This window comes from Lepisma saccharinum, chromosome 17 (genome assembly GCF_977018435.1).
Source record: "Lepisma saccharinum chromosome 17, izLepSacc3.1, whole genome shotgun sequence".
In the NCBI taxonomy this organism is placed as follows: domain Eukaryota; kingdom Metazoa; phylum Arthropoda; class Insecta; order Zygentoma; family Lepismatidae; genus Lepisma; species Lepisma saccharinum.
Window position 1 is genome coordinate 9,230,192 of NC_139245.1, and position 72,089 is coordinate 9,302,280.

Below are 72,089 nucleotides of genomic sequence, written 5' to 3' on the forward strand. Positions count from 1 at the left end.
CACTGCAAAGTGCAAACCGATGATTCGAATGGGTTCCAGAGGGTTCTTCTTCCACGGCACGGTACATTTTTCCCTAATAGAAATACTCACAAATAATAAAAATATTTCAAAATCTCGTTAACATATCCTTCTCACTTTCACCCTGCTCTCCTCTGATAAATTTTTCACCTCTCGTTCGTCATTTCGATACATTCTGCACTGCCGAATTTCCTGATGCAATGTGACCGCCACAGATCTGCTGAGAATGTGGCCACCACATCTCTCCACAAGAAATCCATTCATTATCCAAGGACAAAATTCGAAACTTTTACAAATTGAAAAATCGTAGTTTTTTATAGATTCACATAAGAATATTTCATAGCTCGAGGGAAGGCCAAGGCCAAGGCCCCCTAGGTTCGGGGCTGTAATATTTCTCCACCAAACAAAATCTTTTCCACACCCCTACTTTATTGTATGAAGGTCCCAGAAATATCTCTCCCTCCCTCCCCCCAATATCTCCGCAATCTTTTTTCCATTTTTTCCTGTCTGCTGTCTGTCTGCCTTTAATCATAGCTTTAATCTCTAGAAGTCAAGGGAACCGAAATTTGAAGTGAGTGGAAGGCTGGCAGTCCATGTCCATATCCCATTCTGCACTCGTCTCGAATTTCAAATTTTTGCACTTGCCTCTCGAGTGTCTATGCCTATGCTCTCGACATAATGGGCTAAAACACCTTTTATAATTTGCATTACGATTACATTATGAAACAAAAGATATGAAAATCAACAGTTTGAAAGGATCAACCTGCAAAGTAATCTTTCAGTAAGTAAAAATAAAAAAAATTAAAACTAGTTTACATTTTAGTATTTGATTTGTTATTTTATGAATATCAACAGTAGAAAAAATACAGATAATATTACACTTATATACTACGTCGACAGATTTTCAGTAATTTTGTTTAATAGGAAAATTCGGAACATATTCAGTTCATAAGCCGTAAAATAAAATACCTACTATTTTACGGTAGGAACCCACATGATTGACATAGAAATAAACATTTTATTTATAGAATTATTCAATTATATTCACTCTCATTCAGAAGTTCTGCTTATTTATTTTCGATGTCCGTTATCCGACATTTAACTAACAGGCAAAAACGATGTTTCGAGTAATGTTTCGTTATGCTTTCTAACCTTGGTTTGGCTACTGTGGTTTGAAGTGTAGTCTGCTACGAAAACGTGTTTGGTATTCGGTTCTACAGAAACTAACGATCACTAACGATGTTGAAGATTTTATTTCAGAATAACCACGTCAGTCAACTCCGATTCGTAGGAACGAGTCGTAGATTTTCTTCATTTCTTAACATTCGATGTCTCTCTATGGGAGGTGCATTAATGAAAGATGAACGAAGTTTGCGAGAGAGGCAATCTTCTTCTGGTACCTGTATACTTTTTATCTATTATGTTGATTATTAACAATAAAAATACATTGTAGAGAAAAAGTATTAATTGCAGACTCCGAGTAATTTACGCATTTATTGCCCACTCTCACACCTCATGTGTATGATAATTTTTGCATGTAACATTCAGTATTGGAATTAAAGGAACGACTTAAGGTTACCGGACCCCTCTCAGATTTTCTTCATATTTGGCAAACTCGCTAATTGAAGCCTCCTAATCACGAATCTAAAGTTAAAAGTTGTCGGAAACTTCTAGAAATTGCAAAATAAGCTAAATTAAGGCGTTATTTTTCAATGTTTGCGAATTTTTTTGTTCCACAAGGAAATATATATATATATATATATATATATATATATATATATATATATATATATATATATATATATATATACCTATATGGTACTAGTTTACTATCCTTCGGACAGATTTCTTCATTTCTACAGAAGAAACTACTACGGTAAATATGCGATAACGCCCGGACACTTTTCACTCATTTATTTCCTTAATTTTACCACTGGTACTTACCTATTTTGCCTTGCAGAACATTCTTTAAGGTAAAGTTATGCCTTTTTCCATAAAATACTGTCAACTTTTCATATTACGATTGATTATTTGCCTTACTTGTTCCGCTTCTGTAATAGACAATATGGCGTGCACTCGTAATGGATCATCGCGCGTCATGGCGCGCCAGCTTGTGTTTTGTCGATTTTCAGTGCACAAGCAGTGTTTCAAACCTTCATGACGGAAAATTACGAACTATTTCGATTTTTTTTTCATGTTTACCTTCACAAACCATGCACGTTAGCCCCAAAATCCATCCATGGGTAGCCCCACAAACCATTGACGTTAGCCCCAAAAATCATCCACGGATAGCCCCACAAACCATTCACACAAGGTTAGGTTAGGCCTGATAGGTTAGGTTCCATTAGCACTCATTTCACCCCTAAATTCATCGAAAAAAGAAAGCGCGGCGAACATAGTTAAAAATAGAAATTTCCGTAAAAAGAAGGCACGCTTGGAAACACTGCAGAGATCGCGCGACTTTCAACGCTCTCGCCATCTGCACGCACACAATGTAAACAATGACATAATGTATAATGTGGCAGGCAATGCCAATTTCTTACGTAAAAAGTTATTAATTCTTGTTCGGCAGCATTAAACGAATTTTTTACTTTCTGGGAAAGAAAATACCTCCAAGAACGTCCAGAATGCTAAACAAACTCATTTAAGTAAGTACTTTCTCCTGTAAATTTGGAGAAATCCGTCCAGGCGATATCGCATATTTACCGAAACTACTTACCGTAATAAGTTCCTGTAATATTGTCTAACATCTGGAAGGTGTTTTGTGTGATGGAGGAATGTTTCATAGCGGAAATTCAACCATTGACGCATAGCCCCACAAACCATTTATACATAGCCCCACGAACCATTTCCGGTAAGGTTAGGTTAGCTAGGGTCACAATAGGTTACAATAGTTAAAAATTGGTTTCGAAAAAAATATGCGTAGCCCCACACACCATTCTCGCATAGACTCTCGAACCATTGACACTAGCCCCACAAACCATATTCTTCAGTTACAAAAACACTTTTTTTAAAAAAAAAATTATCAAAAAAACGTGAATACACGTTAAAAAATGATCCGCGAAGGAGATAGGTAAGTACAAATTTAAAAAATTGACAAAACTCAGAAGTTATAGGTGTCCGAAGGATAGTAAACATTTACCATATATATTCCTGATACTACCACGACACCAAATTTTAACTATGTTTGCCTAACCTAACTGAAACTAACCTAACCACAGGTCAGTGGTTCGTGGGGCTAGCATCAATGGTTCGCAATTATTTTGCAATTTCTAAACGTCGCCGACAAATTTTAACTTCTGATTCGTCATTAGCAGGCCTCGAATATGAAGAGAATAGAAGAGGGGTCCGGTCATCTTAAGTTATACCAAATGAAATTCACATGTGTGGGTTTCGATGTTATTATTATTTTTTTCATATTCTGCTCCGAGTTGTGCATTGTAATTTTGTGAAGTCCATTCTTAGTAGGTTCCCAATGGTGCAGTGGTAACGTCGTCGCCTTGCAATCAAGGGGTTCCAGGTTCGATATCCAATGGAGCCACTTAGTGGACCAGATCCCACTTTAAACTGTAGGCCCAGTCTCGATTAGCCAGAGTTCTAATTTCTGCTGAAGTATCGATGTTTGTTAATTTACCTTCAATTGTAATTCTCTCTTATCATGATAGTCTTATTGTTAGCAAAAGATGTACTACGAAAGGAAGCATACATATACTCTACGTTCAGTATTGATTAATGTAAATAGTTAAACTCATTATGTAACATTAGTTTATTCACATATCACATTTAATGTGATATAAATACTAACTGTCCATAAAATTATTAACAGCATGATATTAAGTTCAAAACATCATGCAGCTTCATAAGATATTCAAGAATCAAGGTACCTATTTATTATTTGGTTGCCATTACAGTATTGATGAAAAATTACTTTTATATTCATTTGAATTCTAAGACTAGATTTTTGTTAAATACCATAGCTAGAAAACACGAAGCTGAGGAATTGTTTGTCGTAATTAATAATTTAATGGTGTAAATAAATGGGTACCTGTTTGATCTCGGGAGAGCACCTCTCACTCGTTTATTTAGTCATTTTTAACATTTGTACTTACCTATTGTGCATTGCAAAACATTGTTTAAGGTGGGATTTTGCTTTTCTCGCGGAAATAATTTCAATTTTTCACATTACGAGTATTTATTGTTCTTCCTTCTTTCGCTTCCGTAAGACACAATATGGTGGGCACAGCTTGGCGCATCGTGGATCATCAGTGGGTATGCAGTGTTTCCAACCTTCGTAACTGTAAAATACCTGAATAGCCCCACAAACCATTGACTGATAGCCCCAAAACCATTGATGGATAGCCCCAAAAACCATTGACGGATAGCCCCAAAAACCATTGACGGATAGCCCCAGAAACCATTCACAGATAGCCCCAGAAACCATTCACGGATAGCCCCAAAAACCATTGATGGATAGCTCCAAAGGCCATTTATGGATAGGCCCACGAACCATTTCTGGCAAGGTTAGGTTTGGTTAGGTTAGGCAAGCATAGTTAAAATTTTGTTCGTAAAACAATGCTATACAGCTTTAAAAAAAAAAATCACCTTCACTTCTTGCAAACTACGACATGGTTGGAAACACTGACAGAGGGTACAGAACATCCGGTCGACGTAGGGGAAGAACGGCAATTGTGCATCGGAGATATATTTCTCTTTGAAAATACATGAATTCCCGGTCAAATAGATTCAATGATGAAAGAAAACACCTCCACAACCTTTGAAAATGCTACAGAAACTCATTTCCGTAAGTAGTTTATTCTGTAAAATTGAAGAAATTCCATTCTCCCCAGATCAAACAGTTACCAATAAATGTTTTGGGAGGGAGGTTAAACCTGAATACGGTTTCATGTAAAAAAATGTGACATCACACATGTGTATGAAATAATATATACACAAGTAATTCAAATTAACTAACACCTGTGTAAAGTGATATTATTGGCATGGTACATGTGTTGAATAAGGGAACCTTAATAGCATGCTGTTGTTAGAATTAACAAATTGTACCCATAACAGCATTGATTTAGAACCAAGTTCTGTGTTATTTAAATGTGATTTTTTTTAAAATGAATTTAATTCATTACAGACGGGTGAGGATTGCTGATTTCTTAGTGCATCTTTTGTACAGAATGTCATTTTCTGTCATAACATTTGGTGCCGGACCCCGTGGCTGAGTGGTTAGCACATCGTGCTGCGATGCCAGGGGTCCCAGGTTCGAATCCTGCTCGGGCATGGTTGTTTGTAAATGTCCATTCATCAATTTCATCACTCATCCCCATCTTCGCAAATTAGCCAAGAGGCACAAACCGCGAAGTAAAATAAAACAAATCAATCAATCTATCATAACATTTGTTTGTGCGCATGTGTTGACTCTTGCCTGGCTTACAGACTACTATTGACACTTAACAAAGCATTTCGTAGAACAGTCATTCTTATGGCATGTGTAGAATTTATTTCATGTAGAAAAAGTGTGAGTATCATGATGATGGAATTTACACAATTGGAACTTTGATCATGAAACTTCTTTTTATAACTGAAATAAGCTGCACATGGCTTGCAAAGATTTATTTTATATTAATTGCATCTGTTGTTGTTAGTCCACAGAGGTGCATTATAGGAAAGTACTGGTTTTGTGTGTCACTGTTTCTCTGTGCAAGATATGTGCTGGGCTAATGTCCAAGTGTGGCCGCGGTGGCTCAGTCGGTAACGCGTCTGACTACCATGCTAAAGGTCCCGGGTTCGATCCCCGGCCGGTTCAAATCCGGGAACTTCTCTAACGTTAGAACATTGGAAGCGGCCCCAGCGCCCACCCAGCGTCGAATAACATGGGTACCTGGGGAAACCTGTAGGGTAAAGGCGGTCAGGGGCGTGGTGCTGATCACATCACCCCCACTCACGACCGGATCAAGAAAGTGTGGGGCGTTACCCCCACACCCCCTATACGCCTCCATGCCGTGGTGCTAAGCACAGGGGAACACTTCACTTTAATGTCCAAGTACACCAACCCGTACCTATTTAAACTACTTACAATTGTTTCTGCTTCTAATAAATCTTATGTGAGGTCAGGTTTGATGCTGTTAGCATCCAATTTTTGCTTTGTGTGATCCATTGCTGTGTGAAAAACAGTGCTTGAAGTGAGGGGGATTTTATTTCCCCCAAGTTCTACCCCTCGTAGTGTTACCAGATCGCTGTAAGGAAAATGTAGGACATGCTGTCCCAAAATGTAGGACACAACACATTCTCAATAAATAATACATATTTCTATAGAACACGTTAGCAAGTAGTTGAAAATGACATTTTTCAGTTTTTTAAAAATAATTCTCAATGAATTTTTAAATGCAAAATTTCAACACTTGCAATCATATGCATCTCTTAATACTTGATTTAAGTGGTACTTCTCAGAGGAGACAATTTTAATCAAAATTTCAGGTTTAGTCAAACTATATATTTATGTTAGAGTGAACAGTCAAACTCTTTGAAATTATAAGGACCAACACCAAACATTTTACAGACTTTATGAAGAAATAATTTCTCTCGTGAGTCTGTTATGCTGATGGTAATGGAAGTACTCTCTCAAATAATACATCCCTAGATCCCTACTTAGGTAAAGTTGGAAATTAGTAATTTAGAAAATATATATTTATTTAATGAAAATCCCTAGCAAAGGGCCAGTTAAGATGAAAACTGAAGCTGAATTTAGGAAGAGAATTAGATCTGCTATTTCGTATTAATGCATCTTGAACCGTGTTTGGCAGACAAGCGAGGCTTTGGCGTCAGGACTCACAGCCAATAAAATCTTATGTGGGGCTTGTGTCAGTTGTCCCTATATGTTTATTACTATCCATTCAACCATCTTATCTTACCACCATTCATCCTCATCTTCGCGATTAGCCAAAGGGACAGAAAAAAGTGAAGTAAAATAAACTAAATCAACCAATCAATAGCAAAAATTCTTGACCACAAGAATAATTTATTGCCTTTTTATTGACTTCTTGACCTACTTGTTGATTTTTTACTTTTTCTTGACTTCCATGACTTTTTTGACTGGCAGACACCCTGAATAACTTTGTTCTCTATACCCCTGCTTTACAATAAAATTATATTGAATATTGAATAAGAATAGGCAATAGCTTGTTCCAGCAGTATAAACCTTAAGGCAAGAAATTCTGCTCAGGCATTGAACAGTGAAGTTATCAGAAAGTGGTCCCAAAACTTTGTTCATTAATTGCTTCCATTTTCCCGTTTATTTAATAGCAGGACAAACTTTTTTATTTTTGTGCAATGACTGAATCAAAATAAATTTCACTATTGAGTTTGGAAGCGCAGTCCATAGATTTGTAACTTGCATGATTCTTTTCTGTTATGTGTTTTCCTAAATTAATATTATGTGACGCTCAAAATGTAGAACATTTATGATATTTTTGAAATTCCTCCCAGACGCTGGACATAAGGCTAAAATGTAGGACATGTCCGGGAAAAACCGGACGTCTGGTAACCCTAACCCCTCGTTTCTTCCTACAGTCAGTGGTGAAGCATGGTCTTAAGAAGAAGGCATGCAATGCAATACTTAAACAGCCATGGTTCTTATTTCACAATTCTTGGTCATTGATATGAATGGATCAGGTGTAAAACATGGTGACATTTTGGTAATTTTTTAGTTACAAAGTAAAATGTGCCATCCTTCAATTTTCGAGTGAGATTGCCATGTCATACAATTTGCATTGGACTCGGTGAAGCCTTCTGAAATTGGTAAATGCAACACAAAAACAATTTATCTACAGTATCGCTTCTAATAACCTTTTTTCTTAATGAACTCGTAAATGACCAAAATGTCACTTACCATGTTTTACACCTGAGTCCTTCATATAAATACTTGCTATTACTTACAGCTTCTCACATACAATTTAAAGTATTTATGTTTGTTTTGGTAAATTCGCAACACAACAAACAAAGAAGAATACTCACTTCAACCATGCATTCTTCCCACACAAATGGAAGATATTCCAAAAAGATATAGAATGGATTTCTGCTAGCAGTCTGATTTCACCTGGGCTCTGCTATTTTCAAGATGCTGAAAAGCTCCAGCATACTCAGCTTTTCTTCGTGGGTTGGAGACTATACCTTCACCAACTTTTCACTCTTCACCATATGACACTTCAGAAGCGATGGTTTTTCCACGTAGCGGCCGAAAGCAATGGGTATGTTGCTTGCCAACAGGTTGCTGGTGCAGTTTGAAACTGCCGCTGCTGATTCAAATCTAAGTATCAAAATTTATAGATCCTGCACGCCCCTAGTGATGATATGAACATGATAAAATTGTCATCTTTGTTAACATCATGAAATTTTCTTTTTCTGGTGGTGCCACTTGCCCAGGTGCAATTTCTACCTTCTACAGAACTCTTGATGGCGCAGACAGTTTTGACTTATCATGCATATTGGGCATATATCTGCCTCCTTGATAGAGTTCTGGTTAATATTTTCAACTTGTAATGAAGGGGTCCCAGGTTCGATTCCTGCTGAGGGAAAAATGCAATGGTTTGGATTCCATTTTAAAGTTCATGTCTAATTAGTGTGAAAATGGACACAAAGTAATCAAACGATTATGTGTCTGTGGAAACTATTAATTTATTTCTATCATTTACATGCAGCTACTTTAATTTGCTACATTTATAATGTTAGAGAATTTTTGAAAAAAAAATAGATAAGAGTCGCATCAAATAAATAAAAAAGCAGTTCTGTGAATTTGTACGTAGCTTGTGTATTTACATAATGGCAAAGAATATGTAGATGTAACACACACAGAACTTAATAGTCAACCTCATTTTAGAGATAAATTATTCACATGTACTATACTGGTAGTTGTAATAATAAACTAAATGTGTAGGTTATTATTAACCACTTGTGTGCATTTAAAATTAAAAAATCTTGTACAAATTTTAAGTACCGTTGATTGCTGGTGTGTTATTTTTGCATAGAGAGGAAATTGTAGTATTGTGGATTATATTAATTCTTCTGTAACAACATAACAAAACATAAAAAATGTACATTTTTGTCATTTTTTTCAGCATTGCCTAAGAACACACTCCATAATATTTTGCATCAGGTTAAATTAAAGTTAAAACCAGATGTCGAAGTGAGATACAATAATTTCCTTTCATCATCTACATCATGTGAAGCTTTGTGGGAATCTGTTTTAGAAATAAATTGGCCAAAAATAATAAGGTAAGTTTTTGGATGATATTTTCCATTTTCAGATTAATTAGGTGCATTCAACATATGCTCTTTCCAAAATAAAGTAAGTTAAAATCAAATATGTTAAAACTTTGAATTGCAAACCATTTCTCACATTAACTTGTTCAGTGTTATTTTTCTATATTTATATTTTGCATGTGGTTTTATATTACGCAATTAGATATACTCCAGTCTCCAGACAAGGTTGGTTGTTTGTGCAAAATATAAAGTCTAATAGAATTATGTGCGTTTTTTCATACCATTGTCATCAATGTGATTTTTCATGTAGATGTTATTAATGCCTGCATTAAAATTAGATGTTTTTTGAAAATGTCAGTGCCCTGCATGATTTCCTGGTGCAGCATTAATTGCGTTTAGTGTTTATTTATCTGAATATTTTAGTTCTTGTTTGCATCATGATTGTTGCACAATCAGGAATTTCATGTTAGATATGTTAGAAGTGTAGTTATGTCTTTTGATATCAGTCCTGTATTCTTGTTATCTTTTCATGTATCTGAGTGTGGGGGGTGGGTTTGAGGAGAAGATTATGAAGAAACTAAAAAGAACATATCTCAGAAATGAAGAGAGGGTGGAAGGATGAATTAAAAATAAGTTTTTCACCCTAGAACTGTAGCCTGTCAAAGTAAAACTGAAAATCTTGCATGTTGAGATGAAGTGATAGAATATTGGAGATAATTTTCAAAGAATTCTTGAACATAACTTTAAACAGAAAACAAATAAGTTCCCTGGTTGTCTCTTTATGAACTTACAGTAGGGAAAATTAACCAAGCAATTAGAAATTTAGAAAATAATAGAGCCCCAAGTGAGGACAGTATCACTTCTGACATGATACAGAGGTGTAAGACTGTGGATGTTCATCTACCGGGGGGTTCAAATAAATGTATACACACTTTAAAAGCATGTCATACATGTGATACGCTGCGATGGTGTAAACACTCCTGTCATTCGAGGCACGAAAAACATTCGGAAGTGGTATTGGAAGTTTGAGAATATCTGTGAAGTGCCACGACAATGGAGGCAGGGATATGGAACTGAAGAGCCAACATGCCTAAGCATTGCTCGCTTGCATGATAAGTTTGAGAGGGAAGGAACAGTGATGGATATGCATGAGGGCTTATGAAGCAATCCCTGTGGCTACTCTGGAAGATGTCATGAGAAATGTACAGCATTGTGTGCAAAGGTGGTTGCAGGCTTGTGGTTTGCAGTTTGAGCACTTATTGTAATTGCATGCAGAAACTATGTCTATGTTGTAACTTTTCCCTTTGTATTGTTGTAATACTCTCAATAATATAGCAGCTATTCCATTTTAAAGTGTGCATACATTTTTTTGAACACCCCTGTATATGCTTATATTATGGAAAAGAAGAAATGCTTGAGGAATGCCATACAATTACTAATATGTTCTATCCATAAAAAGCACAGTAAACTAAACTGAGAACTACAAGGGTATATCATTGTTGGTACTAATATATGGGTATTGGTTCCAAGTGGTTTCAACTCAACCATAGATTTTAGTCTACAATACATGAAGTCATACAAGGCAATTAATTTGCTTTTTTATCCTGTTAGGACTCATGGCACTGGCTTTTCGAAGAAAGAGGCAGAAAACATGGCAGCTGAACAAGCTCTTGCTCAGCTGAGAGAGTTTAAAACTGTTACTGATAATTGGAAGCTTTGTAACAATCAGCCTAGTAGCTCTCAGATAGACAACATGGAACAACTGGAGAAGTTACATTTGCCTCTTAACTCACCACCGCTCCCTCGTAAGGAATTGTCGAATGAGGTCCATCCAGTTGGTAGAAGAAAAGCACAGAAGGCAACCAATGACTTCGTTAATGAATCGGAAGCTATGGAGTACAAAAAGCTTCATAATGTCAATTTGATTAACATGGAACAGTATTTAGACAATAAAATAGCCGACTCGAAGACGACAGTTCGTGAGTCAGAAAGATCAAATTTGAACTCATTGCAAATAGGGGACAGTGAGACGAAATATATGTCGGAGTATGATAAGAAATGCATGGATGGTAAGTACGTCCAACAAATTGTTTATGAACCTCATTCAAGTAGATCATGTACAGTGAACAAAATTAAATTTTGTAATAAGCCTGAGTAGATAACATTTTGACCTATTTTTGTCGTGTACTTGTTGGCACTTTTACAAATTTGTCACAAATTGTACATTTCAGAACTTTAAAAGTGTTCGGAATTGTAACAAATTATAAATCCATGCACATTTGATTTCTTAGGATGCTTTATTCTGTTTTGTATTTTTTTTTTTGCACAGCATGAAATTCAATGTTTCTAGTAGTATTGCCTGAAAAGAACTAAAAACGTATGAACACAGCACTAAAAATACTGGAAAAATCTGTTTGCATCATCACGGTTTCTCTCATCCAATTCCTCAATGTTAGCTGCAGTATATTGTTATAGATACTACATAAATACTGATGATGGAAATGCAGCATTTGTGAATACATGGTAAACATTTGTGAAGTGACTTAAAATGCTATGTTATTCTATGTTGTTGTAATTCCAATATTTACCTGATGTCTAGGTATAGATTTCATAAATTGTTAAGGGTAATTTTAAACCAATGGGATACAGGCTATGTATTTACATCCCTTGTATAGTTCTGGGCAAACTTAAACTCTGACCTTATCTTACTCACAATCTTTACGATTTGTGAAGGGGTATGTGGCCACCACATGATCCTTCAGAGTTGCCAGTTCTTATAAGCACACCCATATGGACGTATGGTGGCAATCTTTACATCTCATCAAGATTGTTAGGTAGGTAAGGTCCAAGTATCTTTAAGTTTGTCTGGTACTGTATATACGCTCTTGTACAGAGACATTCTACCATCTTCATGTATGCTTACTTGAATCAAGGGGAATTCTCAAATTATAGCAAAGTTCTGAACAAACACACTAATCTCTATAGATAGTTCTAGGTTATGACTGATGCCTTTTATCGATTGGCCACAAGAAACCCACTTTTCTCTTATCAGCCTGCAGAGGTAATTTAAGAAATGATAAGTGCCTTTTTGAGAAAACCTTGATGTAGCTTAAAATTTCTCCTTGTTTTACCTATTTTTGGTTGCCTACAAGCGTGGAACTTTATTACCTGTCACTCTCAAGAGGTCCCGGGTTCGATACCCGGTGGAGGCACATGGCACAGTGGTTCGGATCCCACTTTAAACCGTAGGTTCAGTCCCGATTAGCCTTACTGTGCATAAAGTGGACTTAAAACACCAACAAGCAGTAGGAAAAGGCTCTTAGTTTGTTGATGCATGACTAACGTATTGAGCCTCATTCTTGCAGTTGTATGTTTCCATGCTACTTTCTGCTACTATTTTTCTCAACAAGGTAATAATAATAATAATAATAATAAATTTTCTTTATTCAGCGGGCGAGGTTAACAAAGAAACAGCTTCTAGTTCTGTCAATTTGCCTGCATGGTAGTGTTTTTGTAATAATAGCATAATTGTTTTTGGTAATTTTTTCAATTGTTTTCATGTACTTGTAAGGCTTGCTTGTTTTGCATTTTTCAGAAGCAGTACATAAAGTGAAGAGTTTGTTTGCTCATCCAAAGGGTGTATTAAACAATGTGTACTCAGTTGTTGTGGCTGAAAAGAATGATGGAAAGTACACAGTTACGACAAATGCACGGTTGTTGCGATCTATGATGTGGGAAGTTATTGTCAAAGTGCGATGGCCAGTAGAGCAAAGCTTTATAGGTTTGGGGAAAACAAAGCAACATGCAGGCAATGATGTAGCATACAGAGTACTGGCATGGCTGTATATGCAGAACAAGCTGCTACCATCTGGGCACCCGGTGCTCTACAGCAAAGAAGAGGTCAAGGAAATGGTGGACAATTGGAAGCAGCCAATTGATATCACAATCGTGGACAAGGATTTGAAGGATGTTAAGTTACTGATGGATAGGTATGAGCAGGTATGTCATTTGGATTAATATTATTTAGTTGGCTGAAAAGAATTTTTCTTGTACTACGAAGCGCATTTCAAAAATTATATCAAAGAAGAAAAGAAGTGTAGCAACACTATATTAGTGGTTATGAACACAATTTCTTCATTTCTCAACATAGTGATCATTATTTTCCAGGCATTGTTGGTACCGTTGAACAAGGTTTTTTAATACCCTTTGCATAGAAGTTCTCCGCCCGGGAGTTCAGCCTATCCAACTCTACCTTTCAATGTCTGTTTTTTAAAATCGGTGAGATGCAAGCCACTGTTTGAGGTGCTGGAAGACGTGATAGACACTACGTGCCAGGTCCGGAGTAAGTGTTACTTACGTACTCCTGGCTATTTTTTCACCATAATTTTCATTTTCTTTTTTTCCTGTTTTCAGTATTTCCATGTCATAGACCATCACTAAACACACCTTTTGTTGCCTTCAAACATCAACGGTGTTGCCACTGTACCTCATATTTTTTTTAAAACACCCATTTGGACCGGTACGCCTTTACGAGGCATTTCAGGATTGGCTATACGCGAAAACGATCGGTTTTCTTCTCTGAACTATAGATGGCGAAATAGTCCACCTACCCAAGGTGGAAATTGACGTCCAAGTTTCCGTACGAATGTTTGACATGCAATTTTCCATGCTTTGTGGAAAAATAAATTTACACTTTCACTTCCATTTGGCAACACTGCATGAACAACACTGCACCCCGTCTGTTGTTTCTATGTTTAAAAATATCTACTTGGACAGGGCTAACATTTGGTGTATGACTTATGTATGTACAGGTTTCGGTTACAAAGTAACGCCACTCTTAATTCCCAGTTGCACCGTTCGTGGGACACACTGTATTATGTGCTCCGAACATTTTATCATGCTACAGTCATTAATCGATTTTGAATTCACAACAGTCTCAGTCCATCTTAAATGACCCTTGCTTCTCCCATCATCACAACTAATCTTTTAAAAGAATTTAAAATAAGAAAAATACTACTATAAATGCCATTATTAACCAATGGCATTACAATAACGATTAATTTTTCACAACTGTAATATAATTACTTCATTCACTAATGTTTATTGTCAAAATTTTCCATTCCAGTGTTTGAAAATGTTAGAAATTTATTAATTATTCCTCAATGAAAGTACAGTGTGTTGTTCTTAGCAATTTAGTTGTCATTTTTTGCGTGGATACTTGTGGAGCAAGTCATAGAAGGATGTGAATTGTAGTTCATTTATCTCTTAAGCAGATTTCACACCAAAGCAACAAGTGGCATGTGTTGCCACTTGAGTATTTCACCAATCGAACGTAGGCTTATGTGGTCTGAAACATTGCTGTTGATTGGTTCATTCTCAAGTGAAGTGTCGCCGGACCCTGTGGCCGAGTGGTTAGCACATCGTGCTGCGATGCCAAGGGTCCCGGGTTCGAATCCCGCTCGGGCTTGGTTGTTCGTGAATGTCAATTCATCAATTTCATCACTCATCCCCATCTTTGCCCATTAGCCAAGAGGCACAAAATGTGAAGTAAAATAAACTAAATCAATCAATCAAGTGAAGTGTCACTTTGGTGTTAGATATCCCTAAGAAATTTCTTAGCATTTAATGTAGAATTAAATGAAAGAGAATAAAACAATTAAGGGAAGGAACCCAGATAAACATAGAATATTTAGTGGAAGAACCAAATTTTCTTTTTTCGAACTTTGCCATAACCGTAGTGGGAAGTATACAGATGTATTTTTATTTTCCATTCTCTGTTTTGCTTTCAAGTCGATTGCCCCTGAGTTGGAAGAAGACACACTGAGCGAGGAAGGATCTGTAACAGGAAGTGTATCTGAAGATGGAAGTTTGGGTGGTGAGTTTTAAAGTCATACCTAACAGTATTAAGATGAACTGGTTTGTATTTGTAGTGACAAAACACCAATAGTTTGTAGGTGTTAGGTGTTAGTAGCTAGTGATGCTTAATTGTAGGTTTACAAAGAGTGCTTTCTTTAGACTCAGTAAAGCAAGGTTCTGTGCTTAAGAATAAATATATTTAATATGACAAAAGAGTAGCTTGCTAACACATAAAGAACCTCAACATTACCTCAGATAATAGTAGTCTTCTTTTTTTGTTGTCCAGATTTTCAGATTGACATCAATCCTTCTTCGAGACTGGAAAGGTTATTTGCAAGACTTGATAAAAGATTCTATGTAATGTAAACTAGAAAGGTGACAGAGCAGTGTGCAATCACCAAACCAAACATCACAGGAAGTTCCAAATCCCGTCATCTGCTGCATTCTGTGTATATCACTGGTTTCCTATCTAGATGTTGAGAGGTATCAGTTGCTGCAACTCAGCCAAGAGAAATTTTCCCCACTACCTGCAACCTAACATAGTAATTTCCTAGCTGCAAAATGGCAGATAGGAGGCACGTGCAGAATGTGTTTAACCATTAAACACCAGCTGAGACATATATGTTCCATTAGGTATTTTAGCTAACGCAGAGCAGAGACATACATGTCCCAGATAGCATCTTCCTGTAGTGTGTGACCTTTCGAACATACTGTGACTCTGGTATTGTTTGGAGAGAGATACATGTTTTGAATGCTAGATGACCTGGATGTATGATATGAGTAATTACTGAAGTGTAATTTGATTCTGGCTATATCGGGAGGGAGAAGTCATAAAGAAAATGTGCACTTTTTTTGTCAGTTTTCTTCATGTATTCTTAGAACATCCCATTTTTGGGAACAGAGGAGGAAAGGGGGGGGGGAGGTAGTTGTGTATTGGGCGGTCTACAGAGCAGTCAACAAAGTACCATGTATTTTTGCACAGATACGTGGCAACAGGAAGAAGGGAAGATGTGTCACCCTTCGTGCAAGGTTAGAGATCCAACAATGGAAAGCTGACACACTTTCTTGTGAGGAGAGGACTTTGACATGCTTGGCTAGAACCTTTCTGCTAACTGCCATCCTTGATGATGTTCCCTCTAAGTCATCAATGAAATTGGTTAAATGGAAGTGTGGGGAATATCCTAGATCCATGAACACTTCAGTTCAGTAACCAACCATTTCTTCATCTTTCCCAAAGTGAATCGTCTACATCATTCATCAGTTGACAACTTACTGTGAGCATGGATCTAGTTTATTTTATCCTTTAACCTTTTGGATCCCAAGCATCTCGATCGAGATACCAAAAGTAAGCCTTACGGTCCCAAGCATCTCGATTGAGACGCTGTGTCAAGGTCGTAGTTTTTACATTATAACTTTTCTATTTTTGGATAGAATTTCGATTTTTCTTTTTTATATTGTTCCTAATACATGTATTTAACAGAAATGTTTCTTTCACCTTTTTTCTTCTTCATGAAAATGGAGGTGAAAAGGCGGGAAAAGGGACTTCTCTTTTGCGTCTCTTTTCAAGGGAAAAGATAAATTTCAAACATGTCAACATTTTTTTAAAATAATTTTTGGGGTTTTTCTCCCTTCCCCCTCCATATATACGCCAAATTTGCATAAATTTTGCATTTTGTGCATTTTGACATTTTGGGGGGGGGGGGGGCGGGGGAAACCCATTTTTTTAAGGAAAAGTATTTTGAGGGGATTTCCCCCTTTCCCCTCCATATGTACGCCGAATGTGCATAAATTATATATCGTCTGAATCTGTGATTCATTCTGCGTACAACGGTATATCTTTCATATCTCTAGGGCATTTAGTTTCTGAGCTATAGTCATTTCAAGGTACCGCTGCATTCTGAAGCTTGAATCAGTGGCGTGCCCACCAGTGATGTGCCGTAGACTATAAGTTTACGTCTACATGCGTTGTCTACACGTAATCTACGCGTAGATTACATTGGGTTGTAGTTTACATAGACTACGTAGATAATCTAAAGTGCATTAAAATTAATTTTCAAGGGTTTCATGAAAGGAAAGTGACATTTTCAACTATATTTGTTCCTAACAAACTGAAAAGAATCCTATTTACAACAAAATTTCTCTTCTCTTCTCTCATCAACTATGGAAGAAGATAAATAGTATGCAAAAAACAACAACAGATGGCAGTCGTGAGGTAAGAGTGGTCTTTTCCCCATAAAACAGTAGAATATTTCCTATTTTAGGTTTTTTTCTAGGTGAGAAATTGTTCGAATTTGGAAGAAAGAGTATGAAAAGTTCTCCTCACACATCAGCAACTGATAGGCAGTATAATATTATTTTTATTCCACGGCGCCCTTTCCTAAGTTATCACCTTTCGCCATGTTGTTTACATAGATTACGTCGTCTACGTGTATAAAATTGTCTACGTGTAGAATGTAGACTATCGTTGTTTACGCGTAGACGCACATCACTGGTGCCCACCATTCCTTTGGGAGGTACAACTCAAGTTACATTGGTCATATGATAATAATGCAAATATTTTTGTGTTCCTTACATGTCAGCGATCATTTCCATGTGCATGTCAACACTGTCATGTACTTTTTTTGGGGGGGCGGGAGGGGGCGAAACCCCATTTTTTTAAAAAAAGTATTTTCAGGGGATTTCCCCCTTTCCCCCTCCATATATACGCCGAATTTGCAAAACTTTTATATAGTCTGAATCTCTAGTTCATTCCGCGTACAACGGTATATCACTCATCTCTCTAGGGCAATTAGTCTCCGATCTGCACTCATTTAATTGAAACTCTGCATTTTGCTCAAAATCGGCTTGGGACCGTGAAGCTTACTTGTGAAAATGGCCTTGGGACTCAAAAGGTTAACCAATTTTAAACAATTTTATTCATGCCGTTGAGGTCAAGCTGTAAATGAGACAAGAAGAAGGTATGTGTTGTGACTTCTGTCTTAGTTAATGTTACATTGTGGGTGACATTTTTACTGAGGTAAATTACTGTGAATATAATTTTTTAAAAATATATATTGTTTACACTATAAATGATTATTTTCAGATGAATATCTGACGGACCCGATAACTGGAAAATCATACAGAGATATTTCTGAGCGTTACTTGAGCAAGAGAAGTGCAGATCTACTAGAAACATACAGGCAACGAATTAGGAGCTTTGAAGATGGAGAAATAAATAATCCTTTCACGGCGTACATGACTGAAAAGGATTTGCGGAAACTAAGAGAGACACAAGAAAGTCTTCCCATATTCAAATACAAGTGAGTCTTTTCATGTAATAATTACTTTTGTTAATTTTTGACAGTTGACAAATTCATATTGTCATTTCTCTTCCCCATCAGAAATTTGTTTCAAGCAATGAAAAAATCAAATATGAAAAAAAAATTGTATAAGTACTGTTAATATTTTTTAATGCTTCTATGTAGAATGTGTTGCCTCTGTGACTGAACATGAGGAGTGGTTGACTCATGATCTTGGATCGTTAAATGATCCACCTGTTTCATGGCATTTCATCTAATTGTCATTCATTCTCTTCATTGCAATACCAAAAGTGCCAGAAAAGTGACACAATAAATTAAAAGTTAAGAATACAAAATTTGTCTAGAATGAATTGCCATTTTGAGGGAAAAAATGTAAAACATGATTGTAAGTAAAATACGAGGATCATCCAGAAAATAAAGACCGTTTGGTTATATAAAATGAAAAACACAATATTTATTGGAAAAAACAATTCTGTTACATACCTGAAGCTTCCTTCACTTCTCTACATAATCACCTCCTATATTTAAACATTTGTCGTATCTGGGCACGAGCTTCAGAATTCCCATGTTATACTCTTCTGCCGCCAGTTCATTAAGCCAGGTGGTCACTGCATTCTCCACCTCTTCATCACTTCCAAAACGTTTACCGCCCAGAAACTCTTTCAGCTTAGGGAGAAGGTGGAAATCGCTTAGAGCAAGGTCCAGACTATAGGGTGGATGATCAAGAATTTCCCATCCGAATTGATCCAGCAATTCTTGAGTTGCACCAGCAGTGTGAGGGCGGGCATTGTCGTGCAGAAGCACAATTCGTCCAGAAAGCATTCCTCGCCTCCTGTTTTTAATGGCTCGCCGTAGTTTTCTTAAAGTCTCACAATAACGATTTGCATTGATCGTAGTGCCTTTTGGCGGAAATGCGCGAGCGGTCTTTTGTTTGAATGCAGTGACCACCTGGCTTAATGAACTGGCGGCAGAAGAGTATAACATGGGAATTCTGAAGCTCGTGCCCAGATACAACAAATGTTTAAATGTAGGATGTGATTATGTAGAGAAGTGAAGGAAGCTTCAGGTATGTAACAGAACTGTTTTTTCCAATAAATATTGTGTTTTTCTTTTTGTATAATCAAACATTCTTTATTTTCTGGATGACCCTCGTATATACATATATTGTGACATACATGGATCAGGTACTAGAATCTGTTGTGCCATGTGAAGTAGCAGCTCTAAACGAAATATTCATCTATAGCTTGTCTCGCGTGTGTTCGAGAATTGATAGGGTGATGTGAATAAGTGCCGTTGGGTCACTCACCCATAAGGTGTTCCTCGGACAGTCGTTTACTGGTGTTATGAAGGCCTGCAATCGTCACAGTTGGACTATCGGTGGAGCAGAGCGACAGAGAGACTGTCCAGGTGTTTGGCAGTTGGATTGTCGCAGTTATCCTCTTAGCGGCATTCTGGCTATGAGTTTGAGACTTCTGGCTGGCCTAGATGGAATGGTAGGTGACAGGCAACCAGCTTCTTGTAAGAGCCCTTGAGGAGGCACACTAGCTGGCGGCTGGAAGTGGCAATGTGTAGCAGGCTACCCTGAATGGTTGTGTTGGGGCTCGGCTTGTTCCGAAGTGCACTTTCCGATCTCCTTCGTGCTCTCCCTTGGATTTGTGTATGAAAGACACTCGATCAGCATAGAGCGAAGCCTGCAGCAGGGGGGGTCGCACCTTTGAAGGTGGTTCTGAACTCTGTCCTTTTTTCTCTCGAATGGTGGTTTTTATTTTGCTCAGTTCTGGAGTAAGTTGATGATTAGAATTTGGTTTTATGTCAGTTGTTGCATGGTGCTTCTGTCTTAGAAGCAGTTACCATTATCCAGGTTGAGTACTTGCCGACATTGCTGAACTGTATGCTTTTACCTTCTAGGATGATGTCCTACAGAGTGTGTGACTTCTCACAGGCTAATTTTCTTAGTTGAGAATCTGACGTTTTCGTTGCTGGGTTCCCTCACATGTATATTGATGAGGAACATTGAGCAAATCTCAAAACTCATAACATAACTCTGTGTACAGTACGCTGATCCAATCATGAAAACAACATACTGCTGGCAAAACAAGGAAATTCTTTGCCACTACGGGTTCGTCTTCCTGATAGAGGCATGCAGTCTGGTAGCAAAGAATGAAGAAATAACTGCAAGCATGACATAAAAGTCACATTTGCTAGTTACAATAAACAGTCCCTCTTTTGGAAATTGACATAGTGAGCTTGGAGCTTGCGAGCACATGTGTGGAATGTCATTCAGGTTGGGTCTGTCCATGAGAGTCATTGTGCCAAAATTCATGAGTTCATGAATGTCAAACCAAGGAACGATTTCTCCATCAACGAGCTTCCCAGGCAGTGGTGATTGGGCCAGGTAAGTGCAGAAAGAGCATACGCTCAGTCTTCCTCACCTTTCCCTTCTCTGGCCAGGGACTGGCTGCACGGTTCATAATTCACACCTTAACATTCATTTTGAGCAACATTCCTCTCTCTAAAAATGTTGGCCTTATGTTCTCGTATGGCACACAAAGCCGTTTTACATTTACATGATTTACAGATGTAATTCTTCTTCTGTTACAGGTCTCATCTGACTAAACTTGTAAATGAGCACCCTGTTGTGGTTATCACTGGAGAAACTGGATGTGGAAAGAGCACGCAAGTACCCCAAATAATATTTGACAACTGGACAACGGCTGAGAAGGGAGCCTGGTGCAACATAATTGTAACCCAGCCTAGACGAATCAGTGCAATTTCCCTTGCAGAAAGAGTGTCCCAGGAGAGACTTGAGCAGGTAATCATTTGGTGATAGATACCAGTTTATATAAGTGTGTTATTTCTTCACTTTCATGTTCTGGTAGTGAATTGAGACTTCTGCTAAGATTGGACTGTCTGGGGTCGTTTATGCAGGCAGGACGTAAACAAGCTGATATGTTCTTGCAGGTACAGTTATTGCCAAGTGTCTCTATTGGTAAATGTATTTTCAAAACACTGTGAAAATATTAGATCGCCAAGGGTCCTGGGTTCAAATCCCGCTCGGGCTTGGTTGTTTGTGAATGTCCATTCATCATTTTCATCACTCATCCCCATCTTCGCAAATTAGCCAAGAGGCACAAGACGTGAAGTAAAATAAAGTAAATCAATCAATCAAAATATTAGATGTACCTGATGGAGTTGCAGTCACAAACATGGGCTTTGGGGGGGGGGGGGGGGTTGAATGGGTCCTTCTGCATTGAATAACAGGATATTTATAGAAATGTCAAATTGGTAAAATTATCTACAATTTTACCAAGAACCCAACACACCAATATATCTACATCAGTCAACACTAATAGATAGGGACCTTGATTCCTCGCAAATGTGACAACGCTGAAAAATGTTAAAGGTTGAAAAAAAGTGTTTATAGATGTCTAGTGACATGTTCTAAACACATTTTCTGTGCATTCAAAATTGCAAAGATCACAGATTTTGTGCTTAAAAAACGAAAAATACCATGAAAATTCAACACTTCTTGTGTTTTAGGCATAAAAAATAAAATGTATGATATTTATGTGTGTATAATGCATATGTATCCAAAATTTTATCACCCCCCCCTAAAAAAAACAACTATGGTACATGTTATTCATGGAAGTATTCTATGAGTTACATGAAACCATGTGTAAATGGAAGTGTTTCTAACGATTTTTCACCTATCGGAATGTTTTGCGTTAATCGATACAGTATCGATTAATCTCTCCCATCCCTAATAAATAGTTTACTAATTTGCCATTTTATTATTTTTATGTTCCCTGGTTTTATAAAATAAATTTCTGACATTGAACACTTTTTTTTAGACAAAATTCATGAAAACATATATTTTGTCTTGTGCCAACGTTATTAAAAATAATGTAAGTGATTGTAAAATATAAACAAATAAATCCAAGGGTTTTAAATCTGATGAAAGTGGGGTGGGGTCCATCGTCATTGTGAAACTCGACCAATTCACCAAACACCCTTGTTATTTTCCTCTTGACAGTTTATCAAATCCAAAGTGTACACGTCCTCAAGAATTAGGTTTCAAATACCGAGAACAGTGAAGTGATCCATCAAAGTGAACAAAGCTAAACAACATGTAATGAACATATTGCAGGGTGCAAATTCCTGGGGGGATGGAGGGGTAATTTCCCCCCACCAAAAATATTTGTGGGGGAGAGTTTTTGTTACAACAAACAAAAGATAAACAATTACTTTTAATTTCAAATATACTGTACTAATAATAATATCGAATACATGCACAAATTAGTGTAGTTGTGAGTGTTCAATGCTTTTTCTCTCTCAAGAGATCATTAACAAATCTACATCAGTTCGCACAATAAAAGTAAAACAAGAATGCAAAACAATAATAACTATGAAATTAATTGATTTATTTTAATTATCATAATTGGTTTTGTGCGAATTACTCGCAGTTGACAAATATTAAAAAATATTTCAATTATGAAAAAACAATAAAAATATCAAATAAAAGGTCACTACAATATACACATGCCTAAAATTGCCTGAAGAAGAAGGCGGCAAAGAAGAGTGGCAAAGTATAACCGTAAAGCCCATCTTCCAGTGATAATGAGGGAATTTGAAGAGGGTCTCAAAGATGACCTTTTCGCGTCGTCTGGGGGAATGTGGACTTGCATCTTACGCTCCACTCAAGAAGTCATTGCTCAACAATGTACATAAGAGAAATTGTGTGAAGTGGTGCAAAAAAAAAAAAAAAAAAACTGGTCCTTGGAACATTGAGGTAAGGTCCTTTTCAGTGATGAATTGAGATTTGTGCTGTACAGCTCCCGAAAAGTGAGAGTTCGGAGGACAGCAACCGAGAAACTTCTCCCCGAATGTCTCGTGCAAGCTGTTCAGGTGGGGGTCAATCAGTCATGATCTGGGGATGTATGTCTGCTGCAGGGACTGGGATTTTGAGATTCATTCCTGGCTCCATGGGTTCACGAGAATCCATTGAAACAATGAAATATAACATGCTCCCATTCTGCCCAGAAGCTCCACAATGGGTACTTCGTCTTCCAGCAGGACAACGCAACTTGCCACACGTCAGCAGCAACAATGGCTTGGATTTAAGCAAGGGAAATCCCATTGTTGCCTTGGCCAGCATGAAGTCCGGACCTGAATCCTATAGAAAACCTATGGAATACCATTGGCCTTCGTGTAGTTAGACGCCAGCCAAGGAATGTCCTGGAACTTCGCGAACAGTTCATCGAAGTATGGAATGAGATTACGCCCCAAGAATGTCAGAAATTGGTCCGCAGCATGAGAAAACGTGTTCAACTGTGCTTGAAACTTAAAGGTGGACCTATTGATTATTAAAATTTCACACTTCATTCATCTAATTTCAGGAGAAATGTTTGTTTCCAAGTATATTTTCAAAGTTCAGATTTAATGATTTTACAAATTGTACCTTTAGTTGCATCTATTAGTTATAAGTGCATTAATTTACCCTTACACTTTCTTGATCTTGATGTACCTTTCAATAACATTATATAATAATTCCAATTTTGTATTAAAGTGTTTATTTCATGAAATGCACTTGCATGTGTACTTTTTCTGTTTGTCTGAAAAACACATGACAAGGTGGTCTTAAACTTTTAGTAGGGACTGTATTTCATAATTTATTAACATCTTTAACCAGTTAGTAAAGGACGTAGTTTGCTACTTTATAATATCTGATATATTTAAAGGTAACAAATTTATTTATTTTTTGGTAATTAATAATAATAATATATTTTTAATTTAGTAATGTAATTTAGTAAATTATTTTTCTTTTAATAACATTACAAATATGTATATCGTATAATTTATATGTATGTTTGTGCAGGGGGATTGTAGATTAAGATCTTTCTCCCCCCCTCCCCGTCTTATATGATTTCGCACCCTGACATATTGAACAGGATGGTGAAGCACCAGAACTTCATAAATATCCTGTTTGGACCTTATTTACAACTCCCTAAGGGGGATTTCACATCGAAGCGATAGGTGACAAGCAACACATATTGCTTGGAAGCAAACCCTCAGTAATCAATTGAACCTTTCGAACAGAAGCGACATGACAAGCTGCAGCTTCGGTGTGAATTCTCCCTAGAGAATCAGTCTTATTGTTTTTAATGTAAACCTTTATTTTTAACATGCGTTTGCCTAAGAAACTAAGGTAGCATTCCTTAAATATTGCAACAAACTGTATTTCTTCTCATTCTACATTTTAGCTTGGAGACACAGTTGGTTACCAAGTGAGACTGAAGTCAAATATTCCACAGAAAAGAGGAGCCATACTTTTCTGCTCAGCAGGAATTCTTCTCAGGCGAATGCAGGGAAATCCTAGCTTGATAGGAGCTAGTCACATTGTGTTGGATGAAGCCCATGAGCGGGACATAAACACAGATATGCTCCTCGTTCTCTTGAAGAGAGCTGTGAAGGAAAACCCATCCCTCAAAGTTATCATCATGAGTGCGACAGTAAATTATAAACTTTTCTCAGACTTTTTTGATCGTGCACCTATAGTACATGTTCCAGGGTTCACGTATCCTGTCAAGCAACATTTTTTAGCAGACATTTCTGAGGAAGTTCGAGAAACATCCTCGTCAATCTTGCAACGGTGTGGTTCCCTCAGCTACCACCATTTCGAAGATTCAAGTTTCAGGAACATGCCGTTTGTTGATACAGATTTAGCAGCGCGGTTCATTGCTTGGATCGACCTTTGTCGACCCGAAGGTGCCATATTGTGCTTTCTACCTGGCTGGCAGGAAATCAAGAATGTTGCCGATATTCTGAAGAAACAACTTTCCCCAAGTACCCACTGGGTCTTGCCAGTCCATTCAAGACTTTCTTTCAGCGATCAGAGAAAAATCTTTCAGGTTCCACCACCTGGCATTAGGAAGATTATCTTGGCAACTAACATTGCGGAAACAAGCATTACGATAAACGATGTTGTTTATGTGGTGGATTTAGGAGTACAGAAAGAGCAGAGGTTAGTTCAATTTTTCTTATGTATTCAATAGTAGTCAAATGAAGGGGTTGCGTTTGATTCCCTGGGTGAGTGATGTAAGGTTGGAATTTGGAAAATGCACCACCAAGCATTAATGAGTTAAGATTTTACACAAATTAAACTTAACCCTGGTTACTTATCATTAAAGCCCGGATTTCTATGCAAAATGCATGTTTCATATAGGATGCAAAAACTTATGGAAAACATTTTTTTCTTTCCGACGAACTTGTAAGGAGTCTTTTGAGACGCATATGATAGCGCATATAAGTGCATATTTTGAGTGAATTTTGTTTTGCATGCATATTTCTTCAACTTTGCAGGATAAGGCATATTTCGAATTTTATTGCTACATACTTGGCAACTATGTGGAAAGGGTTTCTGGTGTCAGTATTAAAGGAGTTCATGAATGTGTAAGTGTTATTTTGTGTTGTGTTAAACATGCCACCTGAAAAATCAAGTAAGGCGGTATTGTTGCGTAAGTATGTACAAGAATTTGGAAGTAGTGTATTTACAGAAGATGGGTCACTTTTGTTCTGTGTGGTGTGCGAAAAAAGAGTTTCAGCAGAGAAGAATTTTCAAGTTACTCAACATGTCAATACAGCAAGACACAGGGAAGCCCTTCAAAGAAGATCGTGCAGTAGACAACAACTGCTTACTACCGCGTCCACTAATTCAACATCTGAATGCACAGTAAGTGATACATTATATGTAGATCTCTGTTCTGCGTTTGTGAGTGCTAATATTTCTTTGTGGAAACTGAGCAATGCCCATCTTCGAGGTTTCCTTGAAAAGTACACGGGAAAGAAAGTGCCAGATGAATCAACGCTACGTAAAAACTATGTGCCTGTTTGTTTTAATGAGGTCATGGGAGAAATTCGGGAAGCGTTGAAGCACGAGAAAATATGGGTGTCTATCAATGAGACTATTGACGCGGCAGGATGTTGTGTTTGCAATGCTGTTGTTGGTGCAATGAAGGCGAGTGGTAAACCCTACTTACTGAATATCGAGGTGATTGAGAAAGTGAATCATTTCACAATTGCCAAATTCTTTAACGATTCATTAACTTTGTTGTGGCCAGATCACATCCAGTATGACAATGTGTTACTGTTTGTTAGTGACGCGGCCCCGTACATTGTCAAAGCAGCACCTGGTTTGAAAGTGTTGTATTCTAAATTAGTCCATCTAACTTGTCTTTCACATGATCTTCTTCGCGTAGCAGAAATAATCAGATACCAATACCCGGAAGTAGACGCACTTGTATCAAATGTAAAGAAAGTATTTGTGAAAGTTCCTTCGCGACTACGTCTCTTTCGCTAACTGGCGAAAAACGTTCCGTTACCTCCGCAACCGCTATTAACACAATAGGGCTCGTGGCTAGAAGCTGTGTTGTATCAATGAAGTGAAGGCGGTCATAGACTCACTAAAACCATAAGACGCAGCTGCTATTTGTGTGTCACAGAAATATTTCTCTAGAAGTGGCATTGAGATCGAAATTAAGTACATATACAACCACTTCTCGAGTATACCTGCAATTATTACACAGTTATAGTCCCGTAATAATCCCTTGCAGCATTCACTCTCCTTGTTGGACGAAGTATCGCAAACTTTGTCCAGTGAAACTCACGGTGTCGCCAAAATAGCGTCAGAAAAACTTCGCCAAGTATTAGACAAATATCCCAGGTACAGAACAATCTGTGACATTGCAAATGTACTGAATGGTGAAAATGTGCACTTGGAAGAGGACCTAACACAGAAGGAAGTTTGGTGTTTCTCACATGCACCAGTGACTTCTGCTATGTAGAAAGGAACTTTTCGACCTACAAAACGTTTCTAACTGATAAACGCAGAGGGTTTGCAGAAGAAAACCTAAGGAAGACGTTCATAGTTCATTGCAACAGAGGTCATTAAGGTAAGATGTTTGGAAAAGAAATAATTGTTCATGCATATCTTAGTGCATATTTTTGATATTTTTCGTGCATATTTGCATGCATATTTTACTGTTTGTTTGTGCATGGAAATCCGGGCTCTACTTATCATAATATCACTTGGTGATCTTTTAATTAAATTTCATTTGGTTTTATTCCAGTATATACTTCACAAAGTTAAAGAAATGTCTTTATTTAATTTTCAGTCTGTAACATAATGTAATTTTTATCTTCTTTCACATGAATTTTGCTGTTTTCTGTTCTACTTTTTTTTCCCCTTTCTTTTTTCAGGTTTGACCCAGAAAGAGGAATTTCATCCATAGTCAATCAATGGGTTTCAAAATCAAATGTTCACCAAAGAAAGGGCCGTGCTGGACGAGTTCGACCAGGGGAGAGCTTCCACCTGTTTTCAAGAAAGTCATTTCTAAAGTTCGAAGATTTTCCTTCCCCGGAAGTTTTGAGGGTACCCCTGGAGACAACTGTTCTCGAGTGCAAGGTTAAAATTTTAATTTCCTTTTCTAATGAAGTTTAATGCAACAATGGAGCTTTATATTTTCACTTTAAGCTCTTAAAACATTTGTATATTAGTATTAAAGAGGCACTATGTTTTATTGTTTACAGAAAAATGAAGGAAGAAAAAAAAGTGAGTGCTATCAGAGAGGGAGAGAGAGAAAATGGGGGGGAGGGTGCAACATATTAGGCAATGAAAAAAGTTCTGTTCGATTTTTACCTGAAAAGATCAGATTGATCTTTAATGTTTTTTTTCTAATATATTTAATTAACAGCTGGCCAGCAACTAGGTTAAAGGGATAATTAATATGTTTTTAATGTGTGATTCCATGTATGTGTATATGTACTAGGGATGGGATGATATGAAATTTTGGCCGATACCGATAAAGTAACGATATAAAATTTACAGATACCGATAACTGATATTCTACAGATCCGATATAAAATTAGAAATGGTCCTGGAAGAACCTGAAAGGTTCATTGACCTCCTTAAAAGTGTGTGTTTCAAAGTGACTGCAGTGCAAGAGAAATTGCATATTTAGACATTTACTTTTTAAAGAAAAGTAGGGCATGGAGATTATCCATAAAAATTACAACAAAAATGGCAGAATTTTGCACTACACTATCAGATATTTATCGATATATCGGATTGGTAAAATAATCGGTAATTTTACCGATACACCGATATGCCTATATCGGCCGATACCAATAGAGTACCGATTAATCGGTCCCATCCCTAATATGTACATATTTGATTATGCTTTACTGGACATTAAATTCTCCTGTGCTAGCTACCAACTTCTTCTCATGGTACAATTATTTGCAGTTTTAATGATAAATTGATAGTGATATGTGGATTGGTGTTTTAAGTCCACTTTATGCACAGTAAGGCTAATCGGGACTGGACCTACAGTTTAAAGTGGGATCCGAACCACTTGTGCCTCCACCGGATAGTGATATGTATATTGGCTGATATTTATAGAATACTGATTATTGTCCCTTCCCTACTATAGTTTAGTGTTCATTTAATTATTCAGTAGCAAAAAATTGAACATAGATTTCATGTTTTACAGTTTTAATCTTTTTTGGCTAATGCCTTCGAACTCTGTACAGTTATTCGTGAATAAATACATGTTTATTGAATATCTTTGAAGTAATGAATATACAGTAACATACTTGATGTGTGTGTAAATTAAAGTGGAGCTAATGTCTTATTTCATGCAGAGTGGTTATTTTGTATTTACATTAAAGTATTTTTTTTTCATTTCATTAATTTTATTTAGACACATAGTGAAACCACACCGGCTGTAGATTTCCTGTCCCAGATGCCTGAACCACCCCCAACTGAAGCTATAAAGCAAGCTGTGGATGACCTCATTGAAATAGGAGCTCTGGATATGAACGAAAACCTGACACCTCTTGGAAGGAGAATTTCATACTTCACCATGCATCCTAAGCTATCCAAAGCTTTGGTTCATGCATGTATATTTAGGTAAGAATATATTTGTGCCTGTGGTGAAATACTTATTATATATAGGACTGAATCAGTAAAGCTTTGCCCCAATTCCTGCAAATTATTATTACTAATATTTAACAATTTAATAATTTTGAAGTGATTATAAATCTTAGATTATACTTTACCTTCCTAATTTACTAGTTTTTCTCTAAGATATCCCTAAAATTTTGAATGATGCCAGAATACTTTTTTTAAAAAAATCTCACTTTTTGCATGCTTCATTGGAATATCACTAATTAATTGGCAGAGATTTTTTCATGCAGGCCCATACCCATAATTTTTTTGAGGGGGGGGGCAAGCCTGAAGCCTTGGTTTTATATATATATAATTAATTAATTAATTCAATTATTAAATAATTAATTAATATCATTATAAATATATATAAAAAAATTAATTAAACATAATAAACAAATTAATGTGCTACATTTGTAAACTAGCAAATTAATTCCTTTAACGACTGGTTCAAAATGTCAAGAAATTATAAGATACGGGAAATGTTTTTAATAAGTGTTAGATATTAATGGCCGTGGTGGCTCAGTCGGTAACGTGTCTGACTACCATGCTAAAGGTCCCGGGTTCGATCCCCGGCCGGTTCAAATCCAAGAACTTTTCTAACTATGGAAGCAGCCTCGGCGTCCACCCAGCATCGAATAACATGGGTACCTGGGGAAAACCCTGGGGGGTAAAGGCAGTCAGGGGCGTGATGCTGATCACATCACCCCCACTCACGACCGGATCAAGAAAGTGTGGGGCGTTACCCCCCACACCCCCTATACACCTTCATGGCGTGGTGCTAAGCACAGGGGAACACTTTACCTTTTTTACCTTTTTACCTTTTTTGTTATATATTATTTAATTATTGCTTTTTATTAAAAATGATCATTAAATTTTCATACTTTTATTGTATTATGTTTTTGTAATGGTGTAAATCTATTAATAGTCTCTTGAAAGGAAATATTTCCTGATCAGAGTTGTAGCTAGAGATTTCAGCATCCAGGACGAGAATGATTTTCACACTCCCTGCACCAAATTTGCACCCCCCCCCCCCCCCACCTATATGTAGCTGGCATACTTAGACATTGTAGAAATTTTATGTACTTACTCTCTTCCGTTGAATCCTATGAAAAGAAAACTTAAACGAACAAGAGATGTATGCAACATTCACACACAGGCTGACATCATTCTTTATTATTCCTTCCTTGTATGAGTTTATCTTATTATTCTTAGTAAAGTATGTTTGAAGTCCAAACTAATTGCTTATCTTTGTTGTTATAAGACAAACTCTTACCCTCGAAAAATTTTAATGCGGGGGAAAAATTTTAATAGAAGAAGATCGTTGGTGGGAAGGTAGGAGATCCCCCTTCCGCCATGGGATTCGTACCCTGAATGCAACCACCAACGCTATGGAATTATCCTTATAATGAAGAACATGTGTGAATGTGAATTAACCACAAAACCACATCAAGACTGCAGTTCGAAAGAAGTCAAAACAGGGAGTAAATATGGTGAACTGTCCCGACCAAATTGGAACATTTAGTAGCTTCGCATAAATGGTTATAAAACTAAAATTACTAAATATAGTAGACTGCAGACTTCTAGAGTCTGCCTCTCTCCAAAGACAGCCTATTCATTTATACAGGAAGAAAATCTAAATTTTTGCAAAATCTTAAAAATTATCCATGTTATTTTTGTAGGTTTCCATCAAAATATTTCATGGCTCGAGGGATAGGGCCATGGCTCCCTTGGCCCCCTCCCCTCCTGGGTACAGGCCTGTTTGCATGTACCATTGCTTTGTGTCAAGGTTGGCTAAGCACTAGATACATTTACATCAGCTCAGTCCTTTTGTAAAGCATTGTCTTGATGTGACATGCTAATTTTACCTGCATAATTGCACATTTGAAGTACAATTTTTCTCTTATATTCCCTGTGGCATTATTCCATTACCTTCTTGCCTTTTATTCAAGAATGTGTGAAGTCTTAGACCTCATGTGCAGAATGTAGATATAATGTTGACGTAACTAGAGGTAAATTTTTATTTTTAAAGGGTTTGGAAATGTTATAAGGTTTATTTAACCTCAAGACTGAAATCAGCCTTTCTTACAGTAGGGTCATTCCATGTCAAATCATCCAGAATTTTGTGAAAATGTCACCCACCATCTCCGATTTCGATGAAATTCGGTATACTTATAGAACTTTTCATGCTGATTACAAAAATGACAACTTTTTTGAGATTGGTCAAGGGGTTCAGAAATTACGCGATTTTAAAAATCTCCCTGTACGCCACATGCGGCTCCACTTTGAATGACATGCATTAGGCTATAAATTATAGTATCTTCTCTCAGGTTTGCCGTAGAAACTTCAAGTTTGATTTATTTTGCTCAGGATAGTGTAAGCTTTCATTTAAATAAGGTTTCTGATCAGTGTATCAATAATCATGTATTTTATGTATAGTTTCATGTATTTTTTTAGAAAAATAAATGACTAACTTCAAGAGCGAATTTCGTGCAATGCCCCCCCTTCAATTTCACCCAAATTTTATATGCAGGTAGCTGAGAGTGGGTACTAATGCTTGATGGAAAAATTGGGATGGGCGGTTCAGAGACAGGGTGATAAAAAAATCATTTGCATTAAAAGTTAATCTTATCAAAAATACTTATGTATTTAGCACAAAGTCTGAAGTACAATATGTTCTGAGGTATAATATTCAAAATTTCTGTTCACTATGTGTGAAGGTAAGCATAGGCGTAACCTGGTGGGGGCAAAGGGAATCATTTTCTCTATCCAAAATTTATAGATGAATTAAAACCTACAAATAATAATTGCAGTGGAACCCCGATTTCAAGTTCCTCGATTTTACAATTCCCTGCATTTTACATTCAATATTGGTGGTCCCAACATAGCAAATTTTCCTCGGCTTTACATTTTCTCGCATTCTACTCTTTTTCAGCTTGGTCCCCTGAACAAAGTAAAATCGAAGTTCCACTCTATCTAAGTTAGTTTCAACTGTCTTCAATTTCTTTAAAAAAAATATAATCATAGTCATTAGCATTCCCAAGCTTAGCAAATTTTCTTCGAGAACATTCTTCTTTTTGTGCATTTTATCTCAATATGGAAATTTTTTTATACTCTTCCCGGAGATATGTAATATGAAGTAAGAATTAATAATACACATTTGTGCTGATTGAAGTTTTTCCAAATGGAGCTTTTCTTGCCACATACCAGAGAAAATCTACTTGTGATGGGGTGGTTGGAACACTTAGAAGACTTGTATAGACATCAACAGTATCAAGTAACAAGTTCAGCAATGAAGTACCAATTCCATAGAAATAGTATTAGAGGCATAAATTTCTTATTAATCACGTAAGGTGAAATGATAACAACCCGCAGTACAATGTGTCAGCGATTGCAAAGTACTGTACAACAGCACCAGGAAGATTAAGTATGCACTGTTTTGAACTTAGGCTACAGATTATTTACAGTGTTCGGTAAGTTACTTTTTACAAGTAACAGAGTTTCAGTTACTCATTTAAAAAGTAACTCTGTTACAGTTACAGGTACTTTGAAAGTAACAGTTACTTTACAGTTACTCTGAAAGAAACTTACAGTTAATGATCATTGATTCGTGTAAAAATTACAAATTATGTTTCTAGTACACAATCCGTATGTCTTCATATACCTACATTACTACTGCAAATAAATGATGAAACACAGAAACAACTTTGCTTCAACGATATTAATTAAGAAATCATTTGAATGCTGACCACGGTATTTTGAATATGGTGTCATTGATTCCACTTGCACCTATTTCTTTCTCCTCCATTCCAAGTTCAACAAAATCCAAAGATCCACTCCTTCAACGATGACTTTTTCCTAGCTCGACAGTCCACCTAAAACACTGAAGTTTTCACATACAATTAGATATGAATTGAAGTAAAGCGTGGATGAAGTTAGCATGTAACAAAGCATAGCTTCCTTGACAGGCCAGCAATTCCAAGAAAATCCTTTTACGTAGCATCCAGAGAAGGTACAGATATATTTGTTTTACAGTTGGGAACAGAAAATGTGAACGGCACAATTTATAGTGCATGAAATTTTGGCAATGCATAGAATACAATCGAGTAAGTATTTTTCGGTACTATCTTCATGGGCGTAACTTGGGAACTTGGGAACTATCTTTGGTTGAGAGAATCAAAGTTTTCAGTCCCATAAAAATAGTCTCAAAGATTATTTGCTAAATACATTTGAAAAATCACAATAATTACTCTTTTTTTTGTATGTTCCTCAAGTGCCAGGAGGTTCAAAAAATATATTTAACTTGTAGGTTTTAATTAATTTTTAACTTGTAGGTTTTAATTAATCTATAAATTTTGGATAGGGAAAATGATTCCCTTTGCCCCCACCAGGTTACGCCTATGCTTACCTTCACACATAGTGAACAGAAATTTTGAATATTATACCTCAGAACATATTGTACTTCAGACTTTGTGCTAAATACATAAGTATTTTTGATAAGATTAACTTTTAATGCAAATGATTTTTTTATCACCCTGTCTCTGAACCGCCCATCCCAATTTTTCCATCAAGCATTAGTACCCACTCTCAGCTACCTGCATATAAAATTTGGGTGAAATTGAAGGGAGGGCATTGCACGAAATTCGCTCTTGAAGTTAGTCATTTATTTTTCTAAAAAAATACATGAAACTATACATAAAATACATGATTATTGATACACTGATCAGAAACCTTATTTAAATGAAAGCTTACACTATCCTGAGCAAAATAAATCAAACTTGAAGTTTCTACGGCAAACCTGAGAGAAGATACTATAATTTATAGCCTAATGCATGTCATTCAAAGTGGAGCCGCATGTGGCGTACAGGGAGATTTTTAAAATCGCGTAATTTCTGAACCCTTTGACCAATCTCAAAAAAGTTGTCATTTTTGTAATCAGCATGAAAAGTTCTATAAGCATACCGAATTTCATCGAAATCGGAGATGGTGGGTGACATGGCCTGGTTGATTTGACGTGGAATGACCCAGTAGGAACTATTTTAAAATGATGTACGAGGGTGGATCATTAAGTATCGCACAACAATTTTTTTCCACGATGTTATTGTGACTGAGACGTTGAAATTTTACAGATGTATAGCTTGAAGTTCGTGCTAGAGACTGCATTTGTTCGATCAGGTATAACTCTTATGGCAGAAGCGTGAACTACTTAACAACTTAACTACTTATTGTTGTCAACGTGTGAAAAGTAAAGAGCTGTAGTTCATTTTTTGTGGGTGAAGGGATAAACCCCTAGTGAAATTCTCAGGGAAATGTTGGGCATGTATGGGAAAGACTGTTTGGACCGTAGCAACATCTCCAGGTGGTGCACATTCTCTCAAAGAGGCTGTGTGAACCTTGTTGACTCGTCATGTTCCGGGTGACCATAACAGCTGCAACAGAACAGAATGTTACAGCCATTGAGCAGGCAATTCTCAACGACCGGCGGATCCATCTCAGAACCTTGTCAGGGCGGTTCAACATTTCAGACTTCCATCTGTTTGGCCCAATGAAGAAATTTCTAGGTGGCCAACGCTTCAATTCCAATGAAGAAGTGCAATCGGTTGTATTCCCAATTGACGGAGTTCTATGAACAGGGTATATTGAAACTAGTGCCACGATGAGAAAAATGTGTTGAAAGACTTGGCTCCTATGTCAAAAAGTAGCTAAATGATATGGTTTCAATGTGTATAATTTATGCCTATTAAACTTCTTTTTTAAAAAATTGTTGTGCGATACTTACTGATCCACCCTTGTAGATGATTTTTTCATGTCTGTGGGGACTTACAGTGAAAGCAATTAAGATGTTGTCCTATTATTGATATCACCTGTTTTTCTTCTATAGATGTGTGTCCCCAATGTTGTCAATAGCTGCAACTCTTTCATCTGACCGAGAACCATTTGATATTACTCTGGATCAGAAAGATGAGCTTAGGGCAGTGAAAAGCAAGTACAGCTCATCGAGCGACCATTTGGCTTTAGCGAACCTGTACGAGGAGTGGGAAAGACATTACATCGAAGAACCTTCAGAAGTGGATAGATTTTGTGCGAGAACGTTCTTGCACTACAAAGGAATGCTCACACTGAAAGGTAAGCTTTGTTCTGTTCTCATGGATGAGAGAAATAACATCTTGCTCTTTCCACTAGTGATGGGCATTAGTCGACTAATATTAGTCGATTATTAAAACCATCGACTAATGAAAATTAGTTGACTGAAAAAATTAGTCTACTAATATTAGTTGTTCGACTAAAATTAGTCTACTAATATTAGTTGTTCGACTAATATTAGTCGAATTAGTCGCTGGACTAATATTAGTCAAATTAGTCGCTCGACTAATATTAGTTGAATTAGTTGCTCGACTAATTTCAGTTGAACCATCAGCCGTACTTTATTTCAGACAAATTTCAGTCGAAACCGAACACGACTGATTCCGATTCCAGACGAAGCATCGACCGCTGAATGACTGAAGTAGAGAGGGCTTATTGTTAAGAAGTGAAACGAGTGGGTGGGGAGGTATTTCATTTCTTGGAAAGGTCAGTGACTGAAAAATTCCGGTACGGCGCCAGAGCTGTCAAATTGAAAGTGAAAGGTGCCACTGCTGTAGTCATTCATGTGGATATTTTTGTTTGCAATGCTGTACTTTCTCAAGGGATACACATTCAGACTTTGAGAATTTCTTGGAATTCACAGGCCTGTGACCATCGCTAGCTATCATTAGTGGTGCAAGAAAGATATCACAATTTTTAAATCTCAATGTCTGCCCTTCAGATGTACTAGAGATCTTATCTTAAAAGCATTGTGTAATGAAAATATTCTTAAACTTAAAACTAATGTCAACCAGTTCTCATGCAAGGCAAGGGAAAATTATTTTAATTAAAATTAACACTAATTACGTTCTTGGGGCAAATACTAAACTTTACGCTGTGAAGTACAATCACAAACTTGCTGCATTCACTATAATACAACCTTGTATGGTGATTTTCACTTTGATCTGAGTGGCACATTCACATTCTCGCCAATCGGGACTCCGGGTTCGAATGCTGGTGTGAGAGTGTTCCTTTGTAAGTTTTCACTCATCAATTTTCTTTAATCACCATTCATTTTCTTCGTCCTGATTTGCATAATGAGGCAGAAAAGCAACTTAAAGTTTGGAAAATTATAACGAAAGAAATAGGATTATTTACTGCAGAAACTTGTAACAAATAATTATCAGGTATGACTAACGTTCTTTCAAGTTGTTCAATATTGCTATTCCACTACACAAAATAGGCATATTTACATTACGATAGGCCTATTGCTTGTAAGTTGTAGCCCTTATTTTCATTTTACTTGTATGTACGCATTGCTTGCATTGTAGAATTATTTTCCTGTAGTTCACGGTTATTACAAGGATAAGAAAACAGTTTTTCATTATGACGTTTCAGGAGAACACACGCTCCCTTCATCAGACATTTATTTTCATTGTGGCTAAAGATACAGTTATAACAATGGTTAGCAATTTTTTTAAACAAAAAGAATCAGTTTGGAAGTTCTACCAGCTAATTCAGGAGGAACAAGCTATATACAACAATGAAAGAAGGGAAACAGTTGATGTCACTGGTAAAATAGAAACTAAGAACATTGACAACAGATTATTTATAAATCTTACGGATATTGAAGTACCTGATGAGTATATAGAAATTTTTCAATTCAGAATGAAATTTTCAGTTGGTAGTCCTTATATACACAAGGAAGATTTTGTGATTTCAATAGAGAAAGCACTGAATTTCGTAGATGATGAGGAGGAAATGAGAAAATTACGAAGTCTCACACATGATGCTCTTGATGATCAGTTAAGTTTTGAATACAACAGAAGAAATAACAGAGGTCCAAAATACACAGAACTGGAGAAAGAGCATATAAGGTTGGGGGAAAAAGTTCATAGTTTCAAGATGTGGTTGAGAGAAAACTACATTTTCTTAATAAAATCGGACAAGGAAAATAAACCTGTCCTTATCCAAATTAAGGACTATAAAGAGAAAATGGAAGAATGTTTCAAAGTAAACAATTTCACAGAAAGCTCTCAAAACCCTATAACTAAAATAATAAATGTGGTAAAGAAAGTAATTGAAGAAAATTGGAGAATGTTTGAGGAAAAATCGTGGGAATGCAAACTTGATTTCTGCATGAAAGTCAAGTGTTTTATTCTTTCGTCTGGGATGTATTACTTGAAATATCTGTGAATCATTTTCAGCTTGTGTGTAAATTGCCCACTAGTTCAATCAGGTTTTAACCAATCTCAAAATGAAAGACGATGTTTTCTCATTCACCCTCCTCACCCCAATTTGTGGCATCTTTGGATAAATACCATATCTGAAACTCTCATTAAAACAATATTGACAAAACATTTTTGTCAGCTTTTATGAATTGCAATGAAAGTACAGTAGAAACAGTAACACAGTCCACGACACTACACTTCACACACTACTACAAGTTTGATATTTCCCAACAACTATCCCTATAAATCACAATTGGCAAGCATATTGCCAAGATAAAGATATTCGCTTTTGTTTACATCAGGTATTACCATTGAAGCATGAGTCATGGAGACAATTTGTAAACATATCTTGTATTAATCAAAAACCCTCTTTTTATCGCACCGTGTTGTTACACTATTAATCATTGTACATTTTTCATAATTAGAAGGAAATTACAGGAAATGTACTATGTAGACATATCAGAGAAAAATGCAGGCTTGACCAGGACTTGAACTCAAGTCTCCGGAATACTGTGCAATTGCTCTATCAGCTAAGCTGCCAAGTGAACCCTGTTTTCACCTGATTTTTTGCTAATGCTGTTTTTCTCGCTGGAGGAAACTAGGCACCATGAGTGTCGTCAACAGTGTTTCAAAGGCAACCGATCCCGTTGTGGTAGTGCTGACAGAGACAATTCCACACAGATAAAGCAGCAAGATTGAAAAACCAGGGGTAGCTCGCTCAATAGCTCAGTTGGTATAGTAATGGCATAGTATGTCAGAGATCGAGTTCAACTCCTAGTCGAACATGCATTTTTCCATGAAATTTCTGTACTCTATCCTTGCAATCTCTGGAGCAAGGCCACGCATGACTATAGAGAAGGGAAGAAAGTGGAGCGAAGCAGTACATGCTGCTGCAAAGGCTGGTAGCCGCAGTCACTTTTCTCCCTCCATGCAATCCTGTTCCCTGCCACGTGTTGATTGGTTGAGCCCTCTGCTTGCGCAGAGACTTGCTTTTGTTTGCTTGCTTGCTCCAGAGATTACCGGAACATAGTACAGTACAAGGAAATTGCCATGAAAGTACAGTGCACAGTGGTGCTCAGTGTTTTGCAGCCTCCATAAGATGTGATTTTTGTTATTTAGCATTCCTTTTCTGCCACTTTTGGCAAATTGCAATGATGGCGATAAGTGATATGATGAAACTGGTGAAGAGACACTCACAAAGAACATCCATGCACACAGTGGTGTGCCCAAGGGGGGGGGGGGTTGGTGGGGGTTATAACCCTCCCCCCTTTTGGCCCAGCATTTCTAAAAAAAAGGAACGTCAAAGGTAGGAGAATATGGCAAAATGAGGACTGACTACATAAGAAGTACACATAACCCTTCCCTTTTGAAAATCCTGGGCACTCCACTGCATGCACAGGCTGGGATGCAAAGCTGGTATCCCTGCCATCATCACTGCTACAGAGGTTGTCATACTCCAGAAAAGTATCATCAAGTTTTAGGATTCATTTGAATAGATACTTCCCATTGTTATGTCAATTAGCAATGACACTGGCATCAGCTCAGATTCATTTTAAATGTTATAAACGACAGATTGTAACTAGTTACAGAGTTGCATTTTATTTATTATTACCTTTTTTTTTACAGGTGTAAGAAGACTTTTTGCCGGTCACCTATATGAATGCTTTATGCTACAAGATTCTGATGGTTACGAGAACTTAGATTCTCCATGCAACATGTACAGAGGCAACGACGAGATGGTCAAGGGAGTCTTTTTCTCTGGAATGGATAATTTATTGCGAGTTAGGTCATATGAAATGCAGCAAGGTCGAATAAGGAAGAAAAAAGTTCTGCTAACCGAGTAAGTGTCATCTATAGTTCATCATAATTTTTCAGAAATTGCCAAAAATGTATTATATTTGAGTGTCAAACTGAATAATATTTTACCATATTTGTTGCTCAAAAGTAAATGTAGGAAATGCCGAAGTACATTATTGTAAGAGATTTGTAAATATGAAATTTGACTATTATTTTTCAGCCAGCTTCCATGGCAGAATGTTTACCATAGCACATTATGAAGCCAGCTATAATTCTATGCGTGGCTATTTCATTGTGTTTATCACTTTATTTCCTTCATCAGTTAACCATTCGCCATCATCGTCACAGTTAAGCTAGAGAAGTAGAAAATTGATGTGAAGTAACTAAAAATACAAAAATAATTATTTTGAATCATGGTTGACAAGGTTCAAATAATGTATGGCATCAAAACGCTTACATTCTTTATTGGACGGAACCTCACGTGCCTGTCTAGCCTCAGCAGACGGGACCTTTCCAAATGCTCGCTTTTCAAACTTGCCATGAAGTACAAAAAAAAATCGTAGCTTGAGAAATAATTGTCAAGGAGATATGAAATTGATCTTAAAGACAGAGCTTTTAGCAGAGGTAAAATTTATACATTGTGCCTCCCAATAAATAGTGTTATTTTCCTGTAGTTTACGGTTATTACAAGCATAAGAAAACAGTTTTTCTTTGTGACGTTTCAGGAGAACACACGCTCCTTTCATCAGACATTTATTTTCATTTTGATTAAAGATACAGTTATAACAATGGTTAGTAATTTTTTAAACAAAAAGAATCTGTTATATAATGGATGTTGTCAATGTTACATTGTTGTAATATAGCAACTTAACTGTGAAAAAAGCAGTCTGTATTATTTTTATTTCAGATTTTTAGATTTTTTTTTTTTTTTTTTTTTTAAAAAAAAAATTATGAATCCAAAATATCATCAGGTAATTCAAATTCATCATTGATTTCACAAAGTCTCTTGATGTTTTCTGTTACATTAAATTTTAAAGATGGTGGCTTACTCCATTTGTGAAAAAGAAAACTCCATACTGGATCTATGTTACCATTTTCATTATTTAATTTATTCCAGTGTTCTTCTGCAATGAACGAAGCTTCCCAGACATTCAACTCTGTGTTTCCCGTTAATCTTTTTAAAACCCTTCTCTTTTTAATCAAATACATCCATGCCAAATCAGAACATTCGCGTATAACAATGGATAACATATTTTTTAATTTTTTCCTGAGAGCACAAAGACTATGTTCTAATAATGAGGATATCAAAAATGAAGAAGAAAGGCTCTTTAATATAGCAAAAGAAAATGGTTTTCACACTAACAGAATAAACCAAATCAAGAAACAAGTTGCAAGAAAACTAAAGGAAAAGAGAAATACAGACAAAGATGAAAAATCTTTTGAAAAGAAATTTGTGTGCATTCCATTCCACAAGGGATTCTCACATAAAATTGCAAAAATTTTTAGAAGTTTTAATTTCAAAATTGTTTTTAAATCACCAAGAAGTTTGGAATGTACATTTAATGAATTCAAAATGAGAAACTCTCTACCAGATGTGGAAACCACAGGAATATATAATATAAGTTGTTCATGTTCAAAAGATTATGTGGGACAAACAGCAAGGAAAATGGCAATAAGATGGCACGAACACGATTTGGACATTATAAATCTAAACCCAAGAACAGGTTTGTCAAGTCATATCATCGAAGAGAAGCATTTGATTAAAAAGAGAAGGGTTTTTAAAAAGATTAACGGGAAACACAGAGTTGAATGTCTGGGAAGCTTCGTTCATTGCAGAAGAACACTGGAATAAATTAAATAATGAAAATGGTAACATAGATCCAGTATGGAGTTTTCTTTTTCACAAATGGAGTAAGCCACCATCTTTAAAATTTAATGTAACAGAAAACATCAAGAGACTTTGTGAAATCAATGATGAATTTGAATTACCTGATGATATTTTGGATTCATAATTTTTTTTTAAAAAAAAAAAAAAAAAAAATCTAAAAATCTGAAATAAAAATAATACAGACTGCTTTTTTCACAGTTAAGTTGCTATATTACAACAATGTAACATTGACAACATCCATTATATAACAGATTCTTTTTGTTTAAAAAATTACTAACCATTGTTATAACTGTATCTTTAATCAAAATGAAAATAAATGTCTGATGAAAGGAGCGTGTGTTCTCCTGAAACGTCACAAAGAAAAACTGTTTTCTTATGCTTGTAATAACCGTAAACTACAGGAAAATAATTCTATAATGCAAGCAATGCGTACATACAAGAAAAACAATAAATAGTGTTAAAGGAGAAGATGAAAATTGAAACTTTTTAAAATAATTGGCGTACACATCCCAGTGACTCCCTCAATAGACCGAAGTGAATGAAAAAATGAAGTGTGTAGCAATGGTACATTCCTACAACCATGCAAAGTTTCATTGAAAACAGACTGATACTTCTTAGAACAAAAATATAACAACAGTTCATAAGTTGGCAGTGTTGCCAGTTACGGAAAAAAATGTTGCAGCATTTTGCTTCTAGCGTCAGCCCTATGGACGCTGGATGGACCAAATTTGGAGGGAACTTTGACAGAAAACCACTCTTTGAGGATATGCAATGCCTGTGTCCCAAAGAGGAAATTACGGCGTTTTGGAAATTTTGCATAAATTTGAGAAATTTTGAAATTTGGGCCTTATTCCTCTGGACCCTTATTTGATGCATGTTGCTTAAAGTGTTGATTTTTACTCATTATTACATGTAAAATTGATTTTTTTTTAAAAAAAATGCAGTGGTTGAGGAGTTATAGCCCTTTATCTAATATGTGTCCCATAGTAACAAAAGGGAACAAAGGTTTTTTCAAATGCTGCTGCTTAATAATAGTAACAATGGATATATTGTTTTGTAAATCTAGTATGTAATGCCTTTAGATGTAAACTATACTATAGTTTTAAGAAATGGTCCGTTAATTCTGCCACGTAGTCTGGGCAAATTTCGAAAATCAGTCCTTCGCCCCTACGTCCCCCCTGACTCCTAAATAGTCGCACATTGCTTAAGGCGAGGAGGGACAGTTTCCCCTAGGTCTTTCTCGCTGGGGCAGCTGCTGATCACTGTTGCCAACTTCGCTCTTTTGGAACCAGATCTGGCTCTTTCGTGCACTCGTTTGACTGTGAACTGTGGCACCTGCCCTCTGCCCCACTATGATGCCACCACTGGCTCCGGCCCATAAATACCAACTTTTGCCATGAGTGTACATTTTGCATGTGACGTGATATTCATATAGCTATAGGCTGCGTCACCCACCTCTTCTTTCCTCCCCATGTATTTTTATATATAGCGCTGTGGCTAAGATGAAGATGACAATTTTGTTATCCGGGAACCCTTTATTTTCGATTTTATATTAACATCATTGGATTATTGAGATGGGTGATGCCGCCAAATCTAGGCGGTGAAAACTAAGAATAAATTCCCATCACTTTAAAGCTAACGGTAATAGCAGCACCCCCCACCCCTCTGACACCTAAAATTACCCTAGGAGGCACTTTATGCAGCCTTTGTTAATCTAGCTCCTTGAAAGTCCTCTTTAGCTATATTAGTGGTGAAATTTAGCTCTATTATGCACATCAAGTTTGGCAACACTGCCAGGATGGCCGTAGGAGGCAAGGAGAAATGCACTATGCTTATGGGACCATTATTTTATTCGTTCTCTCAGGAATATCAAACATCCGATGAATGGAAAAAGGACACGTTGAACTATGTCATAGTAGTAGGAAAAGTCGAAACTCCCATTTGATGAGCCGTAACTTGAAGTTGAAGTTGATGTCCCATCAGGAATACATGAGATTCGGTAAATACTAATTCATCATATCGTATAAGGCTTAATAATGAACTTAGGAAACCGCTTCCACTTGCCACATGGGGAGAAATTCATACTCTTCATTTCTGGCGGAGATCTTTTTAGTAGCATTGCTCATTCCGACGATATTGGAATAAATGCATGCCTGGTGCGTAATTGTCCCTCTTCGCCTTAAAGTGTTGCATTTTACTCATTACTATATGTAAAATTTATTTATTTTTAAAAAATGCAGCAGTTTAGGAGTTACTGTCATTTTTATAAATCTATCCCATAATATTATAACGGGTAACAGATGACTGTTTCAATCTCCACTTGCTATCAATAATAATAATAATAATAATAATAGTTGATGCATTGTTTTGTAATTCGAGTATGTCATACCTTTATTTGTATACTAATGAATAAAGAAGACAGAACTGAAATATTGTGTGTAATTTTCAAGAAATTGCACGTTAATTACTGCCATGTGGTACTGGGCGATATATCTCCCATCCATTCGCTAAAGGTTGAAGGAAAGGAGACAAAGCCCAGATTTGTAAACTAGGCATTCAGACAGAAAGCAGGAACTGCAGCCATGATCTCTGTTCGAAAATGCTAATTTTTCTTTACACAGTAATTAACAGGACAGTGGAATATTATACACAATACAATCGTTCGGGGTATTGGATGTTTGACGGTGCAGATATATGATGTTTTTGTTGCAGAAATATCATGTTTCAAGCATCAAATTTCATTAAACTTACCAGAACTTGCCAGTAATTCATTTATTAAGAAGCTGCAATAAACGTAACTGCAATTGATTTTCGCTATCAATTAATATTATATCGTACTTGACTTACGTTGGTTCTTTCATGAATCTATTTCTTAACCCCTTAAGTGTGGAATTTTCAGAATAATCATTACCGAAAAATGGAGTTTTTTTAACATAATTATTTTTCATCACTCCCTTCTTCTTTTTCATTTGTTGATTCATATTCAGTCACTGCTTTCAAAGGTCAACTACAAGGCAACTCTTGATTCCCTAATGGTGTAGTAGTAATATCGTTGCCTTGTAATCAAGGGTCCAGGTTTGATACCCAGTGGAGGCACAGTGGTTCAGATTCCACTTTAAACTGTAGGTCCAGTCCTGATTAGCCTATATGCACATAAAGTAGAAGTAAAACAAAAACAAAACTTCATGAAAACAAGTGCAACTCGACGTCCGTATTTCGGATTTCTATTATGCACGAACTTATACACTGCACGAGAGCACACAACTTTTCTTATGTCTAACTTATATTCTTTCTTCTTCTTTTTTGTCTTCCTCTTCTGCTAATGTTTTTGTTCTTACTTCAGTTAGCACAATCTAACCTAATGTGATAGTTATGTTTTCAATCTGGGCGTACAAATACGTCACCGCATTGGTGGCAATTAGGGGGTGAGGAGAAGGGGGGGGGGGGACAACAGTTGCCCAGCCACTTTTGCCCCGGCACTATGTCAAACCTTATCTACAAAGAGAAGTATACTGTCTTTGCTCCCCCTTTTTTGCCCCCTTGCCCCCTCCCAGTTTTGGAACCCAATCATCGCCGCCACTGGTTACCCGCAGTCTAATCTAGTTAAAGCAAACACAAAGCGTATATATGCCTTCTGCATTGCAACAGCACATTACGGATGACATATATATATATGTATGCCATCCACACTTAAGGGGTTAATCAAAATAAAAGTTCCTTCAATGAAAAATAAATTGTAATATTTTTTATGTACTGACATGTAATACCGAATATTTATTTCTTGTTAATTTTGCTTTACAGGGAAGGTAGCCATGCTGCTTTCACTGGAGATAGTGTCAATTTCAAGCGTACTGACTTTACAAGTCAGTTCCTAACATGCTTCCGCCAGATACGATCCGAGGAACGCAGACTTATTTTGGTTCGGGAGACATCTTTGATATCACCACTCTCCATTTTCCTTTTTACAGGAGGGAAAGTAAACTCCAGAAGGGTATGTATTCGTGTCTGTATGTTTATATACACTCACAAAAAGTTTGGAATATCGTTATATTATTCACAAGAAGTTTGGAATATTATTGTAATAGGCAAAAGGTAAAATCACGGTGGCATGTGTCGGTGAAAAGATGAGAATGTCCACCAGAAAGACAATATTCCAAACTTTTTGTGAGGAGTGTATAAAAATAGATATTCTTTGGCAGTAAATGTTGTGGTGAATTGTATTTGCATATCTTTTGTTTTCTGTGTAAATTCATACTGGACAAATATTCTCAAGGTGCCACCATACAGCGCCAACAATTTTTTACAGAATTTAGAGGACATCAAGGCAAACAACAACTTTCTTAGCAGTGCCGTATTCTGAAAATTTGACCTGGTTTCTCACATTAATTCTTATTTTTTGTATATATTTATTATACACCCCATCTACCTAGTCATATCATAAATTCTGTTACAAAGTTTAGACAGGGATGGCAACACTGGTTGGCAAGGTAACCTGCAATGTTGGATCAAACAACAACCAGTATCATTGTGTTTGGCTGTGGTAGCGGAAAGGTGAATTTCACTGTGAGTTGAATAGAGTTGGGCTGTCGAGAACCATGTGGCAGTAATCACACTGCACAAAGTTGGCAAATCACCATCGGACATTTTCAACACCCTGAAAAAGCTGATTATCAGCAGGATGTTCGTGCATCCGACCATCAACAAATACTGTGACACAGGGACAATTGAGGACTGCCCCAGGAAAGGTAGACCTCACAGCGTGAGGAGCCAGAAGTGGCACGGATTCGACGACATCCTGTCAGGGAACAAGCAGTGATGGCTCGAGAGCTGAACATTTTGAAAATGTTGATCTCTAGTGTGCTCCAAAGTGACCTAGGACTCCACGCTTATCAGCGAAGTACTGGTCACTTCCTCACTCCACAGCTTAAGGTCCAGAGGGAGCAGAAAACAAAAAGACTCCTTCAGCGTTATGCAAATGGTGGCCACAGGTGATCCTTTTCACAGACGAAAAAATCTTCAAGATTGAAGAGTCTTGCAAATGTCAAAATGACCGTGTTTATGCCTCGATATCCCAGGAAGCTCGTGAAAACACACCACGGATCCTCAGAGGCCGTCCATCCTGCCTCAGTGATGGTTTGGTGGGGGGTTTCTTACGATGGCACAACTGACCTCCACTTCTGTGAACATGGTGTGAAAACATCTGCAAAAGTGTACCAAGCGACAGTGTTGGAGCCACTTGTGAAATCGTTGACCCGGACCATGTTCAACAATAAGCCGTGGAGCTTCCAGCAGGACTCAGCACTGGCCCACAAGGCATTTGGGCCTGTGTGAAGGCCAGAGGTGGCCATTTTGAACAGTGATTGGTGCTCTGTGTTGGCAAGACCTGCACCTTTGTAACATCCAAATATTAATACATTAGCTTTCGTACTGTGCCTGTAGTTCATTATTAACTTTGTAACAGAATGTATGATATGACTAGGAAGATTAATTGTATACAATATATATAAAACAGCAATGCAGGCAGGCAAAAACAGAAGTCTGACTGCTAGCAATTTTCCAGCAATTTCTATATTTTTCAGAAAATTTCCATTATTACCTAAAATAGGACCTGGATTCCCCTTCACCAAGGGAAATTTCTCTTCATGTGGCAACACTGCTTCTGCCAAGCCCACTGTCTTTTTCTTTTCCTCACCCTCCCTTCATACAATCGGGGAGGAAACCCGGTCGTCTGAAGGGTGCAATGGAGAACGATCAGTGGCATTCATAAACAAGTCTTTTAAGTTCTGGTTTAGAAGCTTGTTTTAATAGTTTTCATAATATATAATGAGCATATATTAAAGCAAAGTGTGTAAAAATTCACGAAACTGACTAAACATGGTAGCATGGAGAATATGCCACTGTTTCTCGGTAATGTCTTACTGCCTGTACAAATTATTAATATAATCAGAAATATTAGATAGTATTATTTCTATTTCAGTATACCAAATTCTGGCATGTTGTTTTTGTTCACATTGAGAAAACCAGAATGTTGAACCATAATTTCATCATGATACTTGCTTTTGTTACAGAATTAATAAATAATTCTGCATTTTGCACAATAACCAGCATATTCTCAACTTTGTAGGTGAGTGATTAAACTCGTATTACTACCTTTCTTTACTGATACCAGCAACCCTCTCCAATACTAATAACATAGATTTAATATTAGCTCATCCCAGTATGATATAGAAATGTAATGTAACAAAGAGTTTATTTTTATATTGTATTTGCTTCCATTGTTTCAGTACACATACAGAGAAGATCAAGGTCCAAAGGAGGTAGTAGTGTTTGATTTCCCCAAAAAGAAAGGAGTCAGGTTTACATGCGAAGCAGAGTAAGTTACGTCTTACTTACATATTTACATACTTGCAGCAATGTCAGTTTATTTAATGTTAATTTAAAATTAATGGAAATTTGACATGTTTTGGGACTTCAGGGTGAGTAGTAATAAGTTGAATTGAAAGGACAATACACAGAATTGCATTGCCAAGGAAAGCACAAGTGTGCGCAGGGTGTATTTGGAAAGTTTTAAAAATATTGCCACTGTTTACAAATGAGTGCCTAAATACCTTTTTAAAAACATATTTGTATTGCAATATTTATTTTGTAATAAGATAACATAAGAAGAAATCCTGAGGTATGTTGAACATTAAAAGAATCTTCACTTCTTAATGAATGTAGGTAATTAATTGTAGCTAGTGTACTGTTGGAATTGATTTCATAAATATTATTTGCTGAATTTATACATATCTTTTTTATTGTAAATATCTTTATTCAGCAACTGACGGCCATATAAATTGATTTTTTTTTTTTGCCTTCCAACTTCAGTGATTGATGTGAGCATTTGCAATAATTTTTATAGGTTGGGGGATCATAGTTTTTTGACAAAGTCAATCAAAAGTAGGAAAGAAAATTTGGTTTGATGTAATGAGTAACTAAGGAGACAATATGGAATGCCAAAATAATCATGGCAGTATTTGACATTAGGTTTTTGTTAGATATGATACATGTGGTACAACAATTCTAACAATTTAATTTTCGTAATTCAAATAGACATTTCAAGTTATGGTTTGCTTTATTTGTGTATGTACTAAAAGAAAGAGGAATGGCTCTAGGACAGTGGTTCTCAACTTTTTTCAGTCTGATACCCACCTTGAAGGATATTACACTTCATGGGACCCATGATCACGGGCACCGCCAGAATTGCTTATGGTGGAGTGAACCCAGTTTATAATCATATTTTTACTAACATCAAGTACTTTAAGAAGCCCTCTTTCACACCTGCTTAAACAAATTACACATACTTCATTCTAGGAAAGTGAATATGCAATTCAAAAGACTAATTTACTCTAAAGTTCAAATCACAAACCCTGACACCTTCTGTAAACAAACGGTCTCACCGATTCGATGTATCACTCTGCGTCAGCTGATTCATGACCGTAATCATCTGCTGTTACTCTCATAGTTTGCTGCACCTATTCATTTTATATAAGAGCCTGTGAATGTGAGAACCCACTCTCAAAACATCAGACGAATATGCAGTCGCATACATTGTTACTCTCCCGGTCATTCTCTCTTTCATAACCCTTAAAACTGCAGACACTGACACACCACTGCACTGAGATACGAACTTAACCACTTCATTTACTGGTTTCTCAGGATACCACTGACATAAATATTGAGTAGAATCTGTTTCTCACCCCTTTTCAAAGGCTGTCCTTGCTGGTGTTTTGAAAACAAGCTCGGAGACCTTCCCGCACGCATAGAACTCGGCATGTTATTTTTCTAAGGATAAGTCAGGCAATATTACTAAGTTGCACTACTTTCTTGCTGTTCACATGATTATTTTTAGAAAATAACCAATGTTATAAAATATCATTATGTACACAAATCTCTAAGCTCATTGAAAGTTACAATGCATATTACTACAAACTGTTCACACTTACCTTGCCTTGCCATGTCACCAAGTTATTTTACGAAGTGCACTATATTTGGCAGAACAAAAATCGTTATTAGGATGCTTGTCAAAGTTTCCAACCGCAATAAATTTACGAACTTTTTGTCTTGTTTTGATCATCATCATCAATATATTTATTGGACTTACAGCAATGCATATGGCTGTTTATGCCCATTATACATTTTATTTACATAAGATACAATTTACATAAAATCTACAAACAAATTTCAAATACACTCCTATCTATATCATCCTTAGAAATATATGCGTATATTACCATGTTATATCATTTTGTCTAAAAAAATGCAAGTAAAATACGAGTATATTCAATTCGCATGCAAGAAAGAAGCCAAATTTATGGGAAATGATTACTGGTGCAAAGAGTTAACCATAAAGGTGAAGAAATAAGTAAAAAAGGAAAGAGCATTGGGTTTAAAGTGAGACGTCATTTGTGGCAGCGTATCCCATACTACAAATTGGCTGTTGTTTTACCTTATGTAATGAATCCTGTAACAACGCTGGAATTTCGTGTGGATTATTTTACTTCTATGAGTTTGCAATGCTTTCTGCATACAGGGGGTTTTGTTTACAGAAGGTGTCAGGGTTTGTGATTTGAACTTTAGTCTAACATCTATCTAAGCACATATGCTGAAATTTAAAACAAAAATTTTCTTTACTCACCGAACTAATGTGATGGTTTGGGCTGCCCTTTCCACATAAACTGGGGTATGTTGGGTTCAGTGGTGATTAATTTAAGTCGTAAATCTGAGTTTATTTGTATACTTGCTTTAAATTTAGTTTTAATGCCAGAATCAGGGCTGATATCACACTGTTGTTCTCTTAGTTTTACTGACAACATGTTTGAATTTAAATTGTTAAAACAATATATCTTAGTAATTCAAATGTAATAGGTTTTTAAGACACAGTAAATTAATTTTTGAGCCTGACTTCACGACCCACCGAACACCCCTTCGGGACCCAGCAGTGAGCTGCACCCCATAGATTGAGAAACAGTGCTCTAGGGCATTCCTGATGGTGTAGGGTTAACCTGCCACCTTCTAATCAAGAGGTCCCAGCACTAACATACCCAGATTTATTTTCTAGGGGCTGGAAATGCAAAGATATATATTACATAGCTGTGTTCTGGGAGGGGAGGGGTACACTGTATGATATTTCATAATTACCATTTCAAAACATTCGTTCAAATACAAAAGTGCTAATCGGGAGGTCGTTATAACCGTGGTCTACTTTTCAAGAAACTTTTTGAGACACCAGGACAAATGATACCATTCTGGGACTGTACCAGAAAATTCGGGACATATAGAAACCCATGTAATACTATTTGAACCAACGTTAATACTCTTCCCAATTCCCACCAATACTGTAATGATTATAAGTTGTTCAGAATATTAATATATAAGTATACAACTGCAGTTGTATGCATCAGTTTACAAGAATTTCTCTTTCAAATATTCAGGAATTAAGCAGAATTTTAAAATAGCTGCCATTTAATCTCCGAATACATTTTGTCATGTAATACTGCAGCAGTCGACCTACGTGGCAGAGTGGTTAGCACAGCATGCTATGTTGGGAGGTGTCCCGGATTTGAATCCTGGCCTGGACATGGAAGTTCTTTGTGAGTGTCCCTTCAGCAATTTCTTCATATCAGTCATCCTCATTGTCGCAAAGTGACAGAAAAGCAAAGTAAAATAAACCAAACCAGTCAATTAATACTGCAGCAAAATAAGTGAAAAACTTCAAATTTTGCATAATTTCAAGGATAATTGATGGGCTCCGGTGTAGAACATGGTAAGTGACATTTTGACCATTTTTTGAGTTACAAAGTAAAATGTGCCATCCTTCAATTTTAGAGTAAAATTGCCATGTCATGCAATTTGCATTGACACAGTGAAGGCTTCTGAAATTGTTAAACTCGACAAGAAAACAATTTATCTACAGTATAGCTTCTAATAACCTTTTTTCTTAATGAACTCAGAAATGACCAAAATGTCACACCATGTTTTACACCCGACAAACTCCGGAAAAGTATTAGGTGAATAAACTCCCAACTGATACTTCCGGTATCGATACATCAGCCAGCCTTAATATATACAATCTGAAAGGGTTGGTGGGGATCATACACCCCTCTTATCTAACTTAAAAAATACACAATTTTGAGAAAGGATGGCAAAATATAAGACTGACTTTTGAAATTCAGGGAATCCTTTTGAAATCCTGGCAAATTGCATTGCAGGAAGTCCGTAACAGAAACAGCTTGTTTTGTAATGTTTCCACTTTTCACAATTACAGTTACAATTAAAATAAGCACGTACCTTGTTGCAAGGATGCTGGAAAAGGTGTCCTCCCAAGTACAAAATATTTCTGGCACCTTATTTCTGACATCTAATCTTAGATTAGACATCGCTACTTTATCCTCAGTTGACAGAAAGGGAAGATAGCATCCTGGTGCATAAAGCAAACCGAAAGCGTAAAATGATATTTAAAAGTAGTAATAATGATGATCACTAACCTCCTGTGTTATAAGAGATGTTGAAAATGACCTCCTTCAACAGCAATACAACACGTTTCTTAGGTTCAAGAGATCCTGTCTCTCGTAATTGCCTGACCACTGTTCTGCAAGAGTTCGTTTTCACGTAATTATCGTACATAAAAACTCTTTGTTCAAGACTATATTTGTTTAGTGGCATAACTAATGAATGAATTAACACACAGTAAAGCACTAGCACTGAATAGCACACGAACTCAATAACACAGTATAAACAACACGCATACTGATAAACGCAAACAGAAGTGAACATGAGTGTACTCACTACGTCTGGTAGCCGACAGTGTTGCTAACCATTTTCTGGCAATGTCCCTACAGACGTAGTCAAAATCTCCCTACAACTGACCAAATGTCCCTATGCCAAGTAAAGCAACCAAATCTTTCTGCTCGGTGCTTCCACAATTAATGAAGGAGCGAATTTACAATACAGGACCCCTCCCTTATTTTTGTAATATTTGGCATACTCACTATTTGAGGCCTCCTAATCACGAATTTGAAGTTAAAAATTTGTGGGTCACGTGTAGAAATTGCAAAATAAGTGAAATTGAGTGGTCCGCGATCAGCACGATTGGTAATTATTTACTGGAAGATTTTGTGTTTCCAATACTTAAATAACAAAATATACATTCCTGATATTACTACGACCCCAAATTTTAACTATGTTTGCGTATCCTAACCTAACCTAACCTTACCATGAATGGTTCGTGGGGCTATCCGTCAATGGTTTGTGGGGTTACTCGTGCATGGTTTTTTGACCCCAAATTTTAATTATGTTTGCCTTGCCTAACCTAACTTACCTTAACCTTACCGAGAATGGTCAGTGTAGCTATACGTGAATGGTTTTGCGCTAATTGTGATTACGAACCGATAAAAAAAATATTTTCGTAGCACTTTAACGGCAAACGTTCATCATCGAAGATGCCATTTACGTATCCTGCATTTTTACGATCGATGCACTGTTGCCAAACTTACCTGTAATCAAATCAGTCCCCATTCCACATGTTCTTCTACATCGTGATTTTCACTGTCACATGTAAGCACCTTATTTGGGCAATATACAGAAATCCATAAGTTTATTAATTATCCCACGGCAATCCTCTTGCGCACACCACCTAAAAATCTGTACAACATTAACAAATTTTTTACTGTTCTCTTCCGCCATTCTTACACGATCCATGCTCTCCAAGTATGAAATCAACAGTGTGGCACCGCTATAGACAGCGTAACTAATTGCGAACATCAATTGTTCATATCAACAAATATGGCTACCATACTTGTATACGGAGAATCATTGCAAGAATTGAAAAGCTTATTTTACAACTTCTACATGTTAATGAACAATTTTTTCACCTCACCCCAACATGTTAACTTGAAATAAATCATCACAACTAATTATTTTATGAGTATAAGATGTAGCATAGAAATTACAGAAGGGGCCGGTATTGTAAATTCTTGCCTTAATGAATAATAGAGGTGTGCGGTATAGGAATTTTTTGGGTCGGGACGGGAATTTTTTTAAATCCCGACATTCGGGATGGGAAAAATTTGCAATTTCCCGACATTTTCGGGAGGGGAACAATGCAGAAAACTTCGAGAATTAACAACTTTTTAAAGTGACCATTCGGTATTTCCTGACTGCTCGGGATCCCAAGAAGTCGGGAAGTCATTTCCCAAAGTCGGGATCAGGACGGGAAATATTTTTCCCGATCCCTGTCCCAACTTTTTGGGATCCCTCACACCCCTAATGAATAACGTTTAGTCATTTACTGTTGATTATGTTATTTAAAGCCATACATGCTGCTGCTGTAAAGAGATAGATGTTGGTTGGTGATGCTGTATTTCCTGCAGTCTTGAACAATTCTGGTCCCATTTTATTTCTCTTTTTTGTTTTTGTATCACATCACTTAACATTGAAAATATTCTTTCAGTTTCTGCGTTAGAATGTGGCAATGTTAGCACTATTTTCACGAGTGGAAATGTTTTCAAAAAAGAACTTGCCTTGAAAATTCTTGGTAACCGATAACATGTTCCAAAATTGTGATGGAGATTTGTTGGTTACTTATTTTTTCTCCTCCTCGCTAAAGTATCCAGATAAACTAATCCATTCATTCCAAACCGAGCACGAAGAAAGTGCAACTGACTGGCGAGTAAGCTTGCCACCTTTGCACAATAAAATGTTATTTTCCAAGATTGAAAAAAGTCCCAACGTTTTCTTTCATTTGGCAAATCTGTCCCTAGGTCCCTACGCGGTCGAAATATAGTGAAAAGTCCCTATGCATAGGGACATGTCCGTACGGTTGGCATCACTGCCGACAGGTGTCGCATTCGCGCCCTCTCGCGGCTGACCACTCCCCCGATCAGCTGCCGGCGCTCTCGCGACAACTGAGGATAAAGTAGCGGTCTAATCTAAGATTAGGTGACAGAAATATTTGTATTTGGTAGGACACCTTTTGCAGCATCCTTGCAACAAGGTACATGCTTATTTCAATTGTAATTGTAACTGTAATTGTGAAAAGAGGAAACATTACAAAGCTGTTTCCGTTACAGACTTCCTGTAACGCAATTTGCCGGGACCTGTTGCATTAAGGGACCGCTCAGCGGCCGACATGCTCGCGGTAAACAACTGAAATAACCTCCATGTAGAAAGCATAGTATCTAATGAAATTCTTCAGTATCCCAGAGCTTAAACAGGTTGACCTGGAAAAAAGTCACTGAAATAAAAGCTGCCATTTATTGCATATTATGTTTTGTAAGTTGCATTTCATTTCGTTGTATTCACTGTCTTAATGAAGACAAACTTTATCTTTCAGAGTGGCAGATCAGTTGATCAGATTCCGAAAATGTTTGTGGGATCTTATAGATTTCTTCGTTGAAAAAACTGGAAATCATGAAACAAGTGAGCAGTATATGATAGTGGAGAGTTTCCACCAAGATCTCCTTCGAGTATTGTCAAACATTCTGCATGTACGTGAAGGTGCCAGTGGCTATCTTGAAGGAAGAAAATGAAGTAAATGCGAGGCTTTCCAGTAAATGAATGGAAAAATTGAAGGAGAAAGTGGCATTACTGATTAAGGCTGTGATAAACTCTATTGTAGTGTAACATAGTGAAAATTTTCTACTTAAGTTGTGTGCCTTGTCTCTTTATATTTTTAAACATAATTTAAGAGATTTAGAAATGTAATATGCTAGTCATCTAAATTAGGTGATAATTGCAGTATTATTGTCATTCTTTCTTTTCCATAGTGTATTAAAGAATGAGGTGTTTTGTTTACTATTGACTGACATTAGTGCTTCTTTTTTGTATAGCTTTCTTCCTCTTTGCCTTCACAAGAATCTCCAATCATATTTGCAGACCCTATCATTGTGTAATATTATTTTCACAGCCTTGCCATTGAGCTTATCATTCATTCCTATATTTACTATGCATCATTTTGTTGAATTCTTTAACACACACATCCTTGTAGAAAAGCTTTTCAAAATTCAGCTCTGTGTATATATAGTTATGAACATAAAAATCATTTTGTGCTAAATATGGTTGTACAATTACACACGGAATTTATTTTTATCTTAGTTGATGTTTGTAAATCATTCTGGAAAAAAAAAAAAGAAGCTTTAGTTTTTCGTTGGTAACACATATCTTGTTAAGAAGACAAAAATTTAATTTTCGATAGAAACTTTATCAAAGAGATATTGATTTTAAAATAATTGGTGATTTGCAAATAATCAAGCTTACATTTGCATTAGTCACACTTTATTAATTTTTTTAAAAAATTAATATTTTAAGTATCTGTTTTCATTTTGCTGAAATATGAAACAGTCTTTTCAGAAGCAAAGCTTGTGGAATTTCAAAAGTTCTATTTTTGGAAATAAATAAATAAATGATCCTCTTGGGTTTAGTCTTGATTGTGATTAATTTTAGTTGTAATGCCATCTTTATGTTCCTTCATTATATACTTAATTTGACACAACGTTATATTTCCCTAAATTTTGCATTTCGCACATTGTAAGTTATTACCTGTAGGTGTCTAAAAGACATAAAATTGTGATTCCATTGCCAGTTATTTGAGAGTTGATGTGGATGTAACATGTGCAAATTTTTGTTTGTATAAATGAAAGAATATTGCTATCATTTGTTTTTAGAATTTTCTTCATTTTTAAATTGACTTGAAACCTGCTAAGTCATTGTTTTTCAGAGATATTTAATAATACTTGATTGAATGAGTCATGTAAAGCTTTACATATGAATTTCACATTTTAAATAAGTTTTAATCAGACCATGATAATATCAGATGAAAAAAAATATGAATAACTTCTCAATATCAATTCTGTAATGTCCAGTACTTGCATGTTGTCATAATGAACAATATAAATTAATTATGGGACAGAGTATTCTGTACTCTTATCTGCATCAGCCCATATAAGTGTATCAGTTTATTGACAAAATTGCTGATAAATTTACCAATCCAGTATATGTATAGCAAATTTAGTGCAATATTCTGCTATTTCATTATTTTAATGAATATATAAAAGTGTAATTCATGTAATGTGTTTGTGTAATCTAAATATCAAATTGCAAAGTTTCTATGTTTAAGAGGAAACCTATTGCAGTCCCATGGAACATTGGAATTGCGTATCACATTGGTAGAATATCAATTATTGGTAGGTTGTGTCTTGAAGGAAGGAGGTAACTCCAGTATGTCCCAAAGTAAAAAGTTGCTGTAAACTTATTTTCAGTTTAATGCAGCTGATGGTCTTCAAGTGGCACAATTAATGTTGTGTGTTAAGGTTAGGCTTTAGCAGACAGAGCCTTGTACGCATTCCTTGAAAAGTTCCATTCATTGAAGTTGCTTTTCAAACTTGGTGCAAAGTTAAAAAAAGTCAAAGCTCAAGAACCAATTGTTGTAGAGATGTGAAATCATCATTTTTTTTTTTTTTTGACGGCTATTAGTGGAGCTGAAATTTATACAATGTACCTCCCAATAATGAAAGTTGAAGCAGAACTTCGAATTTTTTTAAAAAAGACAATTTGTCTCTGGCATGCCCCTGGGGTCACCAATATTGACCAAAGTAAATTAAATATGTACAATGTAGCAGTTCCTACAATCATGCAAAGTTAAGTTGAAAATAGACTGATAGTTTTGGGGAAAATAGTAACTACGAGAGTGGCAATGTTGCCAGTTTATGGAAAACAAAATGGAATATTGCTTCTAGAGTTGGCCCTAGGGACACTGGATGGATCAAATTTACAGGGAAGCATGACAAAAGACCACCCTTTGAGGTCATGCAATGCCTGTCCCCCAATTTTGAGAAAAAAATGGAAAATATGCAAAATTTTTGAAAAATTTAATTTTCGGGATATTTTGAAAATTGAACATTTCCCGCTGGACCCCTAATTGTCACATTTTGTGAACATGTTCTTTTGTTTCCATTATTATATATAAATAAATTTACATTAAAATAAAATTACACTTACATTTATAAATTCTATCTCATAATACTCAGGGAAAAAATGACTTTTTAATACTCTTGTTTGTTAATAATAGTAACAATGGATGTATTTTTATTTAAATTCCAGTATGCCATACCTTAATGTGTATACAAATGAACAAAGATGACATAACTGAACTATCATGTGTAATTTTGAAGACAAGTCATGCTAATTGCTGGGATCTGGTGCTTGTAAAAGTGGCTTACCAGCCGTCCGAACTGGCTTACACATGGGGAAAATATAACATTGAAAGAGGTAAGAAATGTCCTTCCCCAAATTACAAGAATTCTGAACATGCTGCTCAATAATGATTGCACATACGCATATCGTAACCAGACACATACTTTCAAAAAAGAGGACAGAGCATGGCGAAAAGGAGGACAAAGCCATAGAAAAGAGGACACTGCAAAAATATGGCAAAACATTTGCCATTACTCATAACTTAACCAATATTAAAAAAATCTTACTAACATTTTGCTCACATATACTTTTCAGGTGATCTCTTTCAATAACTTCCTCTTACCTTTAAGCAAAGAAAGTATCTTCTAATCTGTTATTAAACAAATGACAAAGATTATCTACAATTTGAAGCACAGAATTTTACTCCTTTTCTAATTCTTGGATATTAGAATGAAATATCCCCACAAGTGAATGCAAATGTAACAAATAAGATTCGCTTTAACTTATTTCCAAAAACCGAATTAAAATTTTGGATAGTTTAGACTGGATAAAGAAATATGATTTTAGTGCCACAAACATTTCTAGCACTCTTTCAACAGCAGGGGAAAGTGACAGCCACCTTATACTTTTTCTCATATTCATTTTTTCCATCCTTTAAAAGCTGGATATTTTCTTGCAAGATCATTGTTGAATTTACACTTTCGCTTCGTTATTTCATGGGGCCTCCCCGATGGCGTAGTGGTAGTATCGTTGCCTTGTAATCTAGGGGTCCCGGGTTCGATACCTGGTGGAGTCACATAGTGGTTCGGATCCCAGTATAAACTGTAGGTCCAGTCCCGATTAGCTTTACTGTGCACAAAGTGAACTTAAAAAACATCAAATCTAACCAAACCAATCGTTATTTCATGAAAGTAAATATTACTTAATCAAAATTCTCACTGTGTTTCTGTATCGTGCATGTACAGCCCCTGGCCATATTATTAGATGCACCGCAATTTTTTTTGAAAATAAGAGTTTTTAAGGGGAAACTTGTACAAAATTGACCATTTGTTATCTGAAAAGTTTCCTGTACGTTATTTGAACCCTGGCAGATACGAGTAATACGTACAAATGCACTTTTTTGCACAACATTGATAACAATAATAATAATAGTAATAATAATACAAAGTAATGTAATTCGACACAGTGGACACTTTTAACAGTTCTCTTACTTTTCACATTAAAAATGTTGCAATAGGGTTCTTTATGGCTGAACTTTGATTAATGTAATGATCAATATGAAAAGAGGAGATACTGTTGTTATTGTTACAAACAATACAATACCGTCAACACCAAACGTCATTATTGTTGATCGAACATGCCGCAGTTCAATTCAAGCTAAGTTGAGAGGAGTCCTCCTCCGTAGTCGAGCGGGTTAAGGCGTTCACTCGTCTTGAGATCGTTCGCTGCGGGACGGCGTAGGTTCGAATCCGGCTCTGGTCGGAATTTATTCGGCCTGCATATAGGGCCGGTGGCAACCCACCATCGTGAGGAAATTGGGGAGCTCCGAGTGAGTGAGCGTAATCCGGTCGAGACGACCTACTATAACGGCTGGGGATACGTCGGGCTGACCCCCCGACTATTCCAATACTGGTTGAAGATCTCCACGCTTAGAGGTGACGAGAGAAAGTGTGGGAGGGAGACCGGCAGTCGGTAGGTAAGCCAAGGCCCTTCATGGGCTGTCGCGCTAAGGATTATTATAAGTTGAGAGGAGGACGTCTTGCGAATAGTGAATCATATTTGTGCTAAATTTTGCAGTGATATTGTTATTGTACTCTGTCAGTATATTTTTTAAATTTAATTATTAACATTATGGTAAAAAAAGGGACTTGATACCAAGAAAGATTGCTGAAATTAAGACAGTAATGGAATGTTCTCTAATCGAGAGATTTCTTGAAGATCTGATGTGTCTGAAGCATCTGTGAGGCGAATACAGAAGAAAATTGAATATGATGGAGAGTGTGAGCCACAAAGGAAAGACAGATGTGGGCGTAAAACAATTTTTACTCCAAGATCCTTAAGCTGTTTGAAGAACATTTGCCTCACGAATAGATTTGCGAGTACAAAGGAACTTAAAGATAAACTTGAAAAGAGTGCTGTTCTTGCATCTGAAAGAGCAGTAAGGCTTAGGCTTTCTGATATGAAAATGAAGGCACTCAGACCTGCTAAGAATCCAAAATTAACCCCTGCTACGAGGGTCACTATTTATATTTTGAGCCTAACAATGAAAAAACAGGAATTTGGGATTGAAAACTGCTATATTGTTTTTCGAAGTATTCTCCTTTATGGTCAATACAATTTTACATTCGTTCGAACCATTTGTCAAAGGAGTTTTTCCAATCTTCTTGAGACACCTCCATAATATGGTTTTGAACGCATCAACGGCATCTTCCGCCGACGAAAATCGTTGTCCACGCAATTTATTCTTGACATTCGGGAACAAGAAGAAGTCATTGGGTGCCAAATCAGGACTGTACGGCGGATGACCCATCAATTCGATTTTTTGGCTGTTCATAAAGTCGGTTGTTAGACGAGATATGTGACAGCTGGCATTGTCTTGATGAAGAATGATCCGACGGCGTTTGTTTGTTTTCCGTATTTGACCGAAGACCTCTGGCAAACAAATTGTTGTGTACCATTCAGAGTTGACCGTTCTACGTTCCTCTAAAGGCACAGTTGCCACATGACAAGTTTTCCCGAAAAAACAGGCGACCATTTGTTTCGATGTGCTTCGAGCACGAACAACTGTTGTTGGATTGGGTTCATCTTGAAACACCCATACAGTCGACTGCTGTTTACGTTCCGGCTCATATGCATATATCCATGATTCGTCACCTGTTACAATCTTATATACGTCTTTTGAAGCACCACGATTGTATTTATTGAGCATTTGTTTGCACCAATTGACGCAAGCGTCTTTTTGAGTTTTTGTCAAATTGTGTGGGATCCAACGAGAACATACCTTTCTCACAGCTAAATGATCATGTAATATTTTATATATGCTGGTGGAACTAATGCCTATGGTTGCCTCAATCTCACAGTATGACGATCTTGCAGTATTAGGTTTTGCACAGCATCAATGTTTTCTTAAACAACAACTGATTTTGGACGACCTTCGCGAATCTCGTCGGTGAGCGAATGGCGGCCACGATTAAATTCGTTATACCAGCGTTTCACAGTGACAAAGGATGGGGCTTCATCGCCAAATGTGGAAGTAAGTTGATCGATGCACTCTTGTCTTGATAATCCACGTCGAAAATCGTAAAAAATCATCGCACGAAAATGTTCGAGTTAATTCCATTTTATTGTTGTCGCGCAATCTCCAAGGCAATATAAACAACACAAATGAAGCTATTGACAAAACATTTGAAGTACGTTATGGTCAATAATGCCAGACGATTCCGTGCAAACGTCAAATCGCGCCTAACTTCAATCAGTGTTGCCAAGGCTCAAAATATAAATAGTGGCCCTCGTATGATTCGTAAACGTTTTCATTGGGCAAAAGCTCACATAGAAAAAGATTTGAACTTTTGTAGATCTATTTGCTTTAGTGACGAGTGCACGTTTGAAATCTTGGGGAATAAATCTCGGGTTTGTGAGAAGACGTCCGTCCAGGTGAAAAATGCAATCCTGGTTGTGTTGTGCATACTGTCAAACATCCAATACAAGTTACGATTTTGTCAGTCATTAGTGGCAAAGGTACAGGACGTCTGTATTTGGTTCAAGGAACAATGAGGCAAGAACAGTATTGGGAAGTGCTTAGAAGAAAGTTGCTACCTCAAGTAAGAGATTGGTTACTAAATGGAGAACCGGTTGTATTCATGCAGGATGGAGCCTCATGCCATACTGCAAAATCAATAAAACAGTTTCTACCCACTTCATGGCAAAGGTTATGGATCTCGCTCATATTGTTGACTTGGGGGGGGGGGCAGATAAGAGAGGAGATCTTTGCAGATTAACGTCTTACAAGGGGCAATAAGCAGTAGTGTGCTCAGATGGTGGAGTTGTTAGTTACCCCCCCCCCCTTTTTGCTAAACTTCTCAGGGGAAAATAACGCTAGAGACGTGAAAAGATTGTAAAATATAGGGTTAATTTAAACCCATTTCGAAAAGGATTCGTCACTGGCGACTGACAGTTTAAGTAGTTTAATATTAGTTGATGCAGAGGTACTCATGTTCTCACAGATAATTGCCACCTCCCTCCCCTCAAATATAAAAGCCATGCTCCAATGTCCACGTAATTTCTTATCCACACGTACCTATGCGTGTGATTTTTCAGATATTGTGACTTGTCGCCAGGCCCATAGCTAGAATTGATCTCCAGGTGGCTCACGGGTTATCAGGTGGTCTTTGTAAATCAAGTCCATTTATAAAAAAATAACAGTATTAAATGAAGGTAAATTGCGTGGGGGGGTTCAGTAAGTTATATAAAATTTATAAATATACAAATACTGCACTTTTCTACATCTTTTAAAACATCTCTTGAAGCGTTAATTGACTGATACTGAAATTATCCCTTACAGACTCCATACTGCTTTTGATGATACAGATATTTATTAGGGGTGTGCGGGACAGAATTTTTTGGGTCGGGACGGGAATTTTTTAAAATTTTCGGGACGGGAATTTTTTAAAATTTTCGGGACGGGAAATGTTCCAAATTTCCCGAAGCTCTGGAAATCTCGAATTCTACGTCATTTTCACCTTACGTAATTGTTTTTGCATTTCTGGTACAAAAACTAACAATTTCCGATAAGTTCCAGTTTTACAATGCAAAAAACATCGAGAATTAGCGACTTTTAAAATGACCATTCCGTATTTCACGACTGCTCGGGATCCCTAAAAGTCGAGAAGTAATTTCCCGAAGTCGAGACCGTAACGGGAATTTTTTTCCCGATCCCGGTCCGGACTTTTCTGGATCCCGCACACCTCTAATATTTATACACACAGTATCACACACAAAAAGTGCACAATATTCAATCACAGTGCCTACAGTACATCCCACCTCCGGCAAGCAATAAAACTTCCTTCGTTCCCAAAACTTGGGAGCTGTTGACCTTTGATGCACATGTGGAAGTAATGTAGATGATGACATCAAAGTCGTTGTTTCTGTCTAAACGGGAGGTCGCAACGGGCAGTGAAGGTGCAGATAAAGAAGCTCCCCTATGAAAGAAATTACAAAGCCCTGATAATCTTCTAAATACTTGCAGCTATACTTAGACTTCAGCTCATAAAGAAGATGAGCGAATGTAATAGCTTCTGTTCATGTTCTGTGAATTTATCCTTAAAGTTGTGAACTGTCTACATTTTCACTCTTCACTGCAAACAAATCATACAAAATAGTTTTACCTAAGGTCAAGGGGAGCTGAGTCACCCCTGGCCCCTGCCTGGCTACGGGCCTGCTTGTCGCAAAGGTATTATTCAACAAATTGTGATTATCGATTTAGGTGAAATTTATATTCAGTGTAAGTAGCGCTATAACAACTAACTACTTCACATGCCAATTCAATACGGAAACCAAATAACGAACGAAATTTTCTTTGGATACATGGCTCCAGCCATGCGAAAAGCTTGTGACAGCATCAGTAGATCTATATTTTACTGATATTTTAGCAACAGGTTTGCACACGTGCTGGCACCACTGCTGGAGTGAAATATCAATCCTAAAAAGGAAACGAATTTTCAAATCTCGTACTTGTGCACCTGAAAGCTGAAACATTCAATGGAGTTGTGTAATTCCGTGCAATTTATACTATATATTTTGTGTGTTAGTGTCATGAAACGTTCTTTTTATTTTTATTGTTACCACGGCGGTGCGGTACGATACTTATTAGTGGGGCATGAAACAATATATTGCCTGGGCTGATTAAAGACGTTAATTCACAAACCAAACCACTTATGAAGCAACTTCACTGCGACTTTACCTGCGTACATGAAGAGGTAAGTGTGAATTCTAATTGCTCTTAATATAAAGTAAATATGTGCAAAATATACTAATGTCCAAAATTAAAGCAACAAATGGAAATTCTTTCCCGTGTGCCATTTGACAACATAATACGATCAGGTGATAGTAATATTTATGATGTCATAGACAACTGGTTTAAGATACAAAATAAACTAACCTTAATGTGCCAGGATTTACAAACAAAAAAATCACGATAGCAACAGGTTAAACTTGGCAAATTTATCAACAAAAAAAGTCACACGAGGAAAGGATTTCTGTTTCTTGCTTTAATTTTGGACACTAGTGTACATTAACAATATGGGAACCCAACCTCGAAAGAATGAGTAACAAAGCGGAATATTTTTTTCTAATGCAAAATTTGTAGGCTTTGCAGACGGGAGAGGGACGACAGATGTTCGACGCTTCGAATGAAGTTACTGGAACATTTCTACCACCACACTGGGCAGTGGGGACAATAAAGGAGGACAGTGTTGGCAACGCCCCCCCCCCCCGCCTTTTTAAAATTGTTAAATGTAATTGTAATTTTTACCAAAAACATTGAGAAATTTTCTGTAATCGCCATCTTATTTTTTCCCCTTGCGTCACTAGTCAGATTGCCGCTGAACAGAAGTGTCATTGTAATAAAGCTCGCAAAAATTACATCAGTTCAGCCGACCTCCATGATGTAGTTGTTATTTTTAATATGATTAGCGTAAGCGCGTGTTTTAAATCTTTAAAACATTATTTTAAAATAAACTAAATGATCTCTCGATGTTACCTTCCCCGTTTTCTACACTACACAGTTATCACAATACGTCACCTCGAGTTCCCGGGGTCAAGAACTTGACTGCCCACCGTTACTTCAAAAAATGGAGGACCATTCGTTCCTACATTCCGAGCAATTGATACGCTCATATTTTGCCGTCTGCAAACAATATTCCCGTTATTCCGACAAAAGAGGGGGAGGGGGCGAGCATCACCTTTGCCCCCAACGCTCAGGCAAATGATGTACTTGTAGCCAGATTTCGCTTTCGACAGAGCCCAGCGCGCCTTATTATCACTTCGACGATCGAGCGCTCTTCCTTTCACACAACTCACGTCAACAGCGCCACGAAGTGGAGAAATGAAGAGTTTCCGCCATAATTGGACATTAAAAATTGTGACATTAAGGTTACATTTCTCCCTTGTTTTATCAGCGAGACGAGCTGCACGCAATTATTTATCTATAATCTTTGTATTGTTACATTGTTCCCTCCCTATACGTCTTGGGGAAACATCCGTCCCATTGGTGATACACGACATGAAGCAAACACGATTATTAGATGACCCAGCATCATTGCTGTAATTCTTCGCATTTTATGAATACTATCACATAAACACAATAACGAAACGAGCCCTTGTTAAATAAATGGTAATATACTGCGAAAACAACTTTTGAGGGTTATCTGTTGAGTGTCTTCCGTGAACAAAGCACAAAAATGCGTGCTTTTCAGACGATATATTTATTCAAAACACAAATAAATGCTTTGTTTGATTATGTCTTTGCAAGTTTTAACTTTTTAAAATATATATAGCAGCTCAGGAACGTAGCCAGGAAGAAGGCAGGGTGCTGAAGCTCCCCGAAATCCTAAAAATATCTAATTTAAATGTTATTTTTATTGTTAATAACAAAAATCAAGTTATAACCACAGTAATAACTGCATTATATCGAAAAACGTTTATTGTATAATGGAGGAACCAGGTTATAATTTTATATTCTACCAATTATTCCACAGAATAAATGGATCCACAGCTTCCAAAACTTATAGTTTTCTTTGTGAGAGGTCACAGAGTATAAACTTTATGAGTAAAATTTACCACTAACTGTTAAAGCCTTTTTTGAACGATTGTGTAAAAGTTAATAACGAAATGCAATAACTATGATATTCAGTACACTGACTGTACAAAATTTAACAAAAATAATGGACAACAATTGTATTAGTTATTCACTGATACGGTCGATCGAGTAGCAAAGTCTCACCATTTATATAATAATAACAATACATTTGGATTGAAATTGGTAAATTTTAATAACTTATAATAGTTATTATTGTAAAATAACAATAATTATTATTGTTATTATTATTATTTGTAATAATATTTTTTTATTTATGGCCTGACCCCATCTACAAATATTTCTGGCGTCGCCCGTGCTGAAAAAGGATGAGCCCCCCCCAGAAATAAAATTCTAGCTCCATAAAATTGAACGCACTCAAATAAAATCATTAATTGACAAAATCCCTTTTAATATATCATACAATGATATTTACTCATCGTAACACTGTACTTTGAACTTGAGTATATTTACGCAAACTTTACTATGCGTCAGACATTAACTCTTTTCCTATATCCCTCTGTAGATTCCCCTTCTCTCGCTATATCTCATTTTCTTGTCTTCCTTTCTTCTCTAATTCATTCTTTCTTTCTCTCTCTTTCTTTTTACGCCACAGTACAACACTGCAGTATAGTATGTTTGAATAAGCACACAGGCATTCACAAGCAAGCAGATCGTTGTGCAGTTTTATAAGGCTCTAGGAAGTAATAAAACAAACGATGAACGGATCACTCTTCACTCTATTTGGATGTCTATTTAGCGATTGTCTAGTCCCTCCCATTCTTATTGTAAACTATCTCTCAACAAACCTCTTAAGATCTTGTGAAGTGGGAGGAACCTTTTTTACGCATCTCACTGACTATATTAGATTTATGACACCCCTCGTGTGCGAGACAGGTTGGCGTACCTATCTTCGCACTCCATCGTGGCAAAAGTGTTTCATCAACCAATACGAAGAAGAAGAAGATAGGTATATGCCAAGCATAGCAAGCTGGGTAATTGTTGCATTCCGTATTCTTGATGCTTTCTCAGAAACAGCGTTCTTATCTGTTACTGAGAAAGCACCTAACAGGTGTGTAGCAGGGCGGACATGTCTTCGGCCCTTTCCGAGAACATATTAGCGATTAAGAGTCGTGTGGAAGAACAAAAAGAACTGAGCCCTTGAACTTGTAAAGATTTAGTGAAAGTAACAATTACATAGACATTAAACATACACGATGAGCTTCGCAATAAGTCACTACCTTAAAAACAAGAAATCTTTCTTTGCATACAGGCGCGTGCTGCCATCTGCAGCTTTTATTTACGAATAGCACGATCGTCTATTGTTTTCGTCAGTCGATCTTTCATAAGTTACATCCCCTTGATGTCCACCTAAAGAACCATTGTGCGTTACTCTTTGTGTATAATGCTTCTTTTTTTTGTCTCAACCCTTTTCCTTTCCATTGAAGGCCAACTTTACGAGTTCTTGTGGCACAATGTCGTTGTACCCACAAAGTACAAAATGACGCCGCGATAGAATAACCAGTCATTAACTGAGTAGATAATAGCAGGTTTTCGACAGTATCTGTTACAATGAAAATGCAATAAAAGCGAACCACAAGGAGGAACAACCGCACCAACCTACGCTACAAGTAAAATGTCAAGAGGGAGGGGGAAATAAACTTTTTGTCAGAAGGATAGATGAAGAGTATACAGTCGTACCAAAGAAGCGAGAGACAGCCACAAACTCTCGAACTGAGTGGTTTTGCATTTCATGAGGATTCAAACGTTTCGCACCGAATAAAGGTGATGAATTTGTGTTGAAGATCGCCCGCCATACGTTTTGGCAACACAGGGGCAGGATTACATGGCAAGCAAGTTCCAAGATTGATAACTCGGCAAGATCATGGAACACACAATTGCACAATTTTTTCGAAGTAGTGTAGTTGCTGGCAATGGCGTGCCGAGGGTTTGATAAAGGATGTCTTCTTTTTTTAGCAGTCAGTCTTTTATTTTGCCCTTATTTCCTCCATTGGACTTCTAAAAAAATATATTGGGTGAAACGTGATATAGCTTTAGGAAGAAATTAAATGTAACAAAATTTAATTACTAAAATTGTTTATTTGTCAAAAATAATAATTATTCATGTGCTGATATTTATGTTGCTGGCAACAAATTATTCGTAAAACAACTTTTAGACTAAAACGTTAAAAAAAATGCAGTAACATAAGTTCATTACACAACACTAAGGAAAAATATATTATTCTGCTTTTCCCACATTCTCACAACTCGACTAACTTTATTTCAAGTTGGAGAAGTATTTGATATTTTTTTTCCATTTTTGGGTGAAGATTATGTGAAAAACGAAAGGCTTTTCAAATTTGAGTAATCGATTATTCAGTATTAACTGAAGACTGCTTTTCTTATTTGAATGAGCACAGCTAAAGAAAATGACTAAATACTTTGCTCTTTGACGAAAATTAAGTCGGAATTGGTTTGGGTACTGTTAGTATAGAGTTGTCTTAAACTACCTATTAGTGCTGAATGGGATAATTGTATTCTTGATTCTATAAATATCATCGTCGAACAAAAGATACAATGTACTGTGGTGCATCTGCCCTAGCTCGCTTCCGGCATATACAGCAGATGAGAAGGTGTTTGGCCCCGACTTTCCGCAAGGAAGGAGAATGAAATAGGTGAGGAGTCAAGGGAGAACAGGGAGTGCTTGATTGGATTGTGCGGAGACAGGGAGGAGGCTTCGATTAGTGCGAGCTAGTGTGGAGGCGACATTGCACCATCAGCAATAGGTATGGGTTTTCAAAACAGGGTCCGATTCCGTATTAAATAGCATCAATAGTGCGAATTTCTATCTTTCACCTTTTACTCCCAATACATTTGGCTCAGAGCGCGGGCACCATATTTTATATAGACCACCCCAAGGTGCTCTGTACAGTACTTCAGTTACGACTATCTCTGATGTACAGTGGCGTGCCCTTGCATCCCTCTCTTGCCCACTACCGTACTATTTGCAGGCAAATACAACGCTTTTAGTCAGTAACGTGAGGAGGGGGTATTATTGCTGGAAGAAACTTCGCTGTTGGTGAATAATGCTGGATTGCTGGTATGCAATTTTTCTTTGCTGCAGCACTTATTCAGCGAGATGGAAGGCATGCATTAAAGGATGGTACTTCTATGAGCTTAGAGCTAATGACTACTTGTGTTAATTGGATGTTCAGATGTGGTTTAAGATCCATTGTTTGCGGTTCACGGACCTTTTGTGGTCCCGATGCATTTGAATCACAATGAGGAAATACGTGAGGGGATTCCTCTAGGGATGTACATTAGTCAAATTGGAAGCCTTGAATGTCTCTCATATTCTGTTCGAGGTTCTTGCTTTGCGTGTGTGTACTAAGCGTCGTCAGAAATGTTTTTGAGGAGGGTCAAGTCATTAATATAAGATTGTATAGTAAAATGAAACTATTAATCAAAATAATAACTATTAATTCTTATCACTATTCTAATTTTTTATTTTTTATTTTTTTACACACCCGATTGAGAGATTTTTTTTCTTTTATAAGTTATGGGGGAAATGTTAAACATAATATTAACGTTGTGAAACCTTTCACATAAATAAACTTTTTCTTTTAATTTTGAAAACTCTTGGAGTGCTTATGCTTTCGATTAAGTGGTATAATATGAAACCGTAAAGTTGTGACCTCATTTCTATATTTTGTACTAAATTTTCGAGTTAATTTTCTGCTTTGGCTATTCTGTTCGCAGAACTAATTAAATTAACTTTTATTTCAAAATAAATGGAACTTTGCTATCTTTTGAATGAAATGAACTATGCCAATTTCCAGAGTAGGAGTCGGTGGTGATGTAAAATTCTGGATTGGTATTCAGAAGATTGCAGGTTCAAACCTAGCGACCGGACGTCTCGATTCATGGTTTATTTATTTCTTGAATCCTCAGAAGTTCCTTTGAAATATTTCATTGAAACTACTTAGATCGTTATCATGATGTACGTGCATCTTATACACGTAAAACAATAAAACCGTTTATGTTTAATAATATTATGTGATGTTAGAAAACAAAGTGACTCGTTACTTTCGACTTTGTGTTACAGAAAGGTAGCGGTCGCCCAGGGAAACTCTTAAAACAAACATACACGATTATGAAAGTTAATGCGGAAATTAATTTAGTTTTGCCTGAATCCCCCCTCTTTCTCCTCACTTTTCGTCGAAGGGAAAGCTGAACGAATGAATTGATTTATGGTGATTTTCATACAGTAGAAATTACTGGAAGGAAAATATTCCTAGGTCGACACTTTTCTTGCATAATGTTAGTGTGTTTTCCTACTCTTGTTGTTGAACACCAACTCCTAACAGTGTTTTCTGCGTCTATCTCGAGGTGTAAAAGACACACATATATTTATAGCTGATTTAGATTAGCCTACCTGCGTGGCGGAGTGGTTAGCAGCACTGCGCTACGACGCCAGGGGTACCGCGTTCGAAAACCGGCCTGGTGGTGAGTGTTATTTGTGAGTGCCCCTTCATCAATTTCATCATATCACACATCCTCATCTTCGCGATTAACCAAAAGTGGCAGAAAAGCGAAGTAAAATAAACCAAATCAATCAATGATTTAGTTTATTTCACGTTGCTTTTCTGCCTCTCTTGGCTAATTGCAACGATGGGGATGAATTGTGTAAGATGAAGTGAAAGAAGAACAATTAATCCCTTATTCTGAGCGTGGCCCTAGGCGCCAGAGCCTCACCAGCCTGCAAAAGATGCAGCCCATGGTGTACTACGCGTAAGAGAGGTTAGCACCGGAAGTGTGCCTTTCTTCCAGTAGCGTACGCAGGATTTCATCAAGGGGGGTGTTATTTCGAAAACTTTCTACAAATTCACATTACCATTGTTTTATTATTACTTTAACTAATTAATTAATAATAAATTAATTAATAATTCTTATAATTAATTAATTAATTAGTTTAATTACTACTAATAATTACTACTAATGCAGCTGCTATTTATGAAAGAAATAGAACAAAATTACATTTCTTTTGTTTCAAAATAATTGTCTAGTCAACGGTTATTTGTATATGATAAGTGAGACATTTTAAGTGTGAAGAAAATCCATAAAAACAAGCAAATATATTAAATTTATTGAAATAATCGAAATATGAAACTCATTCAAGGGTCCGCGGTGGTCTGGTCTGACAACTTCGTGGGATATCCGGGTTCGATTCCCGGAATTGGTTAGAATTTATCCAGCCTTGTCTCCGCACCCAGCCTCATAGAATGGGTACCTGAGAGCAACCTTGGGGGATGAAGGCTGCCGGAGCATGGTGCTGATCACATCACCTGCAAAATAGTTCGAGATCGAGAATCTTTGGGGCCCACCACACCACTATGTGTGACTTCATAGCACGGTGCTATATACACGGGGGAATTTGCATTACCTTTACCTATGGAACTCGCCCAGGATGATGATGAAGCGCGAGAATACATGTTGCTAAATTCCACTGAGTCTATGTTTTCGTTGAAAAGTAAGTTTATAGACATTCCAACACATTTATCACTTCTAGGTGATTCACAAAGCACTTCTTCAACATTATTTAATGATGTGGATGTAGACTCAGCATCACTTGAGAGTTCACAAGGGGATGTGAAATCAGTACCGGGAAGAACGTTTGCAATAAGGACGAAGCAAGGAATTTTCACAATTCTCGCGAGAGTCACTGCGCGACTTTTTGCCAAAAAAATTGCAAAATTGAACTTTGTGGCCGCTTAGATTGTGTTTGGAATGTTGTGTTTTTCTTCATTCTGCATGGGAATAATAATTCAAATTATTATTATTATTATTATTATTATTATTATTATTATTATTACTGTCGCAGATCTTTGTAATAAATTAGCCATTTTTAATTTTTTTCTACAGCATTTTCCATAATATTTCAAAAGCTCAAGGGGGGGTTTAAACCCGGTAACCCCCCCTTGCGTACGCCACTGCTTTCTTCCACCAGAATTCTGAATCAGTTGCGCAGGAAGTAAAGTAGTAAAGAGGCATAAAAAATGATTGACATAGCCTGTTGTTCTGACATTTTAAACTTGGTACAGATCAGGATTCCCAAAATGTGACTGTTTTCAAATAAATAAATAAAACAGGTTTTAAATGTTTTATTCAATAACATGTTTTTAATTAAATAAAACGTTTAAAACACACGACAATTTTTGACATATTATTTTGATAAGGGATTTAGTAATCTGCAGTTTGGCTATAATAGTTTTGAAGTACATTTGTGGTTTAGAAGAAGAAGGAGTGGGAATGCGTGTCAGTGCTTTTGGGAGTACGAACTGCCGTAAATGAAAGAGCATTAAGCAAAAAGAAAAAAAAACATAGCAGCTTGTTGACAAGAATAACGTCTCAAGCAGTTGTCTCTTTATGTACAGTTTATTTTCACTTCTACCCTTCGCCGTATATACATTTTTTCATTACAGATCCAATCGCAAATGCTCTAAGTTGCCTCTTGCCCCATCACAGAGAGAAATGCTCAACCTCAGGACTTCATTCTACAAGCACACTATTTAGCATAGCACTAACCCGC

At 36.8% G+C, this 72,089-nt stretch overlaps 1 protein-coding gene across 1 annotated transcript; it reads left to right on the top strand.

The window, feature by feature from the left end:
* The first annotated feature begins 767 nt into the window (after window positions 1-767).
* Window positions 768-56,263, top strand: LOC146001515 (ATP-dependent RNA helicase DHX30-like). The gene is made up of 16 exons (XM_083138910.1): window positions 768-799; window positions 1,279-1,414; window positions 9,138-9,294; window positions 10,894-11,351; window positions 12,878-13,281; window positions 15,073-15,157; window positions 18,221-18,437; window positions 21,039-21,249; window positions 24,698-25,458; window positions 27,693-27,897; window positions 29,195-29,403; window positions 35,321-35,565; window positions 39,360-39,573; window positions 45,220-45,409; window positions 47,703-47,791; window positions 54,791-56,263. Exons 2-16 carry the CDS (start codon window positions 1,357-1,359, stop codon window positions 54,984-54,986), a joined length of 3,699 nt encoding a protein of 1,232 aa, XP_082995036.1. The 5' UTR covers window positions 768-799; window positions 1,279-1,356; the 3' UTR covers window positions 54,987-56,263.
* The last annotated feature ends 15,826 nt before the right edge of the window (window positions 56,264-72,089 follow it).

Bases quoted from the DNA above. Each gene is read 5' to 3' on its own strand.
- LOC146001515 (XM_083138910.1), top strand. From the start codon at position 1,357: ATGGGAGGTGCATTAATGAAAGATGAACGAAGTTTGCGAGAGAGGCAA. The intron at 35,566-39,359 runs GTAAGCTTTGTT...TTTTTTTTACAG, and splicing joins AGGAATGCTCACACTGAAAG to GTGTAAGAAGACTTTTTGCC. The intron at 47,792-54,790 runs GTAAGTTACGTC...TTTATCTTTCAG, and splicing joins AGGTTTACATGCGAAGCAGA to AGTGGCAGATCAGTTGATCA.